The 72089-nt window shown below is 31.8% G+C and overlaps 3 protein-coding genes and 1 long non-coding RNA gene across 5 annotated transcripts; all 4 read left to right on the forward strand.

Moving 5' to 3' along the window:
- The first annotated feature begins 21515 nt into the window (after positions 1–21515).
- On the forward strand, positions 21516–23035 carry LOC105779230 (zinc finger protein 10). The gene is made up of 2 exons (XM_052629909.1): positions 21516–21623; positions 21805–23035. The coding sequence occupies exon 2, from the start codon at positions 21871–21873 to the stop codon at positions 22756–22758; it is 888 nt and encodes a 295-aa protein (XP_052485869.1). The 5' UTR covers positions 21516–21623; positions 21805–21870; the 3' UTR covers positions 22759–23035.
- Positions 23036–32849: 9814 nt separating this feature from the next.
- LOC105780914 (uncharacterized) lies at positions 32850–34018 on the forward strand. Its single transcript, XR_008195134.1, has 2 exons — positions 32850–33535; positions 33674–34018. It is a non-coding gene; the product is annotated as an uncharacterized LOC105780914 (long non-coding RNA).
- An 8020-nt stretch (positions 34019–42038) lies between these two features.
- On the forward strand, positions 42039–43589 carry LOC105779038 (protein PSK SIMULATOR 1). The gene has a single exon (XM_012602791.1). The coding sequence runs from the start codon at positions 42039–42041 to the stop codon at positions 43587–43589; it is 1551 nt and encodes a 516-aa protein (XP_012458245.1).
- A 6650-nt stretch (positions 43590–50239) lies between these two features.
- On the forward strand, positions 50240–53445 carry LOC105781071 (probable LRR receptor-like serine/threonine-protein kinase At3g47570). 2 transcript variants are annotated; one of them, XM_012605647.2, is made up of 2 exons: positions 50240–52946; positions 53026–53232. In XM_012605647.2, the coding sequence occupies exons 1-2, from the start codon at positions 50294–50296 to the stop codon at positions 53091–53093; spliced, it is 2721 nt and encodes a 906-aa protein (XP_012461101.1). In that variant the 5' UTR covers positions 50240–50293; the 3' UTR covers positions 53094–53232. The 2 variants fall into 2 exon arrangements, with proteins under 2 accessions (XP_012461101.1, XP_012461100.1); XM_012605646.2 differs by having other exon boundaries at positions 50242–52946; positions 53034–53445.
- Positions 53446–72089: the final 18644 nt, after the last annotated feature.

A 72089-nucleotide genomic window follows, 5' to 3' on the forward strand; every position in this document is an offset into this window, starting at 1 on the left:
ACGACTCCGACAATTGCATTTTGATCTTGATTACAATCCATCTACACAAAATAATACCACACAAATATTTGAACACTACAAAAAAGATGCAAGATTTTCATAAGATCACATATATGACTAAAGTTACCATGACTAAAGTGCATACATACATATGACTAAAGTGCATACATACCAAAGCAGGCAGTTTATGGAAAGATACACATAACCTGGCACTTAGTAAACTAAAATCTCTAGTTTTCATCTAGAATCTGTGAAAGAAAATTTTAGAACCAAAAGCTGGACAACAACAAGTACATTCTAAAAATTCATCCATATCGCATGAAACCAGAAAAATAGAGATCAGTATATATATATAGGAACTCATAAGACCAAAATAGTTAAACTCCAACTGATTAATCCTATACGTTTCCATTTGAGAGAAAAACAAAATTCTATCTTTATTATCCCTGTAGAAGAATTTTCCAACATTAACAGAACTAGCCTGCTTCCTTATCTAAGCCATTGTTTTTTAGTCAAACACAACAATAAACAGCGAGCGAAGGCTTTTTGTCCAATGAAATCAATATTATAAATTATACAACAACAAGAAACAAAAGTTAAATAATGACCAAGAAAACAAACATTGAGTAAGGTGAGAAGGGAAGGGAAGGGAAGTTTATGATGACTATTCATAAATAGGATTCAGATAGGGCTTTGCTCCTTTCTCTCCATGTCTCAGCTCAATCAAATGCATACAAAACCATTACAACCAAATTTAGCAAAGTACATAAAAGGAAAATTGAGCAAACCTTAACAATGAAGCAAAGAGGCATAAAAGGCAAACATTTAAAGTTTCAAAAGCCTTACATGTTACTAAGAGCCAGCTCATTTACCCAAAACTCGGCACATTTAACCAGCTGCAAGACCAACAAAATTTTTTTATTAACATTAAATCAACCACCAATATGGCAATATATCATAACTCCAAGACTGAAAGAAAAGCACGTATGTAAATTTACTCAATCAAAACAATTATAGAGTAATGCAAACAAACAAAAGAAAAAAATAAATCTAGAAAATGTCATCACAGACTACGCAAAAACTCAAGTTAAGTTCTTTTCATTATTTTGTTCAAGTTTCCTATTAAAACATTTCTGGGATCCAAAATAATCAAGCAACTTTAAACATGCAACAGAGTTTCAATGGAAAAAGAAAAATCCTTGCTTTAAGCTTTGTATTGAGAAATGGATAAGAAAGTCATGAAATTTATTAAATGGTGCAGTTGCTAGAAATTCGGGAAGTTCGGGACAAGCAATGGGTATGGATACGGATAATTGGCACTCCAACAAGCACATGTACAACAAGTTATTGGATTGCTTTGGCGTCATGGATACCCCTAACAAATTTCTTTTTGCTTTTTCATTGTGTTTACTGATTTTTACAGAGACGACAAAGTTTAGATATATATATATATACTTTTTTAGGTAAAAAGATGCAAATTTAAATTATATTAAACAAATTACAGAATTTTTTACACATATTGTACAGCTGCAACAAGCAAAAGTAAAACCAACAAGAAAATAGAAGTTTACTTAATGCTGTGAACGATGGTTTAATTTACAAATAAGAAGAAAGAAACTTAAACTAAGCTAAAAAAAGGGTCAAATTTTAGCACACAATTAATTTTTCTATGAACTAGATCAAATCTGTGATGCAAAATTAAGCAAAAATTCCAAAAAAGAATCATATTAAAGAAGAAACAGAAATGAAAAAAAGTACTTTAAAAGATGGTAGCTTTAGCGTTATTGACAGCCAATTCAAGGAGTTGAGGATTAATGGAAGACACGTCGTTGGGATCTTGGAGTTTCCTTTCGAGGAATTTAGCCAAAGCAGCAGCTTTATTAGTTGTTAAAGGTCCTCTTGGATGAGCCAATCTGCAATCATAAAAAGCATAAAGGAAGAAGAAGAAGATTCTTCAATAGACAGATGAAATACAGAAAATAAAAAGCATAAAAAAATTACAGAATGGATGAAGAAGGGAATTGGATGAACAAGGAGAAGGAATATGAAAAATAGAAAGAGAAAGACTATGGTGAGAGTGGAGGAAGATTTTTCGAAAAATGTCTTACCGATTAAAAATCCGTAAGAAATTTTCCCTAAAAAACTCATCTCATTTATCATGTTTTGGAAAATATTTTCCCCATGTGATGTTTTTCAGGCAACCAAACACCGTAAAACCCCTGACAAACAAACAGACCCTTAGTTTAAGCTAAAAAGACATTACATATATTTTGATGAATTATTTAACTTAATTATTTATAAAGCATAATATCATTACTCAATTATTTTTAAATTTTCAAATACTAATTCAAGTGAAACAATTAACGTTTCCTCTAATTATGAAAATGAAATTTGAGGCTCCACGGGGAGAACTTAATCATGACATTAACTTACCCAAACTTGTTCATATGCTAGATAATTTCTTACCTTTAGTTCTCGAATTACACTTAAATAAATATAATAATATCAATCATTCATGACCTAACTTTATTCTTACAGTCTCATACATGTATCCTTCTTTTTGTACTTTTCATGATTTCTGATTTGTATTTTGATCATGCTCACAAATATATTTTAATATAAACAGTATGGATACAAGATTCATAATGGAGACTCGCCTAGAAGACTCACTTACAGCAACTCGAACGCTGGATCCAAACACCTGACTTGCACTCAGCAGCAATCAATGCTCAAGAAACATAGAAACATCATCAAAACCCTTTCACATACATTTTACCATCTTCTCAAACATTGACAACCCTATATAAAGCCTTTTTTTCTTTAATCTTATTGTTCACCAAAGTTAATAGACTTACTCTTCGAGACTCCTCATGCATAACTGAAATACTTACCCAGGCTATGATGAAATCTTCTACTTTAGATTCGATTTTTAGTTCCAACCCAAGGGCAACAAACTATAGATGACTTCCAAAGAAAGTAGAGCAACATTTTCAAAAGAAAGAAGAAGATGAAATGCCTTTCTCTGTCCAACCCATTTAACTAATATATTTACAGATAAGACCCATGTTCCCTTAATAAAACTCAACACGTGTCACACTCTTTTATAAGTATCTTCAATAGTGGTTTACAGCTATAAATGCAAATATAATTAAGAATCCAATAGGGACAATATTTGGTTACCCTAACCAGAGGGGCCCTAATTTCTATACTTACAACGCAATTAGAATCGTTACTCTAATAACATGGCATATTATGCCTTTGGTGAGTAATCCTTTCATAATCATCTCTACGCTTAGTTGTTATCCCATCCCCACCAACATAATGATTTGTCCTCAAACCACCCTCAACTTAAACACTGTTAGGAATATGCCGATTCTATACGCTAAAGGAAACTATCAGGCTGATACCACTTTACCACATAGGCTATTTCAAAACTACGTGCCAACCTTGAACCCACTGGAATTGGGGTGTTACAACTAGCTTATCTTTCCACTACCGTGAGCTTGAGAGCTTGATTATGCTGGCAATGCGATAAGTGCTATAAAATCAATTAAGAAATTGTTGGTCAATTTCTTCCTAATTATCAATCATTACAAACTTAAGATTACTGAACCAATTAAAATCACTTCCTTTTAATGATTGAACAAACTGTTTCACCATGAGATCTCTAGCAGTTTTGGTGCTATTACAGGTTTCCACAAAGTGAGTGACATGTTGACATAGATTTCTTTTACCATCAAAATGCTGAAATTTTGGAGGGTGATAAGTTTCAAGCATATTCAAATGATTGATCCATTGAATGTATGCTTTGAATATGTATATGAAGGCAGAGAAACACTTTCAACTTGACATTTGATGGCTTCTATGATGAGCTCCTTGACTTGAAATGAAAAAACACTTCGAAGTCCTTTAACAACTTTGATTTCACCAACTTCTTAAAGATTTTGATGTTGAGTTTCACTAGAAGATTGGTTGCTTCCACTTAGATGCTTGTAGTGAAACTATACATCATTTTTATTAGAGATGTCACTTATTCTTCCAAGGTTGTAGCACAATTTGTCATGACATTCATCATTCTGGAATTTGATTTTAGGGGATATGTTGGAATGGAGTTGTCACTTGGTTGACTACATTTCTTCTTGAATGATAATCGATGAGTAGATACTTCTTTTAAGTTGTGAGCTGGTGAGAAAGCATCATAAAATGGGTTGTCATTGAGCATTGAAAGTTTAATCGAAAAAATCTAAAAGAGATTTTTTCTTTTGCTTAGAGTCAAAGGGAAGAGTAGGGACATTGGTGCTTAACGATGAAATCGAACAAGCTGTAAGGTTCTTGAACAAGCTTGAGAGTTGGTTTGCTAATGATGATGATCTTCTTTGATGGTTTGTTGATGATAACATTTTTTAAAGCCATTACACCTTTGAACTTTAACTTTTGGAGAGAAGAGATGAAAGGTAGATATTGCCCCACCAAGTGTGCCAAAAATTTGTACAGACAAATTTTGAGTTGGAAAATTTACATGAAAATTTGGAGTTATATTTTATTTATAACTTTGAAAAGAGTATAATCACTGAATTTTTTTACAAAACAAAACCCATTTGATTATTTTCTTTAGTTGAGCTTCAATCCAATGGGTCCTCTAGATTTGATCTTGAAAGGATGCAGTTTGCTAAAAGTGTTGCAATGACTTGCTCTTAAAATGGGTTTGGAAAGATTCTTACTTAAGAACTTGATTTGATTTGGATTCAATGGTCTTTGAGACTTGATCTTGAAAATGGGTTTGGAGAGAGTTTGGATCCAAAGGTCTTTAAGACTTGATCTTGGATAGTTGAATCATTTTCAATGGTCTTCTAGGCTTGATCTTGAAAAGATGGGTTTAGCCTTGTTTCTGTAAATTGAACAAGATTGAGGAGAAGCTTTCTTCTAAACTAATGTGGTGTTATTTATAATTTCTTTGAGTTTTAAAATTCTTTAGAGATTTTTTAAGATTTTAGAAAAAGCTTCTAATCTTCAAAATTTTCTCTACAGGCTATGAGTTTTGAACTTTTGGACTTGTGATATCGTGAAAAAGCTGAATAGCTTGTAGGTGACCCGTTTTATAATACTAGTCAGTCAAGTAAAAGAGAATTATTGTAGAATTTAACTTCTTTATTTGAGTTTTCTACCAAAATTAAACACTTCTATTTATTATGTTTCTCATATTAGGTTAATTAATTAGAGAAAACATAGTCCTTAAAAATATGATTTCTTTATAAAGAGTTCTAAAATGATATAATTTCTTGATTTATCTCTTTATTAATTAAATTAAATTTAATTAGAGATAAAAATTAATGATAAATGATGAATTCAGATTGGTCCAAAATTTCTCCTCTATGGTATGAAATATGTTTAGGATTAATATATTATTATTGAATTATAATGAGACCATACTTATGAGTATATTTTTCAAAAATTTGACTAATTATAGGCGTATATAATATGTTTAGGATTAATACATCAACCCATTTCAAGTGCACATGTGTCAATTATAGAGCGTATATAATATGTTTAGGATTAATAAATTAACTTATTTTAGTGCACATGTGTCAATTATAGAGCGTGCCATTGGTCAATATTATACGATGTCACCTTGGATTGTTTCCTATTGTTCTTCAACTTCTTACTTCTTTTGTCAAAGATCACAATCCCATTTCACATAAAAAAGATTACAACAAATAGGATACAATGTCCCATACGAATAGATGCCATTGAGGCCACCAACCCGACTTTGCAAAGTAAAGGAAGTAGTAGAGGACCTAAGCCCTATACAAGACAAAGCCCTAAAAGGTGAGTAAACCTATCATTCTATGATGTAGGAAAAAAAAATTTCATTTCTTGCTTCAGGCCTCCTTGATGAGAATGAAAACAAATAAGAGACCTTAGCATGAACAATGACACTCATAGCATGAATGCACCACACTCAATCATTAGGGTATAACCCTTGATGCAACGAGTCTATGTGTAGATCCTTACTTTTGTGGTAGTGGACACATCTCTGACTTGAAACAAATCGGTGCAACGGAAACCTAGCCAAAACTAAGTTCATGTGGAACTTAAAGCAAAGTCACTAATGACTAGAGAAATAGACTTACCATAGAACTAAAGTGTCACTACATGACACGACAACACGTCCCATCATGACCAAATAAAGGATATGGCTAAGAGCAATGAGAGTATGGTGATCAGCTTTTCAATAACCATATAGTCAATCACAATAGTACTAGTAGAAACCTTAATGTGTTGAAGCCTAACCTTGTCGCATAGTACCTCTAACCAAAGATCTAAGTGATCAGTCACCTCGGCCTAACAAAAGGGGCCAACAACCAACAATGGTTGAAATAATGAGTGCTTGTTGGATAGTGAGTGGAAACAACCTAATTTTTAATGGTTTTTAGAAGTTGTTTATAAATTGGATTTTGCTTTTAAGGAATTCCTGTGATTTTCCCAGCAATCCAAATAGAGAAGAAAAACAACGGAGAGGAAAGGAGTTGGTTGGTGGTGATATTTTATGGAGAAGACCATTGATAACGTGGCTAGTGACAACTATGACAAAAAGACCTAACATTCTTTTCTAGAGAGTTTAGTTGTTTTTGTACTTTTTTCAAAGTTATTAGAATAGAAAGAAGGATAAAAAAATCTGACTTCCCAACATGGCCAACAATTAGTAGCTATCATGTTAACTTGTTCTTTCACTTCGATATATTACTTTAGAATACATATATGATATATTGAAAATTGTAGCACCTATAATGTGGGTGAAAAATTATATTATATATAAATATTATAATTTTATAAAATAATGGTAGTTAAATTAGAAGATGTATGGGTATAGAGGAGAAGTTATATGATAATGGATTGTTTTTAACAAGAGTGTTACTTTTTGAAGATAAATATTTTTTAAAAGTTATATATAAAATTTTAACTTTTATAATTATTTTATGTTTTCTCTTAAAAAATAAACATAATATTGTTATGAATATCTTATTAAGAGGATGTCCATCATGATCAAGATAAAGTAATGTACTTTAAATTCTAATAGTTATTAGAATTAGATCTCTACTCCTTTTATACTTCTTATGCCTATAAATAGAGACTCGATGAAGCATTATAATCATCCCTTTTGATCAATAAAGTGCATTCTCTATTGATTTCATATTTTCTTTGTTCTTTATTCTCTCCATCTCTCTTTATTTTATAACTCGTTATCAGCACGATGATTCTCTATTTTTTTCAAAATCTTTCGAAGTCATCCAACAGATTAAATTTTTTTTCACCTTAAATTTTCACCCTTACAACTTCATCTTCGGGATGTTGAAAGATTCAATCTCAGAATGGATTATGGTTCTTATTCCCGATCTTTAATTTATTGTACAAGCATGGGTATAGATTTGGTAAGAAACTTTTATATTTCGACCATATTTTCTTTTTCAACTAAGGAATGACTACTATTAATTTTTATTTGACATAAATTTCACATTCTAATGGTATTTGATTTTGTCTTTCTAGGTTAGCTTTTTTTATGTAAAAGACATAATTGTTGATTAGATATGTTTGGTATTAATATGGTATGTTTTCTTTTTTTTTTTTTGGTAAATCATTCTCTTTGAAGTTTTTAATTAAGTTATATTATGCATAATATTTAGATGTTTTGATTATTAAATTCTTATTATTAAATATTCTTGAAATTTTATTAAAATTATGGTAGAAAGTGTTATTAACCTACCATTGTTGATTAACGGGATATTTGATAGGATCTATTTATTTTATTAACTTGCTAATGTTGAATGATTGTGTAATATCTTTTAAATTGAACTTATAAATATTTTATTAGAGCAAGATAAGATTTTATAACATATATGTGGTATTGAAATTTGGTACAATGTGTATCGGATAATTTTCAAGCATCGTACATGAAATTTTGATTATTTATTAAATGATTTTTACTATTAGATTATAAATGTTATTACGAAAACAAAGTTGTTTTACTACTTATATTAGTGCTTGTGATAATAGTCAAGGTGATGACGATGATGTTAAAAATCTTTAAGTATATTTTACTATGTTTTATTTATTATATCATGTTTATTATAATTGAAGACTAATCATGACAACATGAACTGATAGATTTTGATTTGAAATCTCACACATGTTTGTGATAGTGATTATGAAATAAAGAATCTATTGGGATGTTTATAAGTTCGTCCTACTAGATTTGTTGCATTCCCAAGTGAATGTAAATATAAAGAAAATAAAAGATATAATCATGGACCAAAGAAAAGTGAACCAAGAAAAGTGGGAATATAGTAATAAATAGGAGAAAAATGAGAGTTCTCAAGATAACTCTTCAAATGGTAAAGATAACTTATGTTATCAATGTGATATGAAAGATTATTGGCCACATATGACATATTTCCAAATATTTTGTTTCATTAATATTCTTTGAGGAAGGATATGAGAATGTAGTAATAAATTCTATCATTATAGATAGAAAGTATTTATCTTATTTGGTACTAAAATAAATAAATATTATTTCAATATTTGATAGTATGAAATTAGTCGAAAGCTCTAGAAGAGATAATATATTAATATCTTGTGATGGTTAATCCATTGGTTTTAAAAGATATTTATAATGGATCTTATATTGAGATTGCGAATGAGGAAAATTTTATATTTCATATGAATCACTATTGTTATAAATATCTATTTTGAAAGGATGAAAAGAGAGGATTGAGTTATTAATTTATATTTATATTTATTTTATAATCTTTGTGATATTCTTTTGTCATCATCCCCATTAAGGGATTAGAAGCAAAATATTTGATTGTGAAAGATCTATTTATGAGCAATAAAATATGATAATTCTATCTAAAGCTCGTTATGGTTGGATGCACCTGAAGTTACAATTTTTTTAGATATTTGAAGATTTTGGCATATTCCCAAGCGAATATTACATATAATTGTTTGAAATTTATATTTACTTATTGACTTAGTGGCATTATAGACTTCACATTGATTTAGACATTTCTAGTAGTAAATGTCACAATAGTATTTATATGTGGATACAAAATAAAAAGAATGATAATAAAATTATCAATTGTCAAAATTTATATTTACATTATTAGTACAATTGAAAAACATATTGAAGTAAACCGAAGTTTACTAATACAAATACATTTACTATTTGGCATGACCAACTAGACCATCTTGGATCATATATGATGCGAAAATTAATTGAGAATTTATATGGACATTCATTAAAGAACCAGAAGATTCTTTAATTTAAAAACATTCTCATTTGTTGTTTGTTCTCAATGAAAGTTGATTCTTAGAAACTCGCTAGCTAAAGTTGAGATTTAATGTCTTGCATTTCTTAAATGAATATGGGCACATTCATTCACCATGTGGATAATTTTAATATTATATGATTTTGGTAGATGCGTCTATAAAATAATCACATATGTATTATCAATTTGCAACCTATCGTTTGCAAGATTGCTTATTTAAATAATTAGTTTCAGATAATACAATTAGGACAGTTTATCTTGCTAATATTGATGAGTTTATATCTCAATCTTTTATTAATTGAGTTTGAAAAACTTTTGTAAAAGTTTGTGCATAATGGTTTAGAGAAATTATTGATTAAACACCTTTGATTAATGTCTAAACCATTACTTATGAGAACTAAACTTCCTATTTCAACATGAGATTATGTTGATTTACGGGTTGTACGCATCAAGTCAATAAGTTATAAATACTCCTACAACCTACAATTAGTTTTTGGTAAAGAGCTAAATATTTCTCATTTTTGAATTTTTGTATGTGCGTATATATTCCAATTGATCCACCACAACGCACAAAGATGAGTGAATCCTCAAAGAAAGTTGGGAATATATATTAATCACAAGTTTCTTTATATTATTAGATGTTTTGAATGTATTCGAGATTCAATTATGACATGATTTGTGATTACAATTTTGATTCGATAGTTTTCCCGACATTAAAGGGAGAGAAATAATAACTTGTAATGAGTTAGTGGGAGAATAATTTGAATCGAAGTTCAATAAGGATAACTCATTACAAGTTAACTATTAGATGTATTTACAAACTTAATGAGAATAACCAAGTATTATATACCATCTATTATTTTAATTTGAATCAAAATCCCAAGAGAACAATCAGTTGGAATAAATAATAGATTAATCGGTTCCAAATATAAAAATTCTTCTAGATGATCATATAGTGGAGGCGAGTACTCCAGAAGAGACTCAAGACATAACTAATAAGTAAAAATTCAGAAGAGATTTAGGTACCTAAAACTAAATTTTGAAATAATGAAAATAAGAGATATCGATAAGTTATGTCAATTCGAGAAAATGTGGAACCGAATAATAAAAGTGGTCGACAATGATTTTGCATGCAATATTATTATTAAAATAATGAAATAAAAGGAGGATCTTAAATAAATCTATTGAGAAATATAGATATGGAATAAATTAATCAAAATAGAAAGACACAATTCAAGTACAATTAAATTCGTGGAGTTTTTGGACCAGTAATCCAAATATCTAAAGGTATAAAGCTAGTGAGGGTGCAAATGAAGTAGTTTTGCAAAAGCAGAATAAAAATATGAAATTTTTTGCTAAGCCCTGACATTGATTATGAAAAGGTATAATATTCTTTTGTGGTGATGCAATAACTTTTAGATATATTATTAAATTGGTAATTCATAAAAGATTTAACTTGCGTCTAATAATTGTTATTACAACCTTTTATGAATCACTATATAGTAAAATTTATATTAAAATCCTTGAAGGATTTAGGATGCTAGAAGCATATTAAAATTCTAGAAATTGTTCATTTATATGAATTGAAATAATTTGAACATATGTGGTAAATTTGACTTAGTGAATAATAGTTGAAGGAGGATTATAAAATGATCCAAAATACTTATTTGTGTTTTATAAAAGAATCATGATTAAAGTTTGTTATAATTATTGTTGAATCTCTTGAAGAGATCATAATATATTTCCCAAAATTTCCCTCACTCATGACTTTTAAAAGAATGGTAATATAAATGCTTAGCAAATACATTCAAATAGTCATTTGAAAAACTAGTATTCAAGATTGAATATGTAGAATATGAAAAAATATGTGATGTTTTCATGAGGGGAAATAAATACGCGTTGCACTCTTTTTCCCTTAATCGAGGTTTTGTTTCATTGGGTTTTCCTGTTAAGGTTTTTAATGAGACAGCATATTATGCGTATTATAGATTGTATACTCTTTTTCCTTCATTAGGTTTTTATCCTACAGGATTTTTCTTAATAAGGTTTTAACGAGGCACATTATCTATCAATAGACATCCAAGGGGAAGTGTTATGAATATCTTATTAAGTGGATGTCCATCATGATTAAGATAAAGTTTTAATGTACTTTAAATTCTAATAGTTATTAGAATTAGATCTCTACTTCTTTTATATTTCTTATGCTTATAAATAGAGACTTGGATGAAGCATTATAATTATCCCTTTCGATCAATAAAGTACACTCTCTATTGCTTTCATATTTTCTTTGTTTTTATTATCTCCATTTCTCTTTATTTTATAACAAATATTTGATTTTTTTTAAAATTGAGTTTGTATCTAATTAATTCCTAATTTGATACCCATTAATTTATAATACCGAATTTAATCAGAAATTTAATATTATTATTGAAAAAAGTTAATATTATTATTGAAGCAAAATTTAATATTATTTTAGATATGTGAATAGCGTAAGATGAAGATGATAAACCTTGAACTAAATTATGCAGAAATTTATATTCAATTATTAGTGACGAATGATGGTGAAATGAGCTGTATTTATTAAATCACTACTTGCACCTAAATTTTGTTCCTATTTTATATAAAAATGGTTAATTTACAACATTGGATAATGACTTCGACTTCCGACAACTTTTTCTATTGCGGATAGTGGCACAATGTAAGTGAATTTTTTTATGTAATAATATATATTTAGAAAATAAATAAGATTTTCGTTTGAAGTTTTGGAGATTTTGATGTTTTAAATTTAAATCTAATCTATAAAAGATAAAATAGGAAAAATCTTTATAATGATTTTTATTATTTTAATATCAAATTGATTCATAACACTAATTTAATTAGGCATTTGGAGTTTGTAAAATACATAGATAATTATTATATATCTAAAATCTTTTAATTCCATAAACAATATTAAAAAAATTAAGAAAAGAAGATAGGTGTTAATTCAGTTAAAAATATTTCATTATCAATATATCACATAATAATCATACGGAATCCTTAATTCAGAGAAGAGTGAGTTTGATTTTAAATTTAATCATTTTTAGTTGTGGGTTTGGAATAGAAATATAAAATTATTAATGTGGTCATGAGTGTCATATCATACCTAACATAAATCAAAAGGAGGATGAAGACAGTTTATATGGAATCTTTCTACGACTGCTGTACTAATTTTATACTCAACCCTAAATTTGTCTAAATCCTGATAATATTTTGTAATTTTAGAGTACATGATAATCCTTTCTCTTTGTCTCATCTTTTGGAATTAACTCATTCCTACCTCAGTATTTAATTATATGATTTTGTTAGTGTTAAGAGGTTGGCAAATATATTTTATAATTTTCATTTCTAAATTATAATATATTATTTATTTGAGAAATTAAGATAATATTTTTATCATATTTTTAAATCAATAATATACTATAATTCAAAATAATTAGTAGAAATCAAAATTATAAAAAAACATTTTTTAATAAAGTTTAAAATACGTGACATAGGAATTAGTTAGTAGTAAGGGCATAGCAATGACCTTAACCCATTAAATGAGGTAATACCCCCTTTAGTACTTAAAAACGAATACCTTTGGTTAAATGAAAGAAATTATATTTTGGGCCCCCTTAAAAAATTATTTATTTAATTTACATCATTTTACATAAATTTTTTTAACTTTGAGTCTATAACTTGATCTTTTGTAACAAAACTCTGATAATGTAAGCAAGTATAAGACCTCGTAAGTAGGGTATAGATTTTTCACAAATTAACCTACCAAGCGTAAATGGTTGGACAAAGATTTCTTCAAAATTGGAAAGGGCCTCCAAGATTTCATCCATTAAACAGTCAATATAGGGTGATGCCAAGCTTGAGTCAATTATCAAGAATGAAAGAAAAAGAGGTCTATGAAAGGCTTATTATGAAGCAAAAATTCACGTGATGCATGCTAGCTGGGAATCCGTTGTTTCAGACATAATTATAAAATACCATGACAGAACAGGGTCTTAGATATTGCCCATCATTTCCCGAGATAAATAATTTTATAACAGGATATGAATTAATTAGTTTAATCTATTTACATAATCATTTTTAAACTATAATATCCCAAAGATATTTTAATTCTATCAACTACGTTCATTTCAATTACTATCCTCTCTTTTTGTGTAAAAGGAATTTAAGGTCAAATATTTCATAAGGAATACAACAACTTTTAATTTATTTCCTCATAAATTAATGACAAAAGAATGTTGAGCTCTATAAAAATTGTCATATTTAATTACTTTTTTTATATTTTTATAGGGTAAACTATTAAAATAGTCACTTATGTTTGAAATATTACGTTTTAGTCATTCACGTTATCGCGTTGTAACATTTTAGTCACCAAGTGTTAATTGTCGTTAACGATGTAATGGTAAGCTGACGTGGTACATTAAATCATCATTTCAAATAAAAATTTTAGGTTAAATTATACAATTGGTCCCTATATATTTTTTATTTTGAGCAATTTAATTTTTTCTTTTATGTTCTTTAAACTTTTCCTTTTTTTTCTTTTTTTCCATTCTCTTTTCTTCTCCTCTATTTTCTCCCTTCTCCATTTCTTTTAATTTAATTTTTCTATGTTTTTCATTTGTTAAAACCTACTAACAACTATAGTAAGCTAAGTAAAAACTACATTGTGTATTGAAAAAGGTATTCTGTATTATTTTTGTGTTATCTTCATTGAACTGTACAACACTAGTATTTATAGAATACATAAGCTAGTTGTTGCTAGTAACTGTTGCTAACAGCATAACAGTTTTGAATAACAGACTAACAACTTATAATAACAGAGTTGTTACCACTATACTCTAACATTTACCCATCTTCTCGACAGGTAAGACCCTAAGAAGATTTCTAAACCGAGCAAAGGATGGAACAGAGAGTGGCTTGGTAAGAATGTCGGCAACCTGATCAGACGCAAGTACCTCACCAACGACAATAGAACCATCAGCAACTTTCTCGCGTGCAAAGAATAGTTACCGCAACTACACTAGAGTTGTCACACAAAATAGTAGGTGGATCGGCAGAGTGAAGTTGTAATTCCTTTAGCAACGAGACCAACTAAGCAACATCACTAGTGGCTGCAGCAAGACTCCGATATTCGACTTCAGCCGTGGATCGCGAAACGACTTGTTATTTCTTGGAACACCAAGAGACTGGTGTAGCCAAAATACACACAGTAACCCGTTGTAGATCGACGATCATCAAAGTCCAGCCCCCAGTTAACATCGGCATAATCGACTAAAGAAAGCCAAGCAGACGGACAAAAAACAATCCCATAATCAAGGGTGCCACATAAATACTGCAAAATTCATTTTAACGCAACCAGATGGACAGTAGTGGATGCATGCATGAACCGACATATGCGATTTACCGCGTAGGCAATATCAGGTCGAGTCAAGACCACATACTGTAAAGCACCTGCAAGGCTTCTATATTCAGTAGGGTCACGAAGACGATCCCCGTCATCCTTGAATAGAGGAGATGAACTAATCATAGGAGTATGAACACTCTTTGCATGAGTCATAGAACTCCTATCTAGCAAATTGTGAATGTGCTTCCTTTGGCACAGACAAAGACACCCTTCGGCGGAATGAGTAACCTCAATCCCTAGAAAGTAATGGAGATCACCCATATCTTTAAGTGAGAACTCCTTATTCAACTGCTGAAGAAAGTTACTTATACAGGTAGACATGCTTCCAGTAATGATAATATCATCCACATACACAAGAACATAAAGAGCGGAGTTAGGCGTAACTTTACAAACAAAGATACATCAGACTTTGATATAAGAAAATCAACAGAAAGGAGAAAGCACTTCAATTTATCGAACCAAACACGCGGAGCCTGACGTAGCCCATACAAAGCCTTCTTCAGACGACAGACCAAAGTTTTACCATTAGAACCATATTGAACATACCCTGGAGGTTGCTGCATAAACACTTCATCAGTAAGATCGCCATATAAAAAGTATTATTCACATCCACCTGACGAAGTTGCCAACCTTTGGAAACAACAATAGACAGTATAATTTGATTAGTAGCAGGTTTTATTACCGGACTAAATGTTTCTTTGAAATCGCACCTAGGTACTTGAGAAAATCCTTTAGCTACTAACCGAGCCTTACGACGTGCGATCGTGCCATCAATATTTTTGTTCACTTTGAAAAGTCGTTTACATTCGATCACTTTGTAATTATTTAGTAACGGAACAAGTTAGAGTTATTAATGAGGGCATCATACTCAACCAAAGCAGTGGCATGCCAATCGATGGTAGAAAAGGCTTCATCAATCGTGTGAGGCTCAACAGCTTCAACAGACAGAGCATTGGGCTTAAAAATATCAGTCTTAGACCGAGTAACCATTGGATGAGTATTTGCTAAAGGCAAAGGAGCTGACGAAATAGTAGGAGAGACTAGAATATTGGAGGCAACCGTGGTTGGATTGGGTACACCGTCATTATCAGGTAAAGTAGAGAGAGGATAGGGCTCATGAGATGTGCCCAAAACAAGCTGAGGAACTTTAAAGTTTGAGGGCGGGAGACAGAAACCAGGAGATGAGGTCAACTTAAGGGGTTGAGCGGATGAGGATTTCGTGGGTCGGTAACAAATAGGCGGAACAAGAGGAACATATGTAGGTGAGAGAGATTGACCTGACGAAGATGTGGAACACCTTGTAGTAGACGTAGGAAACAGAAAATGGTGTTCTTCAAACACAACATGACGAGAAATGATGACCTTACCATCCGGTGTGAGACATTGATACCCTTTATGTTGGGAACTATATCATAGAAACGTATAAGGTTGAGAATAAAAATCCAACTTGTGACGCAGAAAAGGACGCAAATACAGAAAATAACAACACCCAAACACTCATAAATGATCATATGTGGGATCTTATCCATACAGAACCTTGTATGGGGATTGTCCTTTCAGAACTGAAGTAGGAAGACAATTGATGAGATGAACAACACAACAAAACGCATAGCCCCAATAATCCATAGGAAGATTTGTTTGGGCTAAAAGTGTAACACCCATGTCGACAATATGTCGGTGTTTGCGTTTATCTACCCAATTCTGTTCGGACGTATGAGGATAAGACAGTCTATGAATTATCCCTTGAGTCGGCAACACAGACGTGAAAGCTCGAAACTCTCCTCCCCAATCACTCTGAAATTGTTTGATATTTTTCCCAAACTATTTTTTGATTACTTGCTAAAACTGAACAAAGCAATCTATCGCCTGACACTTTTGACTAATAAGATAAACCCAAGTAAAGTGAATGGACATATCAATAAAGGAGACATAATACCAATTATGTCCACAGGCAACTGACGCAGGTCCCTATAGGTCAGAGACAATCAAAGAAAAAGGATCAGTATATTCAGTAGTAAAGGTTGGAAAAGGCAGTTTATGAGACTTCCCTTTTTGGCATTCAGTACAAACATTATCAAGACAAACTTTATTGGAAGCAATATTACATTTCTCTAAAATAGATTTAACAACAGAAGCACAGGGATGACCAAGACGCTTGTGCCACAAAGTAAAAATATCACAGCTAGCAGTCCGAGTCTGAAGTCCAATGTTGGCAATAGAAAGAGTCACAACAGATGGAACAGATGCAATTGGCGAAGAAAAATGATAGTGCCCATCACGAATGTGGCTCCTCAGTAAAATTTCATGAGTCTTGATATCCTTAACAACACAATAACCCGGATGAAATTCAAAAAAGACGTTATTGTTAGTGGAAAATTGAGACACAGACAATAGATTCTTCCGTATAGTCAGTATACACAACACATTAGATAAACGAAGTAATTTATTTTGTGTAGAGAACACTGAATTTCCTACAGATGAGATCTTAGTGGGAGTCCCGTCACCCATTAAGATAGAGGATGTACCTGAGTAAGGTGTAGAGTCATTCAACGCAGAGGCATCGCAACATACATGGTGTGTAGCCCCTAAATCTAGATACAATGACATAGTTTCGACGGGCATAGGGATATAGGAATTAGTACCATCAAGGTTGGACCCAAATTGGGTGGCATGAATATTAGACCTAGTAGAATTGGATACATCAGACTCATGTAAATCGAGTAGACGAGGGAGCCCAATGTACGAATTGGACTCAGTGTACACACGAGCCCTCGGTTTGGTCCACCAAGGAACAAACAGCCTAGACGCATGACAAGTACAACTACTGGAAGGCCCAATCTCACGTCCATGCCCAAGAAAATTAGCAAACTCCATACAATTGGATGTTGGCCCATTTGGAAAGTTAGTAGCCTGGCCTCCTAAGTGAAGTAAAAGTGCCCCCAAGTTCCTGGTTTGGGCCAAACAGCCTAGCACGCATGAGAAGATCAGAATAATGACCATAGTCATTCGGTCTAACAGTAGCAAGCCCAAACCTAGCAACAGATGGCCCAAATCGTGAGTCATGCCTAAGCCCAAAATGCAACCTTGACCCAGCAGCATTGTACCCAAATCCATCACCAAAGATTACAAAGGGGTTAGAAACCCTAATGGACAGACTAGGTATGTGAGGTGCAACACAAAAATTACAGCTAGAAAATAGACCGTGTGACACTATTTTCAAAGGGCCAGTAAATCCACCAGGAGCCTGCGACAGAAACGAAAAGCCAACAGCCGAGACCTGACCCGTGCAACTGACCAGAGTTGAAGCACGAGCCACCGACGACTGACCATCATAATCATAATTATAGTGATAATAATAGCGCTAGGCTAAATGCCCAAATCGGTAGCAAATCTAACATTGGATGCGTGAATGAAACCCTCACCACGAACAGACCTGCAAGGACAATCTCAACTTTTTTCGCCTCCGAGATCTAGAAGCCTCACTCAATGCACAGGTATTCTGAATCTTTATTACATATTCTTTTATTGAGAGGTTACCTTTCTTAAATGAGTGTAGATCGTGATGAATACAAGATAATTTTGAACCTGTGACTGCTACGAAGAGACAAGTGGCAGTATTCTAAACATCGCACGCCGTTCTGACATCTGTAAAGGAATATAATAGTGAATGATTAATAGTGGAAAGTAGCTAGGAGGCAAGTAACCTATCATGTTGGAAAAAAGTCGAGGCATCCAAATTTGGAACGAGTGATCCCTCCGGTGACTGCACAAAATGCAGTGGAGCAGGTAACGTGCCCTCTAAAAAACTGGTCAGTTCGTAACCTTCAATGATCAGAAAAATATATTGCTACCATTGAAAAAATTTTCCATCACCTAATTTAACAATGTCATGGCGAGGGAAGGATTGAATGATCCGAGCACCAGTGAACGCTGGACAGCCATGCTCGACAGAGGCAGAGTCAGCTAAAGTAGTGGTTGTCATGGGAGCAAATGAAGATCAGGTCTCCAGCACCGAGGCGACTGATACCATGTTAACAACTACAGTAAGCTAAGTAAAAACTATATTGTGTATTGAAAAAGGTATTCTGTATTATTTCTGTGTTATGTTCATTAAATTGTACAACACTAGTATTTATAGAATACATGAGCTAGCTGTTGCTAGTAACTGCTGCTAACAGCATAATAGTTTTGAATAACAAACTAACAACTTACAATAACAGAGTTGTTGCCACTATACTCTAACAAAATTAGTCTCTATACTTAATTTTTTTTGAATAATTTAATTTTTTTTACTTCTTTATTTTCTTTTCTTCTTCCCCTTTATTTTTCTCCCTTCTCATATTCTTTACTGCAGAAATATAATCTTTTCCCACCAAAAAAACCAAGTCCTTGTTTCGTTCACATGATTTCTTGAATTTCACTCAAAACCGAATATTAATCATTCTTAATCAAATCTAGATTTAAATATAACCTAATTTTGAAACTAAAATTGGATCTAACTAATCAATATAAAAAGCTATATCATTAATCAAATCAAAACATAAATTAAATTCTTTATATTCTAAACAATTTTTTTTGTTTCCAAACTTTTATAGAATTGTGTAGATTATTCATTTCCTTTTGTTTTATTTTCCGACGAATAAAATTAAGCAAATGATAAAATTGATCTAAACCTTCTTGGATATTAGCAAGCAAGCTTGATTGGAAGTCGAGCATGGATGAACCTAAGAGAGAAAGGGGGCATGGAACCAAACTGGTTCGGGTAAAGTTGAGGATAAGTTTCGTATGGTGGTCATTTTAGTAATTGAGAATGTAGAGCTCATTTGAAGAATCCGTGAAACAACGTAGTTTCAGAAGGGCAAGAATGTTGTAGGTCAGATAAATAAGGTGGTCATTGAGAGATCCAAACTAGTTCATTAAAGCGATGATAGACGATGAGGGTTTGTAATTGTGGGGTGAGAATATGTGAAGCAAGTTTTATTTCGGTTTCAATTCGTGCTTGTTCTTTTTTCATAAACATAAAAAAAATTTAACAAATGGAAAACATAGCAAAACTACGTTAAAAGAGATGGAGAAGGGAGGAAAATAGAGGGAGAAGCAAAAGAGAATGGAAAATAAAGAAAAAAAAAAGGAAAGTTAAAATAACATAAAAGAAAAAAACTAAATTATTCAAAATGAAAAAATATGGGGACCAATTGTATAATTTAATCTAAAATTTTTGTTTGAAATAATGATTTATTGTGCCATGCCAGCTTATTGTTACACCGTTAACAGCAATTAACAGCTCAGTGACTAGAATGTTACAACATATTAATGTAAATAACTAAAACGTAACATTTCAAATATAAGTAACAAAAATATAACATGAAATGAATAAAAGTGACTATTTTAATAATTTACCATTTTTTTATATTCTTTTTACGATGAAGGATGATGTTGATCCCTCCTAACAATATTATTTTCACAGTCTAAAAGCATTACAACTAGCCACGAGATGAGGAAAAGTCAAAGTTAAAATCTAGTAATTAATTGTATTATATTATAAATCCAGAGTAAATTTGAGTGATTAAACTAGTGAACAAATTATTTATGCAGACAGGAGCTACAGTCAAGTTATAACAATCCACAATATTCTTTTCGCGTTTAATCTTAGACTTTTTAGAAGACTTGTTGCCTCACATATATAACTCAAAAAAAAAAAAAAAGAAAGAAAAAGATTGATTGCTTTTTCATCCATCTAAAAAGGTACCCAAAAATAGTATATATATTTAGGATTAAAATAATTGAAACTCTAAGGAAATCCTTGATCCGAATTCACATGGTTAAATATAAATTTCAACAAAACATTCCTCTTGACAATTGGACTAACGTATCTCATTGTCAAAGTTCCCTTGATAAATATAATATAAGCAAAGACCCTTTTTTTCTTATTATTCATTCTAATTAATTGCATGCATTACCAAAGTACCTATAAAACACTTTTTTTTAAGGATGTTCAAAGGGTTTCTTCTTTTAATTTTTTTCATGTGAAACTTATTTGAGATTTTGAGTTAACATCATTTCTTTATTTAACAAGAGAATAAATAAATAAATAAATACATAAACAATGGAGAATTATTACTTCATATGGAACCATGAATTATTGTGGTCATTTCATATAAAATTCCAAATTTAATTTATGCATAAGCTACCATTTTCCTAAAAAGATGAACTTTTGGTTAAACTTCCTATTATAAAATATTTAAATTTATTTTTAAAGAAATAATAAATATTATTGTAATGTTACCTTTTGCCTTTCAATACTATATATATATATATATATAATAAAGTAAATCAAATTTCTAAAGATGAAACATGAAATTTTGTATACAAAGTTTTACCACACCATGTATAATTTAATTAATTATAATTTTATAAATATATTTTTACAGAAAATTTGTTGTTTTAACCCATCAACATAATTTAATATATAATTCAAAGGTAGAAATTCTATAACCTTGAACTGAGACTAATTCTTTTATATAAAAGAGGAAGGTTATAACTAAGGATAATAATTGAAGAGATCTACAATTTCACAAATGGGATCATATATTCTTAAAAAATAAATAAAACACATGTTGATTTTTAAATCTCTGCGTAAATTATAAAACTTCAACCCCAGTATCTCAAAGCAAATAAAATGATTTTGATATTGTGTCCAAAGATGACATCTAAGCACAAAATGTCCCACACTCCAACAATAATGCACTGTGTTGTCTTTCTTGCCAAGTTTCTCTAGGATTTCAGTCAGACGATCACAGTTTGTCTGTAAGCAGCTACATCCCAGAAGTAACTCCTCCTTATTCAGGACCCACAAACTTGTAAGTTTGCAACCCTATTCCCCACCCAAATAAGCAACAAGAGTAGCTAGACCTTTAGCCATCAATTTATTCATTTCCAAAGTATGTATAGATTCTGATTTTAACATGTAGTTTTAGGTCTTTAACCTTTATTAGACTTTCCTTCAATCTGTCTCCCAAGTCTAATCATCATCAGTTCCAGGCTTTTTATCTGTCGTTGCAGCTTGCCGGAAAGCTGTTGACTTCAGCTTCTTTAACTAAGAGTGCAATGAATCAAGCACGGTACTGGATGTGGACAAATAGGAAGCCTGGTTTGAGTTCCAATAATCTTCAACCCTCAACAAAGGCTTCATATGATGATTCATGGGAAGAGCAAGCTTTTGCAGAAGATACTGCTGGGTCTCTTGGAGGTTGTATATGGCCTCCTAGGTCTTATTCTTGCAGCTTTTGTGGCAGGGAATTCACATCAGCTCAAGCTCTAGGAGGTCACATGAATGTCCACAGGAGGGATAGAGCTAGGCTAAAGCAATCCCCGACTTCCCAGGATGGAATCCTTCATCATGATCCTCAAAATAGTCCCAATCACATTCAAAAACCCTTTTTACCTGTGAGTTTCCAATACCAACCTGATGAAGTTTGTAACTTCGTTTATAACCCTAACCCTAATTCCAATCATGGGACTCCTCCATCACCTCCCTCAAATTCTAAAGACAACTGTCCTGAACCAACTTTAGTCCCTGCTTTATCTTCAGAAACCGCCCAAGACCATCCCATGAAGTCCCCTAAAACATCCACAAAATCATGGTCAAACTATGTTGAAGACAGATACTACCATTTCTCTGATCTATGGAATGAAGTAGAGAAGTGTCCAAGTATCCTAGAATCCGGATGTAGTGTTAAAGCAGATTATGTCCAAACCGATTTGTCTGTGTGCTTGAATCTGATTGTTCGACGAGGACGAACACCCCCTACTACTTCCGGTAGTAAAGAAGAGATCGGTTGCAAGAGAAAGAGAACTGATCATACACCGATATGGCCGTTCTTACTGAAGCCGATTTCGATTGAAACACACCATCTCCAAGCAGCTGAGGTGTCTGAGCTTAGTCCTAGCTCAGATGATGATATAGACCTTGAGCTAAGGCTCGGCCCAAGGTAAAAAGTAGTTTGATCAGAAGATTATACTTCAATGGATACATATAATTTCTGGCCATTCTTAAATCATATGCTGTTTGTAACCTCATCTATATTTGATATTTTTCCCTTCCCTGTGAATGTCTATTTGCTTTGAGTTTGATGGTGGATTAGCTCTCTCTGAATCTTATGAACTCACAGGTTGTAACAAAAATTACATATATATGAAAATATATTCTGTAGGAGAGGATAAGAACTTGAAAAATCTCCTTTCCTGATAGAAAGAATATCATCACCATGCATATATGTTAACTAATTGCTCTTGAAAGTATCGTAGATATATAGTGTTTTATTCTTGGTCCCATCGATTGTGTTTATGAATATTTGTACTATACATGCTTAATTCTGAAACCAAGGTCGACAATATCTATGCCTATCTCGGCCATATATAGTTTCAGCTCTTCTTGATTAAACTTTTTTCTTAGTTGTAATGCTTTAGGGTTTTTCACTGGTCCAGTACGACACACACACACATCTTTGTATGGAGTGAGAAAAGGGTACTGCATGGAAAATGGTGAGGTAGCTAGGTCTTTTTTCTCATTCAGTACCTCAATGACACAGCATCAGAGATTTACATCCCTAGACTGATGAGCAGAGATGCATGGAATGGATATTGAAATCCAAAGGGCATGTAAAAGTCAGATACATAGCAACATGGATTTCCTTTTCTCTTGTTTTATTATATCGACATTATCATCATCATATTTCAGATCTGGTATCCTCTCACATAACTCCACATACTTGTGTTATGTTTTTCCCCTTTCATCATTATTATACTTCTCTCTTTATAATCCTTCCAAATTTGCCACACCAACTCCGGGAATCATTCCAATTAAGTATTGCAAAAACGATATCAATATGTGCTGTTTCCTTTTTCTTTTCTTTTTTTTTTTTAAATGTTGAGGAGAATATTATGCGACCATGACTTATAGCCGCTATCTACGCATCTTTTGTTCTTTCTTCTATTGTATCTTTACAGTATATAATTAAGCCTGAGATAAAACAAAGATCAGTAGATATTGATATTCAGAAATTCATATTTATTGGATATGTCAAGATTTATCAAAAAAATCAAATAAATTTTAACTATAACAGGTTTTGAGAATTTTATGTTTTTCTTTAATACAAAAGTTTCACTAAAAATATGTTGAACAAAATAAATAAGTACTGTAATAGTTAATTTGATTTTATTCCTAAAACACTTACATTTGAAATAATGTTTTCCTTAATTTCTATTAAAACAAACATTCAAATTATTATATTTAACTTTTATTTAAATTAATATAAAATATTATATAATAATTTAAAATTATGAGGAAATTATGTTCAACCTGTTGACACATTTGAAGGCAAAAAGAAAATTTTGTTGCTATTTTTGTGGCAGAAACAGTGGTCACAGCTTGATATATTGCTCTATTGTAATATTTGTTTATTTTCAGAGTTAGCAAATTTTAGAACAAAAGTACTAGTTTATTTATCGAGGAGCTGTTTGGATGAATTAGAGCCTAGAACATGAAGACCAATTGAGTTGAAATTGAAGACCTGAAAATTGGTTAATTGCGAAACAAGTAAAGTCACTTTTTATATGTAAAGATATTGAATTATAATGAAACACTTATGGAATTATTATCTTATACTGATTTTTAGCTTTACTTTACGAAAGAGTGATTAGACTATGACTCTTATATAAGCAAAACTTAAGTAGTATATAAACTTAAGTTTTGTCTAGGTTAAAGATAACACAAATTTGTTCAAGTTAAGAATGTTTTATGTGTGTATTGTTTTTGTAACAATCAAGAAAGTCTCTTGTATTCCAAAACTAAGCTTTCCAGGAAAAGTTTACTGGGAAAGTGATCTAGTCTTTATACAACGGTGAGGTCACTAAATTGGTGAGAGTTAGATCGACGTTAGGACTTAAATCATTAGTTGTACTGTGAGAAAGATAGTAAATCATCGCTTTGGACAGATCAAACTGCATAAACAATATTGGTGTTAATCTTTATGTTTTCACACTTTTAATTTCCACAATTCTAAGCACTATTTTAACTACTACTTTTGTTTGCAAAGCAAATAGCCTCATTTCTAGACAAATATTATATCTATTATTATGAAACAATATGATTATATTTAATATCTAATATTTATTATATAAATTCAAAGCTTATACTGAAAATTCAGTAATTAATTTGATTAAACAACTCCTAAATTAATTCCTAAATTAATAATTTGTACCCGCATGTTGGCAGAGAAGTGCACATGGGCTAGAAATGTCGTTTATCTGTTCTATTTACAATGAGATGTTTAGTTATATAGAATCGATGAGAGAGATGCAATAAGGAATGATAGAATTGGGAAGTTATTCCTGTGTGGGTTTCTTTGTTTATTTAGAGCATCTCTATGATACCAAATTATTGTTTAAAAGAAATGAGATTTTTGAGAAATGGAATTATAAAATAACTCACTTTTATCAATATTTATAAGTGTCGGTAAAAGTAAAAAAAATGCCAGTATTAATTTTACCGACAGTTCTTTGACTGCAGGCTAGACGGGTGTCAGTAAAAAATTTCCAGCGATTTGATCACAAGCGCTGGTGAAGTGCAAACGTTTGGCATAAGTTTTCCCGACACTTTTAACCCCCATTATAGGTAAGATACTTTCCAAGGCGTTTTAAAGTGCCGGAAAAAGGCATATTAACATTTAAATTTAAATCTTAACTTCTATATTTATATTAATTTTTAAAAAAAAATGAAAACATTTATAAGTTTAGACAAAAAATTATGAACACCCTAACCATCAAGCCAACACATGCGGTTTGGTTGACATTTCAATTAAGCATAAAGTCACTGACATCTTTTCAAGTTATTTTCGTCTATTGTATAATATCTAATTTATATTGGTTAATTTATATTAATATCTTGAAAAAGAAATGTTTGAGAAACTAGGCTGAAATTCTAAAAATTTACCGATCTACGCTGTTTTTGGAGAGAGAAAAGAAAATACGTCCTACAAGGCACGTTTTCACTGCCACGTCAATGAATGAAAACGTGTCACAAAGGACACTTTTTCAGGAGAGAAAAAAATGCATCCTACAGGTTGCGTTTTCACTTATGTGTAATGAAAACGTGCCTTGTAGGGCGCGTTTTAATTTAACAGTGACTATTCAAACGGTAACTTTTGCAACAACTAGTAGGGCTCCAACAGCCATAAAAATTCCTATATAAACCCCTCAAAACTTCATTCTTTACAACCAAATACTCTATACTCATTCTTCCTTCCTAAATTTTCAATCTTCAAATTTTAATCTTCAATCCTCAATTATTTTTTAAATTTTATTCTTTTCGATTTTATTCTTTTCTTATAAATTTTAAATGGCAAATCAACTTATTCATTTGGATGACAAGCATATCTTTGGCATTCAATTACAAATGGTAAGAAAATTATTAAATTATTTAAATTTAAATAGTTAATTATTATACTATTTAGATTATTAATTTTTTATGTTTATATACTCAGCCTGAAGATCGAATTTTGGAGACATACATAAACAATTTAAGCGAAGGTGCACCGGAGGTCATTCAAGGACACTTGCGAGATGTAGGCTTTTTTACACGTGGCTCGTATGCTCGGGGGGACTAAATTGGATCCCTCATTCGTTAGTGCTTGGGTCAAGAGATGGAGACCGGAGACGCATGCGTTACATCTTCGCTGAAACGAATGTACAATTACACTTGAGGATGTTAATTTATAACTCAATCTACCTGTTGATGGAGATGTCGTTACGGGGCCAGTTATTAGTGCCAATTGGAATGTAACTTGCGAGAAACTACTAGGGAATGTGTCGAACAAGTTTAAGGGTAGTTGTATCAAGATGAGATGGTTGGAGGACAACTTTCAAACTATCGAGACTTCAGTGAGCGACGTTGAAAAGAAACAATTCGCGCGCACATTCATCTTGAGGTTGATCGGGGTCTGTTAATGCCAGATAAATCTCGCAATTTGGTACATTTAAGGTGGCTTCTACTACTACCTGAATTGAAAGAACCGAGACGACTTAGTTGAGGATCGCTGGTGCTAGCAACATTGTACCGAAAAATGTGTCGAGCGACGATGTCAAATAAAGCTAAAATTGGCAGTTGCATGCTCCTTCACCAATCGTGGGCATAGTTTCGACTACCATTTTTACGCCCCCGAATGGAACTCCCTTACGAATTCTCACTCATCATATGGTAAAATTCATTCCACAATATCATTATCGTTTTTATTTTTCATTGTTGTAATTTTGAAATAACATATTATTTGAATAGGTGAGACAACCCCGCAAGACACAACAGTATACCGGTTGAGCTCTAGGATATTCGACTAGCTCTAAATCAACAATATGTATTTCAAAGTTATATAATATGTATTTAGTTTATGAATTTCAAAGTTACATAATATGTATTCTAGCACTTGAAATTAAAATTATGCACGTTCTAAAAATTATAAATTCATAATGCAGTTTGTATGGATACCATATGCGGATCTGAGGATTCAAGAATGCATCTCATCTAAATTTTTGGCCAATCACAACATCTGGCACATCAAAGTGTCATTGGTCGTTTTTGCAATGGTTGAGATGCACGAATCTAACCGAGTCATGCAGTAGTTAGAGTGTACGCAACATATTTCACCGCCACCCCAAGAGCTCGATGACCTGTACAAGATTGACTTGTAGGGGAGACTCGAGGAAGATTGACTAATGCTCCACAAGAAGTATATCGAGATGCGAAAGTGTAGGTACGATCTCTTGCTAATGCGTGATCCATTTCTCACACCAAAGTTGGCTACATCTCCAAATTACATGGACTGGTTCAGGCATAACGGCAAGTCATATCTACTATTGGCTTCAAAAAGGAGTAGAAAAACGTTGCTGTAAGAGGCCAACATGAGGGCCCATCAATCCAAGGGCAGGAGATAAAGATACGACGGGATTGACATATGCTCCATCTGCATCGGAGGACCCGATAGTCATGCAACCTCCCAATCAGTGTAGTTCATTTATTTTTGCTTCTAACCTAGTTTTTTTGTCACAAGCATCACAACACGCACACTTATTCCTAGCATCATCACCTTCAGTTCTGATTTATTTTATACAACCACCACAACACAGACAAATGTTCATTGCATCAACACATTTAGCACCAGTTTATTTTACACAAGCACCATAGCATGCCCCATTATTCCCTGCATCAGCACGTTCTCTAGGGATATATTATGCACAACTGCTACCCACTATGCCAAATTACATGTCGGTTCCACCAATAACACTGACACATCCAGTATCGCCTTCAATTCCCACCTTTTATCCATAATCAGGCCATGCAACACCACATAGTGACCCGTAGATAGTGTCGCAAACACCTCCAGCATCGTTGTTCTACCGAGGTGGGTTATCCTCGTAACTACCGACTCAACCTGGAGGGATCCACAATAGGTGGCTAGGACACAATCATAGTCAACCACAGAGAAAGGAGACAAAGTTAGTGATCAACCCTGATGTGCACATCAAAGTGAAGCCGAAGTCAAAAAGGGGCCGCCAAAGCAAATAATGCGATGTAACCCTAGGCGTGTCCGACGCTCACCCGGTTGTGGCACACATTCGGGACGCCCATGATTACCTTATTTGGTAATTTTGTACTTTTTAATATATTTTGTTTTACATTCAAAATGTACACTTATTTACAATATACGAAACAAATTTATTAAATTGGTTTGATTTGTACGCAATCAAGTTGTGAGTTTAAAATTTACAATTATTTATGTTACCTTTTTGTTTAAGTTTTTCTCCGTCCATTCATTAAGTACAATATTTTTAGAAAGCAAAGAATCGAGTTGAATATTGCAATTCAAATAACTCAAATAATTCAAATAATTGAATAATAAATTTTATATATAAAATTTCAAAAAATTCAAAAAATATATATAAAGTTAAAAATTAAAGACTTTTTAGAATAATAATTTTGGGACCTACTAAGTTAATTAACGATTCAAGCTTTTCATACTAAAGTATTTTTTTATTTTGCTTTGAAAAAATTTTCAAATATATATGGTTTTAAATTTATGTGCTCTAACATGGAATTAGTTATACTAGCACAAGATTTTGATTTGACATGTTTAAATTTTTAATTCAACTCGAACAATTTCACTCAATTCGACTCGACTCAAAGTTCATTTCACTTGACTCGGTTAGGAAGAATTTGAAGTTGAGTTAGGATGATAAAATATAACTTGTCAACTTGATTAAATTGATTTTTTTCACTCGATTGGACCGAATACTCGCCCCTACTTTATAGGACAATTTAATGAATAAACAAATAAGTTAGTGTTTTCACTGCATGAGTTATTGTTTTAATTAGCTCTTCTACACTTCAATAATTAATATTAACTTTGGCATGCGAGTTCTACACGTGTGATTTCTACATTTTACTCCACCACATTTATCTCGAAATCCCGGGTTGCAGGGGCTCTGATTTGCTATGGAAAATAGGCTTTCCCGGTAGACTTAATAAGCTTATTCTCAAGCAAAGTAGCATCTTTTTAATAGTTTTTAAAATTTAAGTTAATAAGTGTAAATGTCTCATTTTTTCTCATTTTGAGACCCATTTTGGCCAATAGTGCTATTGGGGGTCCTAACGTGTGGTTGAGTGGTGTAAGGACATGTTAGAGATTGAAAACGAGCAAAAACGACACTAAAGGAAAGGGTATCGCGATATCCAAACCTTGGAATCGTGATACCTCCAACAGACTTGAAGATTGGAGACCACATTCAATTTCATTTCAATTCAAGTCATTTAACATATCATATTCTCATTTCCGTATCGAATCTATTGATTCGCTATATTTTCATATTAGCCCTCTGGGTTATATAAATCGGTCTATTTCCATTTTTTGTTTTAGAGTTCAATTTCAATGTTTAGCCTAATGGAACCCTAGTAAAATGGACTCAAACATATGGGTGAACTACACCACACCAAGATAGCTCATCTGAGTATAAACTACACCACACCGAGGTGCAAAGCCCATAGGTATCAAATGTATATACATATTCAAATATATCCCTCCACCACACCAAGGTCTCCGTAGAGACAATGAATACTCGATGATCTAACACAAATGATGGATCCTAAAATAACCTGTCATAATCTCCATATCATCAATTATCCCTACACAAGCGCGCATATGACCCTATTGGCATGCCAACTGTATCTTAGTTTTTTACTAAGTTCACATGGCATCAACCATTTATATATCATAATCTCATTTCATTTCATTTCATCGTCAATTCATATACACACATATATATATATATAAATATTGAATATCATATAGCATAATTCATATCACATATTATATATCAATAATATCACATTCTTTATATACTATATTCAATTTAGTCTAAATTTCCAATATTCAATATTATTAGCACAATTCAATTCATATAATTTATTATTATCAAATTCATATAATCACATATTCAACACCATTATTCCATGCCATTTCTATCATCAATTCATACTATAAGACATTTATCAATTTATATATTACTTATTTATATTTTATTCAATTTAATCCAATTTCATGATATCAACATCATTCACAACGAATCAATTCATATGACAATTATATACTTACCTCAATACTCAATCATGCAATTAACATGAATATGCATACAATTGTAATGATTTTGAATCATAAAAGTACAAACTGAATTCTCACGTTACTCGTCGACGACTCTCGCTTTTCCTTCCCCTCTCGATGGTCCGACGTCGTCTTTAGCTACATACGATAATACAAAAAATAAACAATATAAATTTTCATCCAATCCACATTTAAATACAAAGTCAAGCATATTTTGTATTTTGTTCAATTTAGTCTCTATACTCGAGATAAGCTTATCTTTCGATATTTAGCATCGAATCAAAATCTGATTTCATATTTTTTTTAATTAGGGATCCTATACTTTCTATTCGTAGCATAATTTCATAACATATTTTCAATTTATTCACTTTGGTACCTGTAACACCCCTCACCCGGCCCGATCGCCGAACCCGAGTTAGAGGATGCTACATCAACTATTGAAAGTTATACACATGCACACATTGCTTTGAACAAGAACAACCACTACCACATTTAGACAATTATAGAGGTGTCCGTGTCTAATTAACCACTATATGAAATTAGAAATAGTTTAAAATTGTGATTAGGTTTCATTTATTTAAATTGGGAGAAACAAACGTAGGTATCAATACATAATAACATGTATTCGATATTTAGTAATTTAGGTATTGATACTAATGTAAACATCGGTACCTTTTTAACTATCTACCAAGTTATGTTTCAAACCATTTTATCGATACTTTAGCAAGAGTATTGGTATTTCTATTATGAGTATCGAAACTCATGATTTGGGTATCGATACCAAATTAGGTTACTGACAGTCTTTAAAAATGTCTCAACCTTATGATATCGATAATCGTGTCCTAAGTATCAACACATTTTCCCAAAATGCCAAAATTTTCACAAAATAAAGTATTTTTCATGCCTAAAAATGTTTTCCTCAACACCTAACTATAGTCCAATTTAACCAAACTTATTATCATCCTTTAAACATTCATCATGCCACATTCATACATTTAAATAAAAACATCTAACATGCATTAACAACTTTAATCTCAAACATCAATCTAAACATAAACGAAGTCCAAAGCAACGTCCTAGTTCCATTAACCCAATAACAAGATAGAATCAATGAAATAATGCTAATAATTAATACTAAAGCTTTAACCCACATTTCCTTTATCCAAAGAATCCAAAGTTTATAAAACCACTTACTCAAAAGTTTATTGCCTTATTAGGATCACTTCCTTGGCCGCTCCACTCACACCCTAAGTGTTACCCATCTACAAAGATTTAGTGAGGAGTGTGTGAGCTTAAACAAGTTAAGTGAATGTTCAAAATTACCTCAAGTATACACAACGTCATACATTAAGCAAGAGCATACTACGAATCATGCATTCATATTTTGATTAAGTCAAAATATCATATTCATGCTACATTATCTCACATGTATAGCTTAAGTACTAACATGTACATATATACAATATATTTCATACATGAATCATTTAATGATAATTTGGCAACTTGTGATGACAAAACGTAAAAGTGGACTTTATCACCACACATTGGATACACAGATCTCCATCACACCAATGACTTAAAGAGTCTAACATGTCTTATAAGTGTAGCATAAAGCTAACCAGTCTCCAACATACCAACATGTCCTAATGAATGGAGCTTAGCTCGACATTCCCTTATCTCTCCAACCTACTCGAGGCCTCAATGCCTAAATCACAAAACATAAAGGTGAGTACTCAAAATCGTATGGCATGCCAACTATATCCAACAATTTCAAGAGATCACAAGGCCAATTACACATTTTTAATTATAGTTTTAATGCACATAATCTTTGTTCATATTCATTGCACAATCCATGTTTATCGGATTCACAATTAATTGCACTTTAAGTGCCACAACAATGCCCATTATGCCATCATATATCATACCACATATGTGTGTATTAAAATCAGTTTATCACATGTCATATACAAGTATTCACCCACACTACCTGTCATAATAGTCTCAAATTCCACAACTCGGCATACATTAGGCATAATTTCACAACAAGGCAAAAAGAATAAAGAAGGCTTACACTCAAAACTCGGGATAGGGGTTAGGCTATTCCTAAGTTCCATTAATGTTGCAAACCATGCATACCAGCAGCGACTTCGGACACTCACCGATCACGCTTTTGCTTACTAGCCGAAAGCTCAAACAAGCTTTTTCTTGCCTTTAGACTTTCTCGTAGTGGCTCTCGATTGATCTGACACTTAACATATGTAACAAACACATTCCAAACTCATCAAAAACATCATTGAACACTACCAAAATTGATTCCCCCCATCCCAAGAAATCTCTTCTTCTTTTTCCCCCATTTTATTTTTCCCAATCCATTTCTCCCCTACCCGATTCCCTTTATTTTCCCCCTAATTTCCCCAAATCGGCAGCCCTCTGCATCCTTGTCGACACACTTTCCCCTTCCACCCTTCCCTCCAAAACCCAAATTCCTTCAAGCAAAACCCAAACCCTCCTTCAAATTATCCTCAAGTTTTCCTTTTTTCTCATTTTTGGTATTGCGCAAGTTCCAAATATTGTTGGTGTTTTGCCTATGAATCCCGGATAGAATGATAAATTTTAGAGGTATATGTTTAGCGATTTTTAGCATTGAAGATGGTGGTTGTCGGGCAGCAGTTTATGTTTACATCCGTATTCCGTAAACGGTTAAAGTGTCCACTCTTTCCTCTCTTTTCTATCTTCAATTTTCTCTGAACCTAAACCAACTTTCTTATTTGGGATTTAAATTGAACATTGCCTTCTTCGCTTGTATCTCAGAAGTAGGGATCTAAGGTTAGAGGGTTTGTGTTTATTCATACAATGTGCTAAGCAGTTATATGATTGCTCATTTTTCATCTCTCTGCTGTTAGATTAGGGTATGATAAATCAACTTTATATAAATTTTAAATTGAATGTTTCTTCATCAGTGGTTAGATTCAGTATGGAAGAAGAGGTTTGGAGAATCCGCTGAAGTAGACAATCTATATATTGTTGATGTACAAAAAGTACTTCAAATGGAAGACTTAAATGAGGTATACAGAGAATTCTGTTGTTGTCTATGCTTTGTGTAATAATTTTAGACTACAGATTTCTATTAGAATGTTATATTTTAGTTGGAAGTGATATGGTCAATTGTATTAATTTCAGTATGCTGCTTATAACTCATGCAGGATGGTGTATGGGTCACTTCATCAGATTATAACTCATGCAAGATGGTGTATGAGACATAGCAGTCGGACTGACTCTGACTCTAGCCTATCTAGGGAGCAAATGAATCATGAAACAGTTCCAGCTTTGTTGCGGTAGGTAACAATATTTATTGCTAGTAATTCCTAGTTGGAAATCATGGAAGTAGAGAAATATGAATGGCGAATCATAGTTTGTAAAAGGTGATGGAATCTGTTTAAGTTCTTAACATCACCCTTTTAGAGTCTAAAAATGTCATCCTATTGTTCTCTTTGTAACTCATGGATCTCCCTTGTTTATATTTCAACTAGCAATTTTCTGATGTGGTATTTGCAATCTGCAAGATTCTTTAACAGATCAAATGCTTACTATTTATCACTTTCCATAAAGTCTGAGCCAATGCACAATGGAAAAAGGTGTTTGGGCAGCTGCACATTTCTGACAAAAGTAGCAAAAATAATCTGCACCAGGCAATTGTAAGTTCGTTCTACTTGATATAAATAGTAATGATGGAAGCTTGCTTTACCATGGTTGAGCATGGAAATTACTTGTGAAATTTAAAAGTTAATGTGGATTAAAAAAAGATTAAAGACTAATTTGAATTTTTTATCAAATTCAGGGATTAAATGTTGATTTATCTCAATAATTTATGTTTTAAAGAATAATTATCTGAATAAAAGGTCATTTTTCCTCTTTTCCGAAAAGAGACAATTAATTGTTTTTATTAGGAAAAGTTAACATAAAACGAATCTGTTCTACTTTAGTTTGATTACATCAAATTGGATTAAGATGTACCATATTTTTCTAGATAATTATTTAATTTACGCTACTTTATATGATAAAACCACATCTTAAAAATATATTCGTGTTTTAATAATTTATTTATAAATCATTTATTTTTAAAATATAAAATCTTTTTAGCACTGTGGATTTATGAAATATAGTTTATAAAATTGGAGTAAGAAAACTAATATTTTCTAAACTGTCTTTTTCTTTGTTGTCCTTTTGGGATGTTTGTTGTAAAAGGCAGGTTTTATATTTTAAGTTTTCTATTATTATTATTTAAAATCAGGGTAAATTAAAAGTTATTTGGAGACAGTGTGCAACAATAAAACATATTAAAATTTAAGTTGAAATTTTGGAAATAATATATTAAATTTCCAACACTATAAAAATACATATAAAGGTATACTAATATATAAAAAAATTAGTGTCAAAACAGTTAAGAGTAGAAGCATTGTAGAATTTAGATTACTTGAATTTTCAATAAAACATTACTTTTGTATAAAATTTCAAGTTTCTACTCAACCTTCATTTTTTTTCATCTCAACCATTTTCTTAAACTTTAATATTCAAATTTTAAATTTATTTAATATTATTAGATTATTCATAATAATTCACTTTGATTTGCTTTTTGCTTTTTCTATTTAGGTTTTCGGTTATTGACAAAATAGAATTTTGCTTTATAACTTTTAGATACTATTTGGTAAAATTTCAAAAAAATTTCATAAATATTCTTTAATTTGGTCGAGCAAGTAAATTGTATAGCATGAACAACAAATAGTGCAGATCTTCAACAAATAAAATAGTAGAGTTGATTGATTCAAAAACTAATGGAGATCTTTCACGTTCCAAGTCTGAATCAATGAATGCGGATGAAAATCTTCTTTGTCTGACAAGGGTTGCTAAGTCGGATTTTGTTCCAGATCTTCAACAGCAGGTAGTATATAATTTTTCCTTTTGATGAATACAATATTTCATTACAGGCCAAACTAATGTTTGGCAAGTTGAATAGATAATAGGCCACATCTTACTCAAAATGTATATTTGCTTGCCTTAAGTTCATGCATGAAAATTTTGTTGGTCTCTTTTGTGATGTTTTACTCTTTAATTTATTATAAACATTCACATGCAAGTTGTAGGGTTAAAGGTCGAGTTGTGCAGGTTGCTGGAAGAGAAAAAATCAACTGTTCTCAGGTTAATAATTTATATTATGTCTATTACTTTTGGTTATTCGATTGTCAGTTCTCTATAGACCGTTGAGGAAATGTAGTTTATTTTCTTGGTTGCAGGTTGCTCTTTACCTCTGCTATGTCATAATGTTTTATAAATTGGATATAAGTGACTATTTAATCTCTGCATTTTAAGGAGGAACTTCCCTGTTATTTATTTTAGAATTGTTTTTTTAATGTTCATGTTAATGAGCATATGGACTAAGTTTGTAATCTATAATGGGTTTAAGTCATGGTTTTCATTTGGAGCTTTGTGATTAAAACACTATTATTACTTTAATGGAAATGCATTTGCATTTGTGTATCCTGCAATGCTTTTTAATTGAACTTTGGGGTTGGAATTGTTATTAGGAAGTAATTGATGTTTTTATGTTGATGTTAATGAATACAATAGACTAAATTGAATTTTTTATGGGTTCAAGTCATGGTTTTCATTTGAACTTTGTGATTACAACACAACAATTTACTTGAATGGAAATGCACTTGTGTTTTCATATCCTGCAAAGCTTCTTTAGTCAACTTTGGAGTTGAAATTGTTATTAGGATGTAATTGATGATTTTTTATGATGTTAATGAACATAATAGCCCAAGTTTGGGACCTTTTATTTGGTTTAAGTCATTGATATTCATTGAGAATTTGTGCATTGTGATTAGATAATTACTTGAATGAAATGCACTTGTTTGTACCCCGCAATGCGTTTTAATACAAGCCTGGGATTGGAATTGATATTAGGATTTAAGAATGGAGATGTTTCCCCAATTAATCTTGCTTTAGGATGATGCTATAAGATAGAAAAAAATAAATACAATCATCGAGTTGTTACACTTAGCACTTGTTGTGGTTCTATGATACTTGGACTTGTGTATATGTATTGGATACGGGTATGTTCATGTATTTCTGGTGATATAGTTCTTGCAACAGCTTACGGACATGAGCTTCCTCGCTATGGACTTGAAGTTGGCCTTACAAATTATGCAGCAGGTGGGATTTACTTTTCTAGATGTTAAGATGATCTTTTTCTTCTGTTTGATGATATTATCTTATTTAATGACATTTTGAACACAGCTTATTGTGTTGGACTCATTTTGGCTCGCCGAACATTGAAGCAGCTGGAGATGGATGCTGAATACGAGGGTAATGTTGGGGTATGCGTTTGCCCTGGTTTTTGAGGTGGGGAGATGGACTCCTATTTTTTCATGCTTTTTGTAATATATAAACACCCCTGTTTCACATAAACAATTGGAGTTTATAGAAGCAATAAACCCATGTAGTAAACTTTGAATGTGGTAAACCTATTTTAATCTAATTTCAAAGGGTTTTTTAATTTCCATTTTAGTCTATAAATTTTTAAGTTTATTACTGCACATTTTGAACTTGTGCATTTTTTTTTTTGCAATCAATTAGTTGCACTATTTGAACTTGTAATTTTTCTATTTAAATATAAACATCATTTTTTAATATTTTGACTAAAAAATAATTTATTATATGATTAAATACTATCTTTTTGACTAAAAGTATATATTTAATACTAATTAATTTTTTATATTAATAATGTTTGATTTTAATATTTAATATTTAATACTAAGGTCTTGATCTATAGCGGCGTTTGTGGAAAAAGCGCCGCTAAAGGTCTTGATCTATAGTGTCGTTTGTGGAAAAAGCGCCGTTAAAGGTCTTAATCTATAGCGGCGTTTATGGGAAAAGCGCCGCTAAAGGTCCTGAGCTATAGCGGCATTTGTGGGAAAAGCGTCGCTAAAGGTCCTGAGCTATAGCGGCGTTTGTGTAAAAGCGCCACTAAAGGTCCTGATCTATAGCAGCGTTTGTGGAAAAAGCACCACTAAAGGTCCTGATCTATAGCGGCGTTTGTGGGAAAAGCGCCGCTAAAGGTCATGATCTATAGTGGCGTTTATTTCTAAAAACGCCGCAAACGAACAACGGCGTTTTTTGCGGCGCTTTCAAAAACACCGCAAATACTTTTAGCGGCGCTTTTAAAAACCTGTTTTGGTGTAGTGCGCTTTTGCTTACTAGCCGAAAGCTCAAACAAGCTTTTTCTTACCTTTAGACTTTCTCGTAGTGGCTCTCGATTGATCTGACACTTTACATATGTAACAAACACATTCCAAACTCATCAAAAACATCATTGAACACTACCAAACAGTAAGGAAAACACAATTCAAGCCTCTCATTTCTCACTACCGAAAACTAGCTAGTTTTATCGAAATTAAAGTTTCGACATTCTAATCTAGTTTTTAATCCTCAATTTCGATTTCAAACATCCTAAATATCATTTAATTTCATAAATAAACTATTAATCTCACCTAAATACATGGTCCTAAATTTTTCGAAAAATTGAAGCTTTCAAGAACATGTAAAAGGGGAAAACACTTGATTCTTAAAAATTATGATATGAACTAACAAATTAAAGAGAAAAACCTTCTAATTAAGTTAAAATGAATCAAAAATCACTTTGAAAACACAAGTGTACTCAAGATTTTGAAAACTACCATTACTGAATCCAAACATACATTAAAAACATCAATCCCAAATATACTCATTTAAAACTCGATTTGAATTAACATCACTCTTTATTTAACCATAGAAAGTCAGAATATTAAATTAATTTGATGAAAGCGACGATCTACAACTCTAATTCAGGATTTGAACTCAAGAAGAACAATGACGAATTTGGGGAAGAAAACATTATTTTTTTTTGAAATTGGGGTTATTTTGGTGTTTGAGAGGTTAATAAATCTGGAGGAATGAATTAATTTTCAAAGAACTCTCTAATTTTAGGTTTTGGGAAATTTTGAATGATCTAGGGTTTAAGAGCAGGAAGAAGACAGTGGTATACTCCATGTAGAAGACTAATTTCAAATTTGGGGCAATTTTTCTTTTTGGTCACTCCCTATTTCTTCCCCTTTTTCCAATTAGGTCCCAACTCAATTGAAATCTATTTTTTTCAAGTTAGACCTCAATTATTTTTTGTTTTAAGTTAGTTTATAAAATAAAAACCCAATTATGTTACTCTAATACTTTCATTACTCATTTACGACCCTAATTTATGATACCTAACACAAACTCTCGGCTTAATAACTCAATTCTACTAACCCGAAACTACTAGACCAGGTTTTGGGATGTTACAGTCCCTAATGTTACATAGTTAACAACCGAGCTTATTAAGCTTTACAATTTAGACCTTATCATAATCTAAGCTTAATTTCTATCAATTTCAAGCCTAATTCATCAATTTATCAACAATTAACAATTGAAAAAAATTGATACATAGACTAACTAAATCAAGCTCTTATGACCACAAAACTATTTAAAAAAATACAAGAAAAGGGTTTGGTTACCTTAGTAGAATTTTGGTCGAATGTTTTAACAAAGTTTGAAGCTTTCTTCGCTTCAAACCAATGGTGGACTTTAATATTTATACTAGGTTTAGCCATTAATTAATCTTAATAAATTATGTTAATCATCAATGCCATCCACTAATTCATGATAAATTTTGTTTTATTTACCCTTTTGATCCTTTGGATAATTTCTATCCGGAATCTGAAAGTTTTTTCACCGCTGCCTAAGATCTTAGCATCTGCTCTATCCTGCTTATGCTCCCTTGAACTCTTGCCTTCTTGTTTCCTAATGTTACAGTTTCCTTAGCTCACCTCCATCCTTCCTTGAATGTTCAACGAAGCCTTTAGAATAGACTTTTCTACCTTTTTTCTTCTCCCATGCTCGACCTTTTTCCAAAACTTGCTTCTACTATTAAATCGTGCCATATTGACTTTGATAAAGTGGCCAAATAATTGAAAACCATCATGAAAACGAACAATTGCTGGTTTAGCATCCCCAGATATGAAAATCTAACAAAACCAAATCTTTTACCATCATGACTCATATTTTGAAGAATAAAAGCATCAATCACATTTCTATGGAATTCAAAGATCTTCCATAATCCTTTCCGTTGCATTTTCAATGGAATATTAAGAACAAATACAAAAGCACACCTTTATACCTTGGAGTTTTCATGTCCTAATGAGGTCAAACCGAAGCAACTTAAAAGAAACTTTCTTATGAAGGTAACTGCCAATTTCTTTTGCATGTAGATAGCCAAAGTACATTTCTTGAGGAAGGATTTGGAACCATTTGAAAATGATCCCTGCAAAGTCTGGAATTTTTTTTACAAAAATGCATCCAAGAAAGCTTGATGGTTTTTTATGGTTAATTGAGGGAAATTGGGTAAATAATTTGGCACTTGCAGGTAGATTTTTTGGGGCTTTGTTGATGTAAGCTTCGTTTGAGAACCCCAATTCGCTATGCTCGAAACTTATGTCACAATCAAGGATAATCACTATATTTAAGCAAATATCAAAACAACAGATTTGGGAATTCAGGCTCAGACAATAAAGCAAAGCATTGTCGAATTCTTATATATATATATATATATATACTTTTAAATTTATTTTTAAAATATTTATGTACTTTTTATATATTTCTTTAGATATTCTAGAATTAGGATTAAATTAATTCAATAGGTAAAAGTCAAGAATTAAATTTATTATTATACCACTTGTTGAATTGTCATCTCATTGTTTAGCCACGAAATTGAAAAAAAAATCAGTTGAGTGAGATTTTAAAATTTTAAAAATTAAATATTAGTTGAATTACGTGGAATATAATTTATCCTATTTATTTTTACAATAAAGAAAATATCTTGAATCGGTCAAAAATAGAATGTAAAACTCAATTATTGATGGTAGAAGTAGCGTATGGTGATTAGTTAAGCGTGTGATTACAGTAAAACGCCTTTAATTGCTAATCATTTTCTCCAGGATGGTCAAAGACTCCATCGTCTTTTTGACTCTATCATCCAAATGGATCATCAAATTTCGCTTTCAATTGTAAAAAATGTATTTTATTGTAAATGATTTCGCCAATGCTGAATATTGATATAGCCCTTTGTAAGTTAAATTAATGGTGCAAGTTTGAAGTTTTATTTTGATTGAATTCCAGAATGAGTGACATCTATTTAGATTTATTTTAGTATAACTGTGTATTGTAATGATTAATTTTAATTATAATTATTCAAATGTGTTGATTATAAATTTGTAAAGCTCTGGAAAAGAGATTATAATTGTGTGTGAGATTTTATTAATTTTATGTAACAAAAAATCTTTAAAAAGTTAAAAACATCCCCATAAAAGTATAACTTTGAATTTGTTTTTTAATTGTTTTCCAACTAAATTGGTATTGATTGACTTGTGAAACTAACTCAGGTCATCTATTGAAAATTTAATCAAATAAAATGAATATTTTAATGATTTAATTTTGAAACATGTTTGATAGTATATAATAAAAATCAAATTATATAACTTTTTTATAAAAAAACAAGTAGAATATTAGTAATTATTTTATATTATTTTTAAATAAATTATATTATCCTTTAAAAGATTATCTTTAAAATTTAAATTTATTTAAATGATAAGAAATATTTCACAAAAAAAAAGAGTAAATATATATAAATATAAAAATATTAATTTTAAACTTACATTTATCAAATGGTCTAATTATATTTTTAAGTAATATACCACCAAATAAATTTTATAATTTAAATTTTTAATATTTAAAGTTTATCTAAAACAACAAGAATAAGGACTTTTTTGAAGAATACAGTACATAATTTGAAGTTGAAGCAATCAACGAAACGCGGAATGGAAGAAAACGGTGGTCAAATCGGCTGGTAACGCTTTCCAGGATTACAATAATGGGTTGTTTTAATAAAAGCCGTACATAAACGCCACTATCAAGCAATGCACTCTGCATCATCTGAATACCAGGTTGTAAAAGGATTAGGAGTCGGAAACGCAAGTCAAACGACTTTGTCAAAAGTCTCTCTCAAGTCTTTAGGAGACAAAACCCACACTAATTACATGATTAAAGAAAGAGAATATACTCCTACGTTCATGGTAGACCAAGAATTTTTGTCCCTCTCTCATTTCTTTCACACATGGAAAAGACGATTATAATTTCTGTTTTACTTATCCGAATCTTCCTCTGGAAGACCCAATTAGCGCGTCCCAATGAGGAAGCAGCTTGGAAATCTTCTCCTCCTTTTCTGTCTCCCAGATCCCCCTTTCTCCATATTTATCTCTAAAACCCTACCCAATAACTAACCAACCCCCAAAATAATTAAAAATAAACCGTAACAGATTCAACAGAAAACATTCAATTCCAACGGATCGAGGTTGCGAAACCGAGACAAGGGAAAGAAAAAGAAAAGCAAAAAAAAACCCGGAGGAGGAGGGTAGCTAAGGGAACGCCAGTTTTGTGGCGGCAATGGCGTGGCCCACAGCAGAGACGGAGCAGGTGGACAAAGTTAGCCGTAGCTGCGCTATGTTCCGTCACGAAAAGCCTTGTTCTCCAACGCTTCAAATCTTGGCCTTCGAGACAGCCAGAAACATGTCCCGTCTTGTGGCCTTGTACAAGTCTTTGACCGACGAGGAATTCTTAAAACTACGGAACGGTCCCATGAGATCCCCTGGCGTTGCGTTCTTGAACTCCACGGATGAAACCTATCTCCTTAGCCTCATCTGCCAAGAGAAGCTCGAGGATCTCAATCAGATTGCCTCCATTGTTTCACGTTTGGCTAAGAATTGCAACGGTGAAGAACTCAACAAGTTCGAAACCGCTTTCCGGAACATGAAACAGGGAGCCGTTGATGTCCGCAACCTTGATTTTAACTCCAGACACGTTCGTAAAATCATTGAGAAAATGGAGGAATACGCGAGCGCCACGTCTTTGCTGCACTCCTCTTTGGTAGTCCTCAACGAGTTAGAGTCATCAGAGAAAAAAATGCAGAGATTGAAGACAAACAATTGTCCCGAAATTCCGTCGGACAAGACCAACCTGGACTTGTACAACGACAAAATCTCTTTCCAAAGAAAACAGGTTCGATATTTCAGACAAGTTTCCCTTTGGAGCAAAACATTCGATAAGTGCGTTGGGTTAATGGCTCGAATCGTTTGCACCGTTTACGCCCGAATATGCGTCGTTTTTGGACCCTTTGTTCCAGGCCTTGTTTGCACCATGTTCACCATCACCACCAAAAATTACTTTAGGCGCCTCCACGTTTCGCGCACCAAAGCTTTCCACATGAAGGTTTATCCAGAGGCGGAATATTGCCTCTTTGTAAAAGAAGAAAATCACATGAGAAAGGCCTCCAAGTCGGGTCCAATACCAAAAGCTTCCAGGTTCAAACGAGGTCCTACCACCCGTTTCCCCAGCAGCGAACTATCACCTGAAGCTAAAGGCTTGGGGTTCCTACTTTCTGGTGTCACCGCCACTAAAAACAACGTTGAGGCAAATACTAGAAGAAACCAAAGGTTGATACAATCGGCTCCGGCGAACACTGTAGGGGCAGCAGGGCTTGCCTTGCGTTACGCAAACCTAATCACCATGGCAGAGACCTACTTTTACTCGACAGCAATCATCACCGACGATGCACGCCATCTCATGTTCGAGATGTTACCAGTACACATGAAACGAAAACTGAGAGTGAAGCTGAGAAAACATTGGTACAAGGAAGCTAAGGAGAGTGAGGAGCAGGGTTTGACAGAAGGGTGGAAAGAGGCCTTGGAGGAAATAATAGAGTGGCTGGCTCCAGTGGCGCATGATACACTAAGGTGGCAGCAGGATAGGAACTTGGAGCAACAAAAATTGAATGCAATGCCGAGTGTCCTATTGTTCCAAACGCTGCATTTCTCAGATTTGGAGAAAACGGAGGCTGCAATCGTGCAGGTGTTGATAGGATTGAGTTGTATATATAGATACGAGAATCGGCGGAAGATGAATGGTGTTGGCTATAAGGAACCCTACGTTACATCATGATGATTTTTGGCTTAGTTTGAACTAAGCTGCGATTAGTTTTTTTCTTTTTCTTTAGTAGGTTTATTTCATTGATTGATTGATTCCTTTTTATCTTGTTCATTTTCAAGGAAATAACGGCCACATTCTTTGATTCTTTGGAAGAATAATTATGCATCAATTTAAACCTGTAATTTCTGTTGTTGGCTAAATTTCTCCATAATGAGAAAGGCTTGCATGTTGTCTTGCTATTGGGAAGGCCTTGAGGCGTTTATGTTTTGGGTCAAAACTTGCTCCAGGTAAACCGAGGCCTATACATGTTGAGTTTCCTTCAATTGAACCCTCGAGGCTCAAGGATGAGTATTTGATCGATTCAAGTCGAATCGAATCAAAAAATTTTAAGTTAGTCGAGTTGACAAATCCTATTTTAGCAATCATACTCAATTTGAAATTTTTTCGAATCGAATCAAGTCAAAAAATGTCAAGTCGAGTTAACGAATCCTATTATTTATACTCAATGTTGCGTTTACATGGATCGATTATTTAACTAGTAGGCAAAGTACAAGATTATTTAATTACATAAATAATATAATAGTTTTGTCTTTAACTTAATGGGTAACAATTATCAAAACAACATAGTTTTGCCTTATAACTTAATGATTTTGACTTTTAACTTTAGAAAAGGTAAACATTTATCAAAACGACGTAGTTTTTCCTTTTCTTATTCCGATTTTTAAATAACTCGAATTGTGTAATTCATATTCGAGTTAAACCAAAAACTTTGATTTTTTTTATTTGAGTTGATCCAAATAACTCGATTAACTTAAATGACTCGAACTATTTAATTCAAAATTTGAATTTTTTATCGAATTTTTCAAATCGAATCAATTTTTGCTCACCTCTACCACTAACGTAGCTCGGGCATAATTTTAGTAGATGATTATTATACAATAAATTAATTTAATAATTTACAAACAAATGTTAATAAAGAAAAGAAATTAAGAAATTTTTAAAAATATAAATCAAATGTAAATATAAAAATATAATAAGCAATAAAATATCAATAAAACAAAAATCTTACCACTCTTTATTTTAAATTTATTATTTAGAAATATTTTTCTAAAATTATTTAGTGTTATTATAAAATCATAATATGCTTTATTTAATATTTTTAAAACAAAATTTTAAATTAATCAACGTTATATAATATTAAGAATAAATTTAAATTTAATTTCAAAATATAAATAAATAAAATAAAATTTTAAAGCATAATAATAATAATAATAATAATATTATTATTATTATTATTATAAGCATTCTCTATTTTGATTTTATATGCATTTACACGTGAATGGGTTAAAATATGAATATTATAATATATTTAAAATAAAATTTTATTAATTAATTTAGTATAATGATTTAAAATATATAATTATTAATTTAATTGTAAATTAATCATTTAATTTTATAAGTATATATTTTAATTTGATGTCATAAAGATTATGATATTTATAATTTTTTACTTAGTTAATAATTTATACAAATTATTTTTATAATTACAATTATAAAATTTACAATCACCTTTTATATCAATTTTTTTTATTATATGTCATTTATTATTTTATACAGGATGCTTTTCACTTGTATCTATACTATTTATTAAGCTTTTGATTGGGTTGGTGTCACACTCAATCAGGTCATCAATTCGGTCAAAAAATCACAAAAATATCATTCCATTATTAAAATATGCATATGGTGGGATTTAGACTTGCACCAATTGGAGTATTGAAACCTTAAATTTACCACTTAACTAAAGTTTCACTTTGATGTATTTTATACAATTTTGTTTTAATATATGCAATTTATTATCTCCTTTAGCTTTATTTATTAATAATATTGTTCATTAAGGTTGTGTCACAGTCAACTCAACACTAACTCATAATTGATGGCAAAATCATGATAAATAAGCGTAGTATATTTAGTATTGTTTATCTGATATATTTTACGTGTTTAAATGTCATTTTAATCATAATTTAATTTTTTTTATTTTAGTATCATACATATTTCATGTGTTATTAAGATTAATTAGTTTCAAATCATTCATTTCATTGTTTACGATGTTACTTTTAAACACGCATCTATGTGTTTAAATTTGTGATTTTCACACGCATACGCGTGTGATAAGATTTCTAGTATTGATAATGTCGTTCATTGAGTTAGTGTCGCATTGAGTTGGGTGTCACAAGTCAACTCAATATTAACTCATTATTAATGATAAAACTATGATAAATAATTGTAGAGCATTTGTAATTATTTATCTGATGTATTTTTGTTTTTAAATTTTATTTTACTCATAATTTAATTTTTTTTAATATCGTGCATATTCATGTATTATTATGATTAATTAGTTTCAAATCATATATTTCATTGTTTATTGTATGTTACTTTTAAATACGCATCTATATTTTAAATCCGTGATTCCATACATATATATGTATGATAAAATTTCTAATTATAATTTATTTATTACTAACTTTTATGTTATGCTATTAATTGTTATAAATATTATTATTTACTAATATGTTGTACATTATTGAAAATTAATTATGACATATTAATACAGTTTTCTATATCAAACAAGCAACTTCATGAATTAACCTACTAAATATATATTAGTATAATTCCACTTACATATTATAAAAGAAATTATGTGCCTAATTAATAATGTATTCTTTTGTGATTAATCCTATACTATTATATCATAGTTTCTACAATTTTGTTAACCAGGTTTAGTGAAATTTTGGCCATTAACATTTAAATGTTTTGTCAAAATGGTCCTAATTGTATTTTAAAATTTTTGGTCATCAACTTCGGTTTTTTTCCAAACTACTTTTTCTAACAGATTTTATGAAAGTACCGTTAAAAATTTAACGGGATGATGTGGAATATTTTAATGCGATGTAATTTGTGACTTAGGTAACCCAATAAGATAATTACAAGTGAAAATAATAAATTAAATAAATCATATATAAAATTTAAAAATAACTCTTAATTTAAATAAAATAAACTTAATCTAAAAAAATTGCATACTTTTGTTTATTGAGAGGTTTAAAAAGATAATTAATAAATCAAACCGAAAATACTGGATGTGTACATTTATTTTGAAAGTTTTTTCTAGATAATTACGTTTCTTTTCTTTAAATTAAGAGTTATTTTTAAATTCATGAAATATTTATTTATTTTATTATTTTCCACATGTAATTATTTTATAGAGTTATCTAAGTCATAAATTACATCTCATTAAAATATTCCACATACAAAATTCCACATAATCCCATTAGCTTTTTAATGATAGTTTTATCAAATTTGTTAAAAAAATAATTTGAAAAAGGAATAAAGGTTGATGGCAAAAAGACTCAAAAATACAATTAAGGCCATTTTGACAAAACATGTAAACGTTAGTGGCCAAATTTGTCATTAAGCCTTAATTTTAATATCGACTATTTATAAATCAATTAATATTATGCTATTTATTATATATTATTAACATTTATAAACAAATAAGTAGAAAATTTTAAATTAATTTAGTTAATTGAGTCTTAGCTTGATTGGCATGCATATTGTTTCCAATGCAAGAGGATGTGAGTTCAAGTGTGCTAAAACGTATTATCCTCCTATTTATGTGAGGATAATAAGATTATTTAAAAAATATGATTAAAATATAATTAAAATATGATTAAAATAGGCATTGCTATAAGTTTATATCTAAATTCAAAATATGATTAAAACTTATAATGAGATTATTCAAAAAATTAAATTAAATTAATTTTCATTTAAAATATAATTAAAATAGGCATTGCTATAAGTTTATATCTAAATTCAAAACAAAACAAAAAAAACTTAAAGCTTAAAAATTATGTACCTAATTAATTATTTTGACCACTTACCTTTTGAAAAGTTTTATTTTAGTTACCAAAATTTGAAAATTTACAACCCGGTCACAACATTTTATGTTTTTCAAAAGTTATTTTATCAAAATTGGATCTCCGTTATTAATGGTTTCTTAATTTTGGTACTTAAATTGATTATATGAGAGTTGGATCATCAATCAATAAAATTATAAAATTTATTTAATAATAAAATTGTAACAATAATCTATAATTTTATAATTTAAAAATAATTAATCGTTGATATGGCATATACGTAGACTAACAAACGTTAACTTCCCAATCCATTTCGGGGTGTTCTGACAAAAAAGATAATTTAAGAATTAAAATATTCAATAATTTAATTTAACATAACTTGAAAAGAGAGAAAAATTAACCAACAATACTTTTGCCGGAAGCATTCGGTCTCTATAACCCAAATCAAAACCTAAAATTTAAGCTAATTTAGAACCTCATATGATGACCTAATGGTTAAGGGTGTTCACCACTTCAGGTGTGGCGTGGGCTCAAGTCGCGCTAGTTGCGCTGATTGTTTGGGCTTTACCCTATTATTGTAATTCACCAAAAATAACCTTGAAATTTTAAGCTAATTTGCGAGCCAAAGGGTGATCTTTGGGGTAATCCATATCCGTCCAAATTAATCATTTGATCATTTTATTTTATAGTTATAGAACTACAATTAAATTATAGTGAAACTCACCACTAGATTCGAAAGTTTTGTCAGAAAAATATAAATTTTAGTGATTAAAGTGTAAAGTTTTTAAAGTTAGGTGACTTAAGTACAATTCTTCAAAAATAAAATGACCAAAAGGTGTAATTTATTTAATTTAAATATTTAAATTTAAAATTTTAATAGTATATATAATGTGTTTCAATATATAAATCTTTATGATGCGAACGTCTTCATATTAGAAAATGACAGCATTATAAAAGAAAATTATAAATTTTAGTGATTAAATTGTAATTTTTTAAAGTTAATTGATTTAACTACAAATTTTCAAAATAAAATGATCAAAATGTGTAATTTATTCAATTTAAATATTAATAGTATATATATATTAAAATTTAAAATTTTAACACGGAAATTTATATATATATATATATATATATATATAAAGTTAAATATTTTAAAGGACTATTTGATTAATTATGTTTAACAATTTTAGAGTTGGTTGAGATTTATATGTTAATGTGGGTTGAATCCACCAAAAATAATATTTTTATGTTTGAATATTGATTAAATAATAGTATAAGGAGTAGGGTCGATCCCACAGATATTGGAATATCTAAAATTGTTGTTTGGCTGAACCAGGTTGCGTCTAGGTAACTATCGTGCTCATGACATGTGACGGCTTGTGTAAAAATACAAAAGGAGAATTTAAATTTGATAAAAGTAGAAATAATAAATATAATTGAGATCGGAATAAGAGTAAAATAAGCAGAAACAAAATTTAATTAAATAAACCGATATGATAAAATCAAATAATAAAGAAATCAACGATGTTCTTGACTTTTCAATCTTGCTTTTGTACCTAATAAAAAAATCAAATAGAAAACTTAAAATTAGCCCCATGTTTTTTTTTTTACAAGTAGAGGTTTCAGATACAATTTATATATTGGACAGATTATCATATATATCATAGAATTTCTCTAATTTGTTATTATACCCCAATAAGTAGAAAAAACTCATTTAAGGATTAATCAAAATAAGCAGACTAAATATGTAAATTGGGCTTTTACCATATATATATATATTATATTAAAAGATGGAAAGATGGTTGATAAAAGAGAATCGGAGTAAAAGTCAATTAAGTCTTAATTCGATTAACATGAGTATTGTTATCTGTTTATATATGAATTAAAATAGAATTATAAATTATTCTAAATATTATAAAAAGAAAAAGAAAAGCATTGGTTGGTTGGAATTTGGATTTTGAGGATGTGCACTTAAACACAAAACATCCTATTCAATGCAAACAGCTATATCTGGCTGAACAAATGTCCCTAAAATACAGAACTTGCGTATTCTAGAGGGAAGAGAAGAAAAAAGAAATCATTTTATCTATCCATGTCAACCATTGACTTTAAACACCGGAAAGTTTGAACGCAATACGGCGTCTCGTTGAAAGTCTTCAATCATGGTTGTGAAATCGCTCAGCAGGATCTTTTCCTGCAAAAATAACCCCCGGGTTCACGTGAAATTTCCTCACTACTTTTCCTTTATACCTTGTTAAACTTATGGGCATATAAAAATCCGAGTAAGGGAGATTACTATGTGACTTCGAGGGTGAACACCCATTACTTGGAAACCAAATATTGAAGTTGAAAGATTATTTGAAACAACTTGACTTAGAGAGGATAATCTGTATTTTTATTTTTGAAATTACAGACAACATCCTTATTTAATTATTATTATTTTAAAAGTAAATGGTGAAAGACTCATAAAAGTTATTTCCATTATCAAAAACATTGTTATGGTAAATAACCTACAACCTTTGCCTCGTAGATAAATCTAACTCCATTTAAAGGACATCAACATGCAGCCAAATACGTTCAAATCCATGATGTGAGTTCTGATTCACATTCTTATAATAAAGGATTGATTGTGATGGTGACAAATAATTAAAACCCCAAATTCCAAATTCAACAGTTTTCTAGTGGCCTAGAGTATTTCAATTACTTAAATATATACTTACGTCAGAAACTTCAGTATTTCAATTACTTGAATTTGTTATAAACCCATCCTCCACCTCCATGTAGCCAAGCCTAAAGTAAACAGAAATGTCCACAAAAACCATCATTCTGATTCTCATCTGCCTCACTTTTCATCCACTGCTGGGTGGTTCCCAAGGCTTGCCAAGGTTCAACAACAATACGGACCAGGAATCGCTTCTTGTATTCAAGTCTCAGATAACTGATGATCCTCTTGGGGTTCTTGAGACTTGGAATCCCAGTTCTTCCTTGTGCAACTGGACTGGTATTAATTGTAATGTCACTAAACAGAGAGTTACAAGTATCAACCTTGAAAACCTTGGCCTTGTGGGTACTATTGCTCCTCACATTGGTAACCTTTCCTTTCTTAGCTACCTCAACCTTCAAAACAACAGTTTTTCTGGAAGCCTTCCACAAGAAATTGGTCAGCTTTTCCGGTTGAGAACACTCATTCTAGCTTCTAATCGAATTCGAGGAACAATACCGGCATCGTTAAGTTTATGTTCAAAGTTGTCTTATCTTGATCTGTCAATCAACAGACTCGAAGGAACCATTCCAAACGAATTAGGTGCACTTTCAGAGCTTGAAGATGTATCTTTCATGCAAAATTTTCTCACAGGTCCTATTCCATCTTCTTTTGGGAATCTCTCTTCTTTGTCAAATCTAATTCTGATGTCAAACAGCTTGAAAGGGCCTATACCAGAAGGGTTGGGTCGCCTTCCCTTCTTAATCAATCTTCAAATTGGCCTTAACAATATCTCTGGTGAAATCCCACGTTCATTATTCAATAGTTCCTCGTTGATTGTCATAGCCATGGCTGTCAATAGACTCACAGGTACCCTTCCCCGAGATACGTTTACTAATCTAACCAGCTTAACCACCTTTTTCGTGGGAGGGAATCTCGTGTCTGGTCGCATACCACCATCCATAGGCAATGCTTCAAGCTTAACTCGAGTTGATCTCGCAAACAACAGTTTCAGTGGCCAAATCCCATGGCTAGGGAACCTGCCAAACATTCAAATATTGAGCTTACAGAGTAATCAGCTGGTTAATGATGGAGCGGGTGGCATGGATTTCCTAGCTTCTTTGGCAAACTCTACCCAACTTCAAGTATTCTCCGTGGCGGAAAACCAGCTTACTGGTAAGCTTCCATCTTCCATAGGCAACCTCTCTAGACAACTTTCATTGTTGGTGATGAACAACAACTTTTTCCATGGAAGCTTGCCAGCAGAAATAAGCAATTTGGTCAACTTAACCCTGATTGCTTTCGAACACAATTCCTTAACCGGAACCATTCCACCTTCAATAGGAACTTTGCCAAACCTGCAGTACATTTTCTTACACGAAAACAAGTTCTCAGGAAAGGTACCAGAGTCTCTTGGAAACTTGACCTATTTAGCTGAAGTTCATCTAAGCAACAATCTTTTAGAAGGGACCATTCCTTCAAGCTTGGGAAACTGTCAGCGTCTTCAGTTGCTAGACCTGTCAGTGAACTTGCTTAATGGTACTATACCCAGTGATATATTAGGAATCCCAGGTTTGGGAAAGGTCTTGAATCTCTCTTTCAATTCTTTAAGTGGATTTGTTCCTTTCGAATTAGGTGGTCTAAATATGGTTCAAGCGATAGACTTGGCAAGTAATCAATTATCAGGAGATATACCAGTCACCATTGGAGATTGTTCAAGCCTTTTGTACTTGGATATGTCTAGAAATTCGTTTCAGGGATCCATACCAAATTCTCTAGACAAATTGAAAGCGATAGAGTATATTGACCTCTCTTCCAACAACCTCACTGGTAACATCTCAGCTTCTTTAGAATCTTTGAAGTTCTTGCAAGTTTTAAACCTGTCCAGGAACCAACTCTCAGGGGAGGTTCCAAAAGCAGGGATTTTCGAGAATTCAACAGCCGTTTCTCTGTCGGGGAATCTCAAGCTTTGTGGTGGAGTACCTGATCTAGGACTACCAAAATGTGATTCTCATGAAAAAAAGTCGGGTGGTTCCAAGTTGAAAATTGTACTAGCAGCGACGTTTGCTTCGGTTGCATTCATCATCATCGTTTCCATGCTAGCCTTTTGGTTTGTAAGAAAGAAAGATTCAGACCTCCGTGCGGTTAATGAGGAGGCTGACTCACCGGAGATGTATCCAATGTATAGACAACACGATCTCAAATTAGCTACCCGGAATTTCAGTCAAGAGTATATGATTGGAGAGGGTAGCTTTGGATCAGTTTATAAGGGTGTTTTTGAGGATGGAAGTTTGGCAGCTATCAAGGTCTTCAAAATGGAGCAACATGGAGCTTCCAAGAGCTTTATAGCTGAATGTGAGGCTCTTCGAAGTATCCGGCACCGGAACCTTGTTAAAATCATAAGCTTATGTTCAGCAGGCGATTTCAAGGCTTTAGTCCTTAAGTTCATGCCAAATGGAAACTTGGAACAATTGCTTCACCCAAGAATTGAAGACTGTGAGGTTGAAAAAGTTGTTGACATGAACCAGAGGTTGAAGATAGCTCAAGATGTTGCCTTAGCACTAGCATATTTGCATCATGATTGCGAAACCCCCGTTGTGCACTGTGATCTTAAGCCGAGTAACGTTCTCCTGGATGAAGAGATGTCAGCTCATGTCGGCGATTTTGGACTTGCAAGAATCCTACTTAAAAACTCACCCAATGCTCATCTTAGTAGCTCCGTAGGACTAAAAGGTTCAATTGGCTACATGGCTCCAGGTATTGTTTTTTATACTCCTTTTTACATTTTTTTTGGTATTTTTTTTTTAAAAGTCATCTTAAAACTGATCTTATCCAGCAATGCAGAATATGGCATGGGTGCGGGGGTCTCAACACGAGGCGATGTCTACAGTTTTGGAATATTGATCCTTGAGATGTTTACAAGGAAAAGACCCATAGACCATCTGTTCAGTGGGAATATGGATTTGCAAAAATGGGTTTCAATGCATCTTCCTGATCATTTTTATAATATTGTGGATAATGAACTTAAGGCAAAAGAATGGCAGGCAGAACATGCTGACAGCATGGCCAGAATATTAAATATTGGGTTGATGTGTGCAAGGAAATCGCCTGAAGAACGACCAACAATGAGAGAGGTCTCTGTAATGATAAAAAAATGTCTAGTCTAAGCTTATCAGAGTAATTTAGCGTATAATTGATGTAATTTGCATGAATTAATAATACGCAAACAATGGGTCGTCTTCCTCGTCATAAAAAAAAGAAAGAGTCGAAAACAGTGTTAAAAGTCAACTTATATTGTGTTCAGATTTATTTCCTTCTCTTTCTTAATTTCTTATTTGCATAAACACAAACTGGTTGTCTAATATCCATACTACTATATATATATATATATATAAAGGAAGGACTAAGGCATTCCTTACATCAGTACACCCTACATGACACCTGATTAATATCAATTTACACTTATTTAATATTAATTGTTTTCTTTTTCTTACATGAATATAGGGAGGCTGGCTTCAAATATTTCACCTTTAGTTTTTTATATTTTTAAAATTAGCATATAAAGGAATTGCATTTTATCCCCTAAAAAAAGATTTAATCCTTTAAAATATATAAAATATAGACTATTAAAATGGTAAATTTTCATAAAAATATACAAAAGCTTCAAAAGGTAATGGGCAAATATAAATTCTAATCCTCTATTTTTACATGATAGTTGTTCAGTACTCCAAAACCAATTGTTTTCTTTTTACTTTTTTTCTTTTTGACATGAGAAGCTAATTGCCAAATATCAATTCTAATCCTCTACTTTTATTGAGATTATATAAAATGGTTAATTAAATTCCAGATTTAATCCCTATATTTCGCTCAAATATGAAATTTTAATTTTGACATTATTTGGTACTTCAACTTTTATAATGCCATTAGTTAGTCTAAATATTTCATTCTAGTTTTGTAATGGTTTTGATGCATTTTCTTGATAATTTTGAGCGTATTGTGTGATATAACTAGATAGTTTGCTACTAGTTCAAACTGTTGTCTAAATAAGTATTCATACAGAGTTTGAATAGAGAACCGAATAAAAAAAAAAAGAGAGAGAGAGAGAGATATGCACACAATATTTGTCAATGCAATTCGAAAATAATTTTATTTTGTCGAGATTCACTCAATGAATAGTTTATTCAACACTATCCAACCACCTATTAGCTATAGTCTAATCTACCTTTACAAAAGCAATAATTGTTGTCCCAATAGATAATCTCAACATGCTACAATCACTCATCCAAAATTTAATAATATTATAATATAATATCGCGTGTTAAATTTTTATAAAGTGAACACATTAAAAACTTTATAATATGTATATATATGATTTAATAGTATTTATATGACAACACCAAAATGATATTAAAAGTCGACTTAAATTGAATTAGATTTATTTTTTTCTCTCTTTCTTTGATTTCTATCATGACTCACAACCAACCACTAGGATATGATTAGATGAAAGGTTACTTTTAATCTGTATTGTTTTGAGTAAATCATCCAATTGATTACCCAACTTTTAAAGTCCTTTCAATCACCCAAAAAGAACCTTCTTATTTACTCACTATTAACTCTATAACTGCGTTTAACTAGCACGTCACATCATATTTTTTTGACTATTTTCTAAACTCGCCATAGTTCATAATCATCATCATCATCATCTTCTTTTTTAACCCATTTTTTCCTCCATCCACCCTCCTATGCCTCTGCTTCACACACTAGACTTAGCTTGTCACTGGAGTCAAATCGAAGTCAGGTTTTGGTGATTGCTTTCGGGGTTGTCCTACTATAACTGATTGTAAGAGAAGAAGATGTTTATGTTCGAAGCGTAATGAAAAATTAATAGCTCAAATACTAATTTTTATTACACACAAACAACACACAATACAAATATCTTTTTTTTCTCTCTCTATACTAGTTGCTGCTAGTTTTCTTTTTCTCTTCACTCACAACATTTTTTTTCTTTCTTCTCTCAAGGCTTGCTAACATTTCAGTATCTATTATACTAACCCATGAACTATATTTATAATCTTATTAAACCGACTTAAACTTCAGCAATTCTTGCCACTTAAGACCAATCAAACCATTGTTGCCATCATTATCTTTATCCTTTGATTTTTCATGAAACTTCCAGCATGATAATGCTTATGCTTATCCTTTGGCAGACCAATTTGTAAAGTTGCAGCCACTTTGCTATCAATTTCAAAGCCATGTTTTCATAAAGTTGGAAGCCAATTTGAATAGCAATTCTTGGCTGCAATTTTTATGCCGACTATGAAAGTTGGTTTGACTTCAACATTCCCTCTCAAGCCGAGCTTTCATTCCAAGGTTTTCTTTGAGTTTATAGAATACGCCCGTATTCAATGGCTTCGTAAAAATTTCTACCAATTGATCTTCTGTTCTTTAGTAGACTAACTCCACATTTTTATTCTTCACTTAGTCTCGAATAAAATGATACTTTGTATCGTTATGCTTGTTTCGACGATGAGACATCAGATTCTTTATAAGAGATATTGTGGACTTGCTGTCAATATAAATTGTTATTGGTCTTTATTGTATAATAAATAATTCACCCAAAATATTTTTCAACCAAATTGCTTGACACCTGCATGTTGCAACAACCATGTATTATGCTTCGCATGTTGAGATGGATACTGTTTGTTGCTTTTGAGATGACCATGAAAATACTGAGGAGCCAATTTGGAATAAATATCCGGATATGCTTTTGTGATCATCCAAGTCACCACCATAATTACTATCTGAATAACCTACCAATTTTGAACATTGTGAGTGTGTATAAAATAAACCATGATCCATCGTACCTTTGATGTATTTCAAAATTCTCTTTGCTGTAATTAGGTGATCTTGTTTTGGCTTCTCCATGTATTTCAAAATAAACCATGCTGGAGTGGCTACCGGCTTGCAATATTTCATTCTGAATTTCTTAAAATCTATTCTGCATACTTCTTTTGAGACATAAATATTCCATCTTTCATTTGTTTCACTTCAACTCCAAGAAAGGATGACATTTCGCCAATATTTGTCATTTCAAATTTTTTAGTCATAGCTTTCTTAAAGTTCATTGAACACACCTAGATTGTTTCCTGTGAAAACCATATCATCCACGTAAAAGCACATGATCATGATATCACCTACTCCTTTTTTCTTCGTATATAGGGCATGCTCGTATGGGCTTTTCATGAACCCGTTATTCTGAAAATATTCATTTATTCTTATGTTCCATGCTCTTGAGGCTTGCTTCAATCCATATAAAGCTTTCTTCAAGCGATATACTTTATCTTCCTTTCCTTGTTTGTTATATCCAAGTGGTTGTTCTATGTAGGCTTCTTCTTATAGGTAGCCATTAAGGAATGCTGACTTCATGTCCATATGATAAATCTTTCATTTATTTTGTGCTACAATTGCCATGAGAAGTATTATAGTGTCAATTATGGCGACCAAGGCAAATGCTTCATCATAGTCCACTCAATATATTTGCTTGTAGCCTTTTGCAACTAGTCTTGCTTTGTATTTCTACACTTTTCCTTCTTTGTTGGTCTTCGCCTTGTACACCCATTTGACTCCAATTGGACTATGTCCTTCTGGTAGACTTGTTAACTCCCACGTGTCATTTCTTCTTATTGTTGCAATTTCTTCATCCATTGCCTTCTTCTATTTGACATTTTCAATTGCATTTTCATATGTTATTGGATCACATTTTGTCATTAAGTAGAATAAAGAATAATTGAGTGTTGTTTCTATGGGTTCTATAAGATCATAAATATTGCGTAAACTACGGATTCTTGCAGGTGCTTCCTCTGAGTTGCTAGAACTGTTGCTAATTGGTGATGATGATGTTGTAGGAGTTGTTGCAACAAGACTTTGTGGAGGGCTTTGATCGTCGCCTTGTTTTTTATTGATGAAGTCATCGTCTTTGTCATCACTAAAAAATAATAATTCAATTTTCTTTTCTTCTTTGCTCCATCTCTAGTAATCAGCTTCATCGGATTCAACATCTCTTGAAATAATAACTTTTTTGGTAAGAGGGTTGTATAGCCTATATGTTTTGCTTCTTTTTTCATAACTAATGAAATTACATTTCACTCTTTTTTTCGAGCATCTTTCTCGTCTGGTCAGGAATATGAGCATATGTAATGCATCCAAAAATCTTGAGATGTCTGACTCTTGGCTTTTGATTGCTCTAGGCTTCATTAAGGGTCTTGTATTTCACACTTTTTGTTGAACATCGGTTCAACAAATAAATAGCACATTAACAGCTTCAACCCAGAAAGTTCTTGGTAAATGCTTACCTTGAACTATACTTTTTGTCATATCAAGAATAGTGCAGTTCTTTCTTTCAACGACTCTATTTTGTTGTGGCATGTATGCAGTTGTTAACTGGTGACTAATTTCATGCTCTTTGCAAAAGCTTTCAAATAGTTTTGAAGTATACTCGTCGCCTCTATCAGTTCTGAGTATCTTAATATAATGTCTATTTTGTTTTTCTACCACAACTTTGAACTCAATAAACTTGTCAAGTGCTTCTGATTTTGTTTTAAGAAAATATATCCAACTTTTTCTACTAAAATCATCAATAAAAGTAAGATAGTATATGTTTCCGTTAAGTGATGGTATATCAATGGGACTTGCTATGTCGAAGTGCACAATCTCTAATGGTCTCCTGGCTCATCGAGATTTTCTAACTTCAAAACTCTGTCTGTCTTGTTTTCCTTTAATGCAAGCTTCACACAGTTGATTAGGAGGATTGATTTCTAGCAATCCATTTACCATAATCTCTTTTGATGATAGCTTCAGGCTAGAAAATATAATATGCATGAACCTTAAATGCCACAACCATGAATCACCGTTGATTGCATTTTTCAGACACTTCACTTCTCCAAATTCAATGCCAATAGTAAATAGTCAGTTATGCATCATATCAACTTGGGCTATTAATTCACCACTTTTATGTTTTAGAGCGAGCATGCAATCCTTCATATATACTTCATATCCTTTTTCTAGAAGTTGTCTAAGGCTGATGATGTTGCTTTTCAAAGTTAGTACGTAATAAACATCTAATATGTGCTTCTTCCCTCCGTTCTTTTGTGTAATAGTAACTTTGCATTTACCTCTGACTGTGGTATATGATTCATCTCCAAATGTTACTTGTTTGTGAATAATCTCGTCCAACTCTAAAAATAGGTCTTGTCGGCCACACATGTGATTACTGGTGCAATTATCAAGATACAAAATATTTTTACTTGATTTTTCACTTTCTTTATAAGTGAGGAATACATTGGATTCCACTTCTTCTTTAGCTACTTCTACATGATTTCTCTCCTCCACCTTGGGAGTTAATCTACACTCACAACTAAAATGGTCATATTTACTGCATTGTATCTGAGATTTATTTCCTTATTGAAATTTGCCTCTTTCTTGACCTCGGCCTTGGCCTCAAACTCCTCATTCACGACTTGATGTCTCATATTCTTCACTTGTTTGGCCTTTACCATATATTTGATTTCTCATCCACGTGTTCCTCGTCCACCTCTATATCCTCCACGATATCCTCCACGATTGCTTATACCTTGTCCAAAACTATTCTAGCTCCACTTTCATTGAAAGACAACTTGTTTTGCAAGACTTGCTCCAAATTTTCAGTATCATCATTTTGCTTGATTTTATGCTCATGAGCTTGGAGGGAACCCACAAGTTTGTCGATTGACATTTGTTATGGATCTTTTAAATCTTCGATGCCAACAACCACATAATCAAATTTGCATGTCAGTGACCGTAAATTTTTTTCCATTACTCTTACGACATCAAGTGTCTTTCCATTCATTTTCATTTCATTTACCACCGCTTTCACTCAGGTGACATAATCATCAACACATTTTGAAAGTTTCATTTTCAACGTCTCAATTTTGGCTTTAAGGGTTTGTAAACGTACCTTTTGGTCTTTTATGCTCCTTGAAGGTATTTTTGCAAAATTCCCCACACTTTCTTTAATGTCTTTGCATCTGGAATGTTTCAAAAATTGATTCATCAGCAGCTTGAAAAATAAAGAACAACGCCCTCTTATCCTTTTTACGAGCTTCTTTCAATACTTTTTTTCTTTTTTTGTCAGCCACTTTGGCAGCTGCATCTTAAGGCTCGACATATCATTCTTTGACAACGTCCCAACAATCTTGAGAATCGAGCAAAGTCTTTATCCGGATGTTCTAATTGTCCTAATTTGTCTTTGTTAATTTTGGGATCTACGATTGAATCATGTTTGCCATTGTGACGTTGACACGAACCTAGCTCGGATACTACTTGTTGGAAGCGTAATGAAAAATTAATAGCTCAAATACTGATTTTTATTACATACAAATAACACATAATACAACTATCCTTTTTACGAGCTTATTTCAATACTCTTTTTTCTTCGTTTGTCAAAGCCGTTTTGGCAGCTACATTTTAGGGCTTGACATATCCTTCTTCGACAACGTTCCAACAATCTTGAGAACCGAGCAAAGCCTTCATCTGGATGCTCCAATTGCTATAATTTGTCTTTGTTAATTTCGGGATCTATGAATCATGTTTACCATTGTGACGTTGACACAAACCTAGCTCGGATACCACTTGTTGGAAGTGTAATAAAAAATTAATAGCTCGAATGCTAATTTTTATTATACACAAATAACATACAATGAAATATCTTCTTTTTTTCTCTCTCTCACTATACTAGCTACTGCTAGTTTTCTTTTTCTCTTCACTCACAACACTTTTTCTTTCTTTCTTCTCTTAAGGCTTACTAACATTTCAGCATCTATTATACTAACCCATGAACTATATTTATAATCTTATTAAACTGACTTAAACTTCAGCAATTCTTGCCACCTAAGACCATTCAAACCATTGTTGCCATCATTATCTTTATCCTTTGATTTTTCATAAAACTTCCAGCATGATAATGTTTATCCTTTGGTAGGCCAATTTATAAAGTTTCAGCCACCTTGCAATCAATTTCAAAGCCACATTTTCATAAAGTTGGAAGCCAATTTGAATAGCAATTCTTGGCTACAATTTTTATGTCGACTGTGAAAGTCGGTTTGACTTCAACAACTTAAGTAGGATTCATTTTCACATTAATAAAAACATAATCCAAAACTGAAAACAAAGCTAAAATTGTATATTATGAAATAGGATTATACATTGGTTACTACATAAAATTAAACTTATGGATTTTCTACAACACTTAACAAGCAACGACAAGAATAATGATTTGAGATAGTTTTGTTTCTATCCCTAAATCCCAAGAGCCTTCCTATATCTCGAAAGATGATTGAATAACAACAAAAGGCTAAAGATGACTTCCGCCATGCTTCCCCTAGCTAGAAGGTTCTCTTCAGTGCAGGCCATTGCTAGTACTTCTAAGCTTCGAGCACTATCAATGGGATAAAAGCTCTCCAGATTTTGATGGATCCATTTTCTTAGCAATTTTTTCGCTTTTCTCTTCGACTTTTAAAACTTACCTTATTTGCTCCTGGAGCTACTTTCAAGGTGCTTTATAAGCTGCTTATAAGATGTTTATAGAGATATGCAAGCAACTTCAAAATATGTAATAATTTCTTCATGGACTTTTAAGATGCCACTTCTCTTTAGTATTTTGTATATAATCATCCTGACATCATTGAAGAGATTTTTTGCATTGGTTTTCCCCCTTTTTTGGGAGAAAATTTTGGACTCTTAGATGTGATGAATTTGGTATCCGTTTACATGACTCTAAAACTATATTTAAACCACATGATATATGCATGCGAAACTTGACTTATTTCATTTGTTTTGCATTATTCCTACCTGATCATTCTTTCTCAATTTCTCTATTTTCTATCATATTTAAACCATAGTAGTGTTATTGTTTCGTTGAGGATTACATTGACTAATATTTCTACAATTTGGAAATAGGAAATTTAACTTGGAAAGTAGATCCATATTCCTTAAACATATGTATCGACTATATTGTAAAAAATAGGTTATGGAAAAAAATGAATAATGGGGTTGAAACTAGTCTAAAATATAATGATGTGCTATGTTAAGTCAAATGTTGGTCGAGTAACTAAAATGAAAATTTTCTTTAATGGCGGTGATAAAATTAAAAGGGTTCTTTTCAATTGATTAAAATGAAAACATTTTAAAATTGGGTGACTATCTAAGTACTTTAACTTATTATTTTTCTCAAATTGCCACAATCATTATCTTATTTTTCTTAAAAAATTAACCAATTATATTAAGGAATATATAATTTTTTAATTAAAATAAAATATTTAAATTTGATATTAAATAAAAAAAATGTAACAGCCTATTTTACAGTGGTATCGAAAATAGTGGTTTCGAGGCCACCAAATCTGACGAGTAAGTTCGTAAATATTATATTTAATATTTACGAGTAAAATATGGTTTTTAAAAGGTTTTTGATATGATAATATATGTTATATAAATGATTTATTAAAATTTCAAATGGTTTGACCTTAAGGTCAAGTGGTTTTAGAAAATGAGGTATCGAGACCTTGTTTCTATAAACCGAGTCGTAAATATTTTTTATAAATATTTATAGGGTGGAATTAAGGTGGTTTTAAAGTTTCGTTGAAAAATTTTAACGTCTCGATGATGAATTAATTAAAAAGGACTAAATTGTAAAAGATGTAAAATTTAAACATTATTTGATTTGAGTGATTAAATGGTTATTTGAATAAATGAAAAGGGACTTAAATAGTAAATTGACCATCCAGAGGTTGGTGGACATTAGTGGCCTTATAAATTGTTAATGTTTGGTTTTAATTACAAGGGTAAAAGAGTAAATTACTAATTATGTATATTATAATCAAAACATGACAAAATTAATTATCATCTTCTTTAACTTAGGTTCCACCAAAATTTGTTGAAGAAGGAAGCCATAGAGAAGGCCTAACATTCGACCAACTTTGGCTTGTTAAATTTGTAAGCAAACTTTACCCATTTTCAATAATTTTTATATTTTTTAGATTGTTGCAACTAGGTCCAACTAGCCCGTACCTTCGATTTTGAAATTGTTAAAGATTTTGAATGTTGTCATTGATGAATCTTGTGATTTTTCTTATGTTATATGATGATTTTGGAATGTTGATTGATATTTAAAAGTATTTTGTTAAGTAATTTTGATGAATTTTTTATTAGGGACTAATTTGTTAAATTAATAAAAGTACAAGGATTTAATATGAAATTGTTGCATAAATGAGATGTTTTGAATACTATGAACATTCGACTAGCTTGGGTTTGTATTAAAATGGTTAATTTGCATGTTTTGGGTTTAGGGACTAAATTGAATAAAAGTAAAACTTTAGGGTAATTTTGTAAAATTTCAAAAAGAAAAATTGCATGAAATGAATTATTTTATTTTATAAATTAATATATTGAATGAAATTATTAATTTAGATCAAAATCGGGTGGAAAATCAAGGAAAATATAAAATTACCAGAATGCCCCTAAACTTTGGTATTTCTGCAATTTAGCCAGGTAAGTTTGTATGAACTGTATTTTGTATAATTTTGATTAAAATGAATGTTAACAGGTTATTATATTATGATTAAATCAATATATATGTTAGTATGCAATTTATCGTGTTATGAAACGACGTAAATCCAACGACGTACAATGATTACCGAGTCCCGTTTGAACCTTAGGAATTTATAGGATACAAATGACATGTCATTAGGATTACGTATTCTCAACTCGAGAGAGCTTACCGATATTCAGCTCGTATGAGCTTACCGTTATTCAGCTCGTATGAGCTTACCAATTACAGCTCGTAAGAGCATATCGATTCAAAGCTCGTATGAGCATACATGTACAGTAATTAACGGATTACAGTTTAGCACACCATGTGTAAGCTATCTGAGTATCCAACGATATTCTAAATGGTTCAACGGGAAATGTTCTGTTATGAGACGATATGAGTTCGATACGAACTAAAACAGGTATATATATGAAATACATTGAAATGATGGTACATGATATATTGATATATTGTAATGGATGATATATGTATATGAAGAAATGGTAAAAGAATGATATGTATCATGACATGTACATATATGAATATATTTGATATGTTGATACATGGAAATTATGTAACTTGAGACGAGTAATAAACTCAAGTGTGACATGTTGAGAAAATAATGTTATCAATGTTGAATTTATGTAACACCCCTAACCGGTATCTGTCACCAAATTAGGGTTACGAGGCATTACCAAACAAAACATAGTTCATCACAATCATTTATTAAAATTCATGCACAAAATTATAATGACTTCTTTACAATAGTTATCAAATTCAAATAGCAACCAATCACTCATTCATATAAGTCAAATTCATATCTATATAAAGCACATAACCAATTAATTCAAACATGCATTATTAGTCATATTACAAATACGAACCATGCTTCAAATTCAATCATATCAATATCCTCCATTCAATCAAATTTTCAAACCAACTAACATGCATCAAAGTCATACCACACGTACTTTATAAATCCAATAGCCGAATCATATGATCAACAATCAAGGCATTCGAATAATCAAATTATAAATAAGTTTATTACATTGCGTTTTCATATACCGAGTATATATATCGCAACACTCAATTGTATACATCTATCTCATTGGCTAAATATCAAACACCTCAATTTAAAAGCTTTGGCACATGCGCATATTTATCAAAACAAAACATAATACACGGCCTAATATTCATTCACCTATAAAACATTAGATAACATTAGCACATAGTCAAAATTACTTTTAATGCTATCATATCATGCGTATATCTCCCTAAAACCAAAGCCAATTCTAAGCACAATAACCAACCGTAACAATCCTATTCCATTAACTATTTATTGAACATACCAATCCGTAAATTATACACAATCACACATTAATCTAAGTCAAACTATCCCATACGACTTAATAAGCATACATATATAAAACATAAACAAGCATCACTAAATAACCAAATATAATTGTAACCATTACCAACTTAGGCGCATTTCACAATAGCCACATTAAACATTTTTGTACACAAATAACAAATCAATGTACACCTAATTTACATAATAAATAGCATGTCTAATTTTCATATATTCAACCAATCAACTAATCATTTATTCAGTCATCCAATTTAACCTCTATAGGTCATACCAATATCAAAAAAAAATCTCAACTAGGTACCATTTCATAACTAAATAAAATTATTAACCAAACACATTATACTTGCTCAAAACATACTTCCCAAAATGAGCTAATTACATAGCCTAATATACACAAGCATTAGCATCATTATCAAGTCATTTTCGCATGGCTATATATATACAGATCAAAATGAATCATATCAAAACTAGCCTATACATGCCATATATCAAAAGTACAAACTTCTAAAGTACCGAAATAGTGCTCGATAGTGTGATGATGTTCCTTGACGATCCCCGAACTCGAGCTAGCTTTCAAAATCTATGAAACAATGAAAAGACACACAAAGTAAGCTTTGAAAGCTTAGTAAGTCATAAGCAAATATTTCATCACGAGAACATATATAATTTATTTCGAAATAGGCTAAAATTTAGCTAATCTCATACACATATACAATCATTTTTCTCATATAATCCAAATTACCACAATAAGTAACTTCACTTACCTTATTTTTCAATGAACATATAAACCTCATACGTACCTGAGTCATTTAGCTCAAATTCACATTCGGACTCGTTTTGACATTGCCCGTTGAACCATTCTGAATCGTTAAGGATACTCAGAAATACATATATCACATACAATGCCATATCCCATATATGGACTTACATGTTATCACATATCGATGTCTCTATCCCAAACAGGGTCTTACACGAATCATATATGATGCTAATGTCCCAGACATGGTGTTACATGAAATCATACTTTGGAAGTCGTAATGTCATGACATACGTATCCTCTACTATTCCTATGGTTTGAATGGGGCTTTCGGACGTCGTAATTCAATCAATTCAAGCTCGAAACAGGTCATCCCATGCTCAGATCAATTTGGCAATATATATATCAATACATACAATTCCATTCGGCCACATATAATATATATACATTTTAATTTAAAAACATTTAATTACTTATGAACTTACCTTGTACAGAAACGAACGGATCGGAACGACTATTCGACAACTTTCGACTTTCCCTGATCTAACTCTAATTTCTTTCTTTCTTGATCCAAATCAATTCAAATTTAATTGATTTGCTCACATATCCATTTAATTTCATCCAAAAAAACATAAATGGGTATTTTTCACTTTAGCCCCTAAAATTTTACATTTTCTCAATTTAATCCCTATTTAAAAAACAATACAAAATACACAAAATTTCATCATGCTCATGTTAGGCCGAATTTTCCCTAGGTCCCTAGCAGCCCATTAATTCCATTTATTTCACATTTTTACCCTTCAATTTACAAATTTCACAATTTAATCCTTAATAAACATTTTTATCAAAAACCACTTAATAAAATATGATAATCTATCAACAAATATTTTTTTTTTCATCATCAAACAACAAAAATCTTGAATATTCATCAATGGCATTTCACAAAATCATCATCAAATTTGAAAATTAAAGCATGGGGTAGCTAGAATACGAAGCAACGATCTCAAAAACGTAAAAATTATCAAAAACAGAGAAAAAAACATACCCAAATCAAGCTTCAAGAGTGCCAAATATTCAAAGCTCAAGAACCCTATTCTCTTTTCCAATTTTCGGTGAGAAGATGATGAATAATGACTTTCATTTCTTTTGTAACAACCCGGTTTTGACCCTAATCGGAATAGTAGTTTTGGGACCACAAATCCGAGTCAGAAAAATATTTTACTATTATTTTTAGTGTCTATTATTTGTTAAGTTATAGGTGTGGAAAATTCGTGTAGAAATTTAATCGTTTGAAGGTTCAATTCGATAAAAAGGGTTTAATTGCGTAAAATGAAAATTTAGGGGTTAAATCTAAAAAGACCTAATTGTTGTTGTCTTTTAAAAATGGGGGTCTTAAATGAAAATTAGACCATTTAAATGATAGTGGGTGGCTATGGACAACTATATCCTTATGTTATATGAAATATAAATTATTTATTAAAGGTTAATAAGGTAAATAAATAAAATACTAATATATGTTAATTAAAAACAAAGTAAAATTCAATTGTTATCATCCTTGTTTAGCCGAACCTAGAGAAAAGAAAGAAGAGAAAAACACAAGCATAGGTTCGGCCATACTCAAGCTTGATTTAAGGTTCGTTTTAGCTCGGTTTTTGATACTTTTTACGCTTTTGAGATCGTTGCTTTGAATACTTCAAAACCCATGTCTTAATTTTATGAATTGTTGATGATTTTAAAATGTGCCATTGATGAATGCTTGAAATTTGTGATAGTTGATGATGAAAAATGAAAGATATGTGATAGATTAACATGTTTTGTCTTTGAATTTTTAGTGAATTTGAGTAATTAGAGCTAAATTGTGAAAATAAATTTTTGAGGGACTAAAATGTGAAATAAATGAAATGTGTGGACTTGTATAAAGACAAGGAACATTCGACCCTAGCTTAGTGTGGGCAAATTTTATGTTTTGTGCAAAAAGGACTAAATTGTAAAATGTGTAAAATGTCAGGGGCAAAATGGTAATTTTCCCATTTATGTATTTTTGGATTTAATTGAATATTTTGATGAATAAAAAGGTTAAATTTGAATATGTTTAGATCAAGAAACGAAGAAAACGGAATTGGATCGGGGGAAAACGAAAGTAGTTGAATAGTCGATTGTGTCCGCTGATATCCGAGGTAAGTTTATTAGCTATTTAATTTTATTAAATCAGTTTATATGTATGAATATCAAATGTATTTATGTTGAATTAAAATTAAAAGTATATAAATCGATTGAAAAGTATGAAAATTATGTATATATATATGTTAGGTTCGAATGAGTATGAATATACAAATATATATACATCAATGTCCTTGTAAATAATTTAGGTATGGAACTATAGGTTTGTATATATGTCAATAAAGTTTGAATTTAGTTAATGTTGTTTGTTTCATATGTTTACATGATGTTTGAATAGATATATATAAAGATATATATATGTGTATCAAATATTTGTATAAGTTGGATTGAATAAGCAAATATATATATGAAAAATAATTATATTGAGTATAAGTATGAAATTATATATATATGTGTGTTAATTTTAATATGTATGTGTATAATGTATAAATGTACAAGTTCTTGTTTGAAAATAAGTATAGAAATATATATATATATATATATATTTGTTAGATTCAATAAGTATACATGTGTATATATATAAGATCTTGTTTTGAAATTAAGTAAGAATTTATTTATGTATATTATAAATTCAATATGTTTATATATATCTGTATGTATAATTTCTTGTGTCGAAGTTAGTTTTGGAGTTATATATGTACATATGAAGTAGAATATGTATCTATATATGTATAAGATTTGCATTGAATCAAAAGTATGAAATTGTTATCCTAGTTTATATTAATATGTTTGAATGTTAAATGTATATTATTCAAGTATAAAATAAGTTGAATATTATTATGATAGTAATTTTAGAAATCTATAGTATAAATATATATATGTATTCGGTTGAATCATTGAATTAGTAAGTTAGAATTGATGATCGAGTTTATTATATATCCATGTGTATCAAAGAATATGAGTTATAAATTTTAAATAGAATCTTTGTGCAGGAATTTTGTATACATATATAACTCGAAGATGAATTATATCTTATGCGATCTGAATCAGGCTATAAGCCTAGCAGGCTAAGTGCCCGTGATCTGAGTCAGGCTATAAGCCTAGCAGGCTAAGTGCCGGTGATCTGAATCAGGCTATAAGCCTAGCAGGCTAAGTGCCGGTGATCTGAATTAGGTTATAAACCTAACAGGCTAAGTGCAGGTGATCTGAATCAGGTTATAAACCTAGCAGGCTAAGTGCCGTTGATCTGAATCAGGTTATAAGCCTAGCAGGCTAAGTGCCGGTGATCTGAATCAGGTTATAAACCTAGCAGGCTAAGTGCCGGTGATCTGAATCAGGCTATAAGCCTAGCAGGTTAAGTGCCGGTGAATCTGTTAAATTAAGTGATTATATGCATTGGATATATATATGATTTTGGTTATATGTAATGGATAAGTATATGAACATTTGTTTATATGTATTTGAAAGATCATAGATATGCATTCGATGAAGTGCAAATGATAAGTATACTAGCAACCAGTATATGCAAATAATGATTATGTTTGTAACTTGATTATATGCATATAATGTATATACATTTGTTCGTTTATATGTATTAGTTAAATATACATTCTTTTGATATAAACAAAATGACTTAAGATAGCAATGTGTAGAAAGTAATGATATTTGATAATTGTGATCTTAATAAATTTACTTAAGGAATTATATGATTCTTTTATATCTATTTTAGATATGCTACAAACTTACTAAGCTATAAAAGCTTACTTTGATTGTTTTTGTCCATTTGTTTTATAGATAAAACCAAGTCATGCAGACTCGGGATCGTCAAAGAAAGATCATCACTCTATCTACTTGTCTCGGTATTGAAATGTTTAAATTTTAACTTATGGCATGTATAGGCTAGATAATAATTTTGGAAGTCGTACTATAATGTACTGTATATATATAATTAACAGCCATACGAAAATAGCTTATTTTTTTCTTATGGTTTAACTGAACTGAAATGTTATGTTTTGTTATAAAAGGTTAAAGTAGAAATTATAATTATACTTACTTAATATTTGACTAAGCTTAACATAAATGTTAAATTCTTGAATTCTACTGAACGTCTGTATTGAGTTGTTTTTTGTCCGGTAACGCCTCGTAACCCGAATTTGTTGACGGATATGGGTTAGGGGTGTTACATTTTATTGGTATCAGAGCTACGGTTTAGTCGATTCTATGACTAACGTAGCGTGTATGAGTCTAGCTATACTTGCCATATTTTATATTGAGACAGTGTGATGACTTTTGACATCTAAAAATGTGTTTTTGTATAGTAATGGATCCCGATCGAGCCGTAGCTGATGATGTTGAGAGTATAGCGTCTGCTCCTGTACAAGGGACAGAGCCGATAGATTCTCCGACCTCGAGTAACCAGGAGGGAGAAGCTAAACAAGCCTTCTACCAATTGATGAACGACTGGTTTACTTAATATATTCGGACTAATTCGGCTGCACAACAACTTCCACCCCCGATTAATCTATCTTTGGTTCCTGTTAAACCTCAAGTGAGTGATCCAATGAGATTACTTAAGCCTCCTGTTGATAAAATTCGTAAACACGGGGCCGAAGAGTTCAGAGCCATTGATGATGATGATGATGCTGAGCGAGCTGAATTCTGGCTCGATAATACTAATCAAGTGTTTGATGAGTTATCTTGCACCCCTGATGAGTGCTTGAAATGTGCCATATCTTTGCTACGGGACACTGCATATCACTGGTGGAATACACTAGTATTGGTGGTTCCAAAAGAACGAGTGACCTGGGAATTCTTTCAGACAGAGTTCCGTAAGAAATACATCGGTCAGAGATTCATTGATCAGAAACATAAGGAATTTCTTAAATTGAAACAGGGTCGGATGACAGTGACAGAATATGAGTGAAAATTTGTGAGACTTAGTAGATATGCTCGAGAGTGTGTTTCGACTGAAGTTATTATGTGTAAAAGATTTGAAGATGGGCTGAATGAAGATATTAAACTGTTAGTTGGCATACTTGAGATAAAAGAGTTCGTAGTACTTGTTGAACGAGCTTGTAAAGCTGAGTAGCTCGGGAAAGAGAAGAGAAAAGCTGACTATAAAGCTTAAGATTCCCGTAAAAGATCATTTAGTAAATCGTTCCAGTCGACCTCAAGGAAATTTAGAGAGGATCATAGTCGATCCAAAGCTACTGCAGGGTTTCCTAAACATGATCGAGATTAACCCCCTATGAGTTCACGAGCTACTTCAGTTGCTAGTGTGGGTAATGTTTGACAAAATAGATCAGAGTGCAAGCATTGTGGTAAATGGCATCCATGAGATTACAAATTTCATGATCGGTCTTGCATTAAGTGTGGATCAAAGGATCATTTTATTCGAGAGTGTCCGATGGTGGCCGAGCAAAATACTGCACAGAGTACCAGACCGAGTAATGTGTCAGTACGAGGTAAACCACCCAGGCATACGGGTAATGTTAGTGGTAGTCAGAGAGGGACAAAGGACACGACAGTTCGATCTGAGGCTCGTGCACCTACCAGAGCATATGCTATCCGTGCTCGAGAGGAGGCTTCTTCTCCAGATGTTATTACTGGTACTTTCACTCTTTATGATACTAATGTTATTGCATTGATTGATCCTGGTTTGACTCATTCTTATATGTGTGAGACTTTAGTATTCAGTAAGACTCTACCTGTTGAGTCTACTGAGTTTGAAATTAAAGTATCAAACCCCCTAGGCCAGTGTGTTTTGGTTGACAAAGTGTACAAGAATTGTCCGTTGATGATTCGAGATTTATGTTTTCCAGCTGATTTGATGTTGTTTCCATTCGACGAGTTTGATATAATTCTGGGTATGGATTGGTTAACTCTGCATGATGCTATAGTAAACTGCAGACGGAAAACTATTGATCTACGGTGTCAAAATGATGAGATTATTTGGATTGAATCTAATGATCTGAATGGTTTACCAACAATAATATCCTCAATGTCGGCTTAGAAGTATGTGAGAAAAGGTTGTGAAGCTTACCTTGCATTTGTTCTTGATAGTAAAGTGACCGAAAAGAAAATTGAATCCGTACCAGTAGTGTGTGAGTATCCAAACGTGTTTCCCGAAGAATTACCGGGTTTGCCACCTATTCGAGAGGTAGAGTTTGGTATTGAGTTAGTACCAGGGACGACTCCAATTTCAATAGCTCTGTACCGTATGGCACCGACCGAATTAAAAGAATTGAAAGTAAGTTGCAAGAGTTGACTGATAAAGGTTTCGCACGACCGAGTTTCTCTCCTTGGGGTGCACCAGTTCTATTTATGAAAAAGAAAGACGGAACGATGAGAATGTGTATTGATTACCGGCAGCTCAATAAGGTGACTATAAAGAATAAATATACGTTGCCACGTATTGATGATTTGTTCGATCAGCTAAAAGGGGCTTCAGTGTTTTCGAAGATAGATTTGAGATCATGTTACTATCAGTTGCGAGTTAAAGACTCTGATGTGCCAAATACAGCTTTTCGAATGAGGTACGGACATTATGAGTTTTTGGTTATGCCTTTCAGACTTACTAATGCACCTGCTGTTTTAATGGATTTGATGAATCGGATCTTTAGATAGTATCTGGACTGGTTTGTGGTAGTATTTGTAGATGATATTTTGATATACTCTCATGATGAAACCGAGCATGCCGAACATCTGAGACTTGTGTTACAAACTTTGCGAGATAAACAGTTGTATGCAAAGTTCAGTAAATGTGAGTTCTGGTTATGCGAAGTCAGTTTTCTGGGCCATGTTGTGTCAGCATCGGGTATTCGGGTTGATCCGAGTAAAATTTCAGCTATACTTGATTGGAAACCTCCGAGAAATGTCTTTGAAGTTCGAAGCTTTCTGGGGCTCGCTGGTTATTATAGACAGTTCGTGAAAGGGTTCTCTATGATTGCGACCCCGATGACAAAGTTACTACAAAAAGACGTTAAGTTTGAGTGGTCAGAAAAGTGCCTGAAAATTTTCGATCAGTTGAAAGTT

The sequence above is a fragment of the Gossypium raimondii genome, chromosome 4 (genome assembly GCF_025698545.1).
Source record: "Gossypium raimondii isolate GPD5lz chromosome 4, ASM2569854v1, whole genome shotgun sequence".
NCBI classification, from domain to species: Eukaryota; Viridiplantae; Streptophyta; class Magnoliopsida; order Malvales; family Malvaceae; genus Gossypium; species Gossypium raimondii.

What these genes read in the sequence shown, in the direction of transcription:
- LOC105779038 (XM_012602791.1), top strand. Translation starts at nt 42,039, where the DNA reads ATGGCGTGGCCCACAGCAGAGACGGAGCAGGTGGACAAAGTTAGCCGT.
- LOC105781071 (XM_012605646.2), top strand. Translation starts at nt 50,294, where the DNA reads ATGTCCACAAAAACCATCATTCTGATTCTCATCTGCCTCACTTTTCAT. An exon ending in AATTGGCTACATGGCTCCAG is followed by an intron (nt 52,947 to 53,033) that starts GTATTGTTTTTT and finishes CCAGCAATGCAG; the next exon opens with AATATGGCATGGGTGCGGGG.
- LOC105779230 (XM_052629909.1), top strand. Translation starts at nt 21,871, where the DNA reads ATGAATCAAGCACGGTACTGGATGTGGACAAATAGGAAGCCTGGTTTG.